The sequence below is a fragment of the Macaca mulatta genome, chromosome 15, assembly GCF_049350105.2.
Source record: "Macaca mulatta isolate MMU2019108-1 chromosome 15, T2T-MMU8v2.0, whole genome shotgun sequence".
Lineage (NCBI taxonomy): Eukaryota > Metazoa > Chordata > Mammalia > Primates > Cercopithecidae > Macaca > Macaca mulatta.
In genome coordinates, this window is record NC_133420.1 from 1,143,595 (window position 1) to 1,215,683 (window position 72,089).

Genomic DNA, 72,089 nt, shown 5'->3' on the forward strand with positions numbered 1-72,089 from the left:
GGACCTCAGCCAGCGGGAAGCCCTGTGCCTCCTCTCTGCTCCATCTCTAATGCCAAGAAACATTTTATGCATAAAATTACGTTATTTCCAATTTGTTAAATTGTATCTATTAAGTCCATAAAGAGACCAAGAAAATGTATAAAAACATTGATGACTTCACGGTGGTATTATAATTAAGTTTTAAACAAAACATGTTGTCTAAATTTTCCAGACTGAAAAAATACTCCTTTTAGCAAGAAAGGTGCTTTTAAAGTCACCATAAACAATTATATATCCATCCTACGAACGTGGCCTTAAAATAAAAAGTGAAGAGCAAAAACAGCAGAAGGAAGTGCATGAATATGTTGATAACGTTTATCTCTGAATGGGGGGGGGGGCTGTTTTGACTTCCATTTCCTTATGTTTGAAGTGTCACCTCTGTAATGTAATAATAGAGCAAACACCATAGTTGAGGAAACACTGCTGCCCACTAGGACATAAACCAAGTCTCCTCCAAAATGCTGCGACCCCAACCTCTGATTTTATCTTTTAAATCAGCTAGGTTTTCTCCCCTAAAAAGAAGCATATTGTATCATTACTCTTTAAAGTTAGGTGACTTAACAGGCATACAGACTAAAACACCTTCTGGAAAGGTGATGTGTCAAGTTTAACTAAGATTTGTTTTGTTCTGAAAAGAGCAGGGGCACGTTCCCAGGTGAGGGGACTCCAGGAAACACTGGCTGTGTCCGATGGGCCCTCACCTGGAGAAACAAGCGCTCGACGCCTCCACTCTCCACCCGGACTCAGCAGGAAAGGGGTGCAGAGCTGAAGACAGACTCGTCTATAGAAACCCCAAGGGCTGTTTCCGGGAGCTACTCACTGTCCCGTGCCGCTGCACCCTGCTCCCCTGTGCAGGTACCGGAGCTGCTGTCCAGGCTTCCCCAGGCTCTCCACGCCTCCTTCCACCCCACGTCAACCTGCACCACCCAACTCCCCACCGTCTCTTACTGACCACCGGCCTCAACTCCCGCATAGCCTGGAAACTGCAAAGCTGCCTGGCAGCAAGAGGGGACGGGCAGCGAACGCACCAGCCAGGTGGCACCTGCTCCCACCAGACTGCAGGGTCACAGCGCCTGCCTCATGGAGCCGTTGTTATGCACAACTACACTGGGAAATCAATGCAGCTTTAGCTTTCCTTTGGTGCTAAATTAACTTTATAACACTTGGTTATAACATACATTAATTTTTACAGCAATTACTAAAATAACAACTCATAATGCATTCATTTACCATATTCAGAAAAGCAACTGAAAAACCAAACACACAGTAGAATTTTATAGGACTGTAGTAGTTTTTGTTAGGTTGTCAAATTATTTTAAGCTCAAAATTAAAGTAATTAAATCTGTGACTCTCAACTGGGGGAGGTGGGCACACACAGAGAGGGGAACTTAAAATACTTTTTTTCTTCCAAACCTCACACAGACCCACTCGGCTGGTCATTTCCATTGCTGGAATTATGTCCTGTTCCTTAGGTTAAAAACAACTGCCTTTATGCCTATTAAAAATAATGTTTCTTCCTTTCCTGAGTGATTGTGAAATGAGCCATGGTGGCAAGGTAGGCACGAACAGAGGGAAACTGAGTCCATGTCCACATTTGATGGTGGGCAAGAACAGAAGGAAATTGGGCCCACACCCACATTTGATGGTGGGTGAGAACAGAAGGTAACTAGGTCCACATCTATATTTGATGGTGGGCAAGAACAGAGGGAAACTGAATCCGTGCCCACATTTGATGGTGGGCAAGAACAGAGGGAAAGTGTGTCCAAGTCCACATTTGATGGTTAGCAAGAACAGGGGGAAGCTGGGTCCACGTCCACATTTGATGGTGGGAGAGAACGGGGGAAACAGGGTCCACATCCACGTTTGATGATGGGCGAGAACACGGGGAAACTGGGTCAACGTCCACATTTGATGATGGGCGAGACCAGGGGGAAACTGAGTCCACGTCCACATTTGATGGTGGGAGAGAACAGGGGAAAACTCGGTCCACGTCCACATTTGATGGTGGCTTTTAATGCACTGCAGCCTGTGTCCCCTTGACCTTCACGAATTTTCAGGTAATAAGAAAGCAATTTTTCTTACTGGAAAGGAGAAAACTAAGTGGCTGCAAAGTAATATAATTTCCTTAAAGCAAAACAACAGAGAACCAACTTTGACTTTTTCCACATTACCCAGTAATTCTAAGACTAAGGGTTTTGTCATGTTACAGCAAATGCCGTTCATTAGGGGGAAAATGGAAGTCAGAACAGTGTGTGCTATTCAAATTCTCAATGAATAATTAACTCAAATGCGTTCAGAGTGCTACAAAATGAAATTAATTTGTTTTTAGTTTAACCCCAAATCCCCAATCCCTTGCCAAATGATCCGCTATGTATCCTACATAAAGACAGGGTCTTTCTGGCAGAAAACCATTAAAAGTTTTTATTTGCAGTAAGAGAAGCATGCCTTCTTATCAAACAGGTGCATGGCCCCCTTGCGGGGGGGTCACCCATCACCTGCATCCCCGTGTGTCACGGTGTTGCCGCACACCATTAACGCATCAAAATGGAAAAGGAAATGTAAGCAGTGTTTGCTGTCCAAAGTTCACGTCAACAACTCCTTATTATGAAGGCACTTCTGAGCCTTTCCTCCTGCATCTGGGAGCTGCCAGCAACCCAGTTCCAGGAGAGAAAATAGCTCGACACCTCCTGCAGCCCATGGAGTCCTCTTGTTGGGACAAGGTCCCCCCAGGAGAGAGGAGCCCCCAGCAGGGTCAACACTGGAGGTCCTGGGGGTGGGTGGTGCTGGGGAGGCCATGCGGGGAGGGCTGTTCCCTGTTCCCTTCCCCTCAGGAGACAGCTGGCCCAAGGTGACACAGGACCGGATGGGATTTCAGGGTCAGGGACCACGGAGCCCGGGGCTGTGGACCACACCAGCCCACGGCCACTGTATGCCCCAGACCAACACGAGAAGAGTGCAGACCAACAACATCTTCGTCTACGGTAGGTGTCACGGTTATCGTTCCTAAGAGAGTCCACGGCCACTTCTACCAGGTGCCCTCCATTCTTCCCCTGCCCCAGCTGGTCCCCCTGTGACAGCCGTGTCTCTGAGAACGGGGTGTGGAGCCAGGGGGAAAACACAAAATAAACCACCTGCTACTAGAAACAGCCTCGCTGTCCTCAGGGAGCCGGTCCCGGGGCCAGCCTCGCTGTCCTCAAGGAGTCGATCCCGGGGCCAGCCTCGCTGGACTCAGGGAGTCGGTTCCAGGACCCCATGGACACCAAATCCAGGCACATTCAAGCCCCACAGGTGGACCTGCCGAACCTGCGTGTACAAAGAGTCGGCCCTCCGACACGCGTTTCACATGGCAGGAACGCTGTATTTTCTGCGTGTACAAAGAATCAGCCCGCCAACATGCGTTTCACGTGGCAGAACACTGTATTTTCTCCCTGAGTTTGGTTGAAAAAATCCACCTATAAGTTGACCCGCAAAGCTCAAGCTTGTGTTGGACAAGAGTCAACTGTATGCAATTGACACTGATTCCTACCAACAATATCCAAATCTTATCATGACCAGCTCGATAAAGAGAATGAGCAAAATTTAAAAACTAAAGCAGAGTGTTTTCCTGCGAGTTGGCGCACTGCGTAAGACCTGTGGGAAAGACAACACTGGCTGCTGACCAAACTCCATCGGCCTCTTCCTCCGTCCTGAGGGCATCTTCCTCCATCCTGACAGCAGCCTGGGCTTACCTCAGTCCCAGGGCGGGGGAGGAGGACGCACTGTGCACCCTCCCAGCTCTCCTCCGCCCCTTCCCTCAGGCTGGCCCAAGAGCAGCCTGGACAGTCAGGTGCTCAGGACACCGAGCTGCCCCTCCTCGGCCCACAGCCTCAGGCCACCTGTCTCATCTGTGACTGAGAAACAGCTGCAGCTGGAGGCGGGAGGCGGGACATGCTGGGATCTACCCATGGCCAGGCCGAGCTGCTCTGATCACTCAAGCTTCACTTTCATCACTTGCTCTACCAAATAAACAAGAATAAAGTACGCCACGTCCTCCTTTGCACACACTCCCAAGCCTCCCATCCCACTTCCCAGCGCTGACCCCATAAGAACACTTTCTGCGCCTTTCCAGGTATTTTCTATCCTCCTCAAGCACAGAGCCACATTCAGAGTGAATTTTTTCTTTTTTTTAACAGAAATGGCACCAGGGCAGATAATGTTTTTTTGTACCATTTCTTTAGTTTCTTGGGCATTTTCCGCACCAGGACAGATGGGCTCTGCTCTCCTTCCTCCCCACCGAAAGCTGCCTCATAGCAGCCACACACAGAGCCGTAAGCCCTCGAAAGACTGTGGGTGTCTCGGGGTGCCCCACGTCCCCAAAGACCAAGGGGTCACAGATCCACACTGTCCAACAACACTTCAGACATGGCCTCGAGCCTGGGAACCCTGCTGGCCAGCCCAGGCCAGCAACAGAATAGAGGTGTGAGAGGTAACATTTGCACTTCTTAAAAAAAAAAAAAAAAAAAAAGGCAGATATTCAGTGCCACATTTAAAATGATCATGGTGGCCAGGCACAGTGGCTCATGTGTGTAATGTAAGCACTTTGGGAGGCCAAGGTTGGCAGATCACTTGAGGTCAGGAGTTCAAGACCAGCCTGGCCAACACGGTGAGACCCCTGTCTCTACTAAAAATACAAAAATTAGCTGGGCATGGTGGCAGGCACATGTAATCCCAGCTACTTGGGAGGCTGAGACACAAGATTCTCTTGAACCCTGGAAGCAGAGGTTACAGTGAACTGAAATTATGCCACTGCAATCCAGCCTGGGTGACAGAGCAAGACTCTGTCTCAAAAATAAAAATAATAAATAATAACAAAAGAAAAAATATATATGCATTCCTAGTCCCTTGGAGCTGCAGCAACAAAGCTGGTGATATATTTTGGGTGTTTCTAATCAATGTTTTCCATGAGCTACACTGCAAGTCTCAACCTTGACCCTGCTACAGTAATCATCTATTACAAATTAAAACAAGAGCCATAACTCTGTCTCCTACTAAAATATTCTAATTGAGACATGTTAACAGAATACATTTCTTTGGGTGAGAAAGTATCCACCAGGGTGGGGAACAGACGGCCCACCGATTGTGCTGTGGCCCTAACCACCAAGGACTCATGGATCATCCACAGCAAGGCTGGTGACTCAAAAAGAACACTAAATTGCTCTTTGACATTAATTCTTAAACCTTGAGAAACCAAAGTTCTCTTTGTAACAGACTTAAAAAAGGATGAAGTCAGAAGTAGCTCAGCAGAGATGCACCAACTCTTACCTGGGAGAGACACTCCTTGCTAATCACGTCTGGATTAACGGATGTGCTAAAAGCATCTCTTCCAACAGAGACACAGACTGCAAACAGGAATGCCATGAACACCTTCCCCAGATAACCCAGTCCTCACCCATCCACCCCTCAGGAGGTCCCCAGACAAGTCCAATAAGGAAATGACCCCACAGCAGATTCAGGTGCAGGCAGTGAGGGTAGTGGCGTCAGGGAATTCCGCCGTAAACCTTGGCAGCACGCAGGGAGGTGTACCTAGCTGGACAGGTGAAGTCAAAAGTGCAGGATGATCTGGCCATTCCAAATATGCAGGGCATTCCAATTTTGTTAAAACGAAACCCAGCCTTTGAAAAGGCCCGGACTTCCCACAATGGGTGGTATTTATAGTGTGGAGGGCACTGTAGAGAAGTTATCAGAGGGTTCATGACGGCAAGATCCACGGAGGCTCTGCCATGTGCCAGGCATGAGACAACTATTTACATAAAACACCTCATTTCACCCTACACAGAGTCCACAGACTGCTCCACAGTCTCCCAGGTAAGAGTTGGTGCATCTCTGCTGAGCTACTTCTGACTTCATCCTTTCTCAACTGCTTCATGTTTCACCCTACACAGAGTCCACAGACTGCCCCACATTTCACCCTACACAGAGTCCACAGACTGCCCCACATTTCACTCTACACAGAGTCCACAGACTGCCCCACATTTCACCCTACACAGAGTCCACAGACTGCTCCACATTTCACCCTACACAGAGTCCACAGACTGCCCCACATTTCACCCTACACAGAGTACAGAGACTGCTTCACAGAATACTACCAAAGGGGACCATCAAATGATCCCCAAGAAGTAATGAGCGCCTTAAAAGTAAGAAAGCCAACCTCCTCCCCCTCTCTTAACTCCCTCTCCTCATTTCTGCAGAACCAAAGAAATATGAAGGGCCAGTGACGCCCCACTGAAGAACGCTCTCCTGGTGGTTACACTCTGTACATAGGGAGCACAACACTGCTCCGTGCTGCATGAGGCTACTATTCTATACTACACTAGTATGATCTGTTTGTTCTATTCTATACTATTCCATTCTCTATAATAGAATACTACAGCTTCATTCCATACTATAAAATACTGTACTATCTGTTCTATTCTATTCTATTCTATTTTCTTCTATACAGAAAGGAGTTAGCCAGCTTGCTTTAGGCAGACAGTAAGGGAAGGGTCCCAGAGAGCCTCCAGTCCATGTTTTGTGCAGATAGGGGGACTTGCACGGGGGGCTCGCCTAAACATGCTCACAGCAGACTAAGGGTCCCCATGCACACGAGGGAATGGGGTGAATATTTGCTCCTTAGACAGCGAGCCCAGCCCCATCAGCTTCTATATAAAAGCCCTTGTAGTCAACTGGGAAGGGGGCGACCAACAATCTGCTCTCAGGACCCCTCTTTTCGCTGAGAGCTTAACTTTTAGCTTAACGAGTTCCACTGCACTCACTCTTCGATGTCCCCGTGCCTGTTTCTTCCTGGTCATGAGACAAGAACCTGGACCCAGCTGAGCTAAAGAGCAAAACTCCTGCATCAGTGCTACAGAACACTATCCTCTCTGTTCTGTGCCATGCGACTCTACTATTCCACACCACACTACGTAATATTAATACTATGCTGTGTGTTCTAATCTAGATTGTATTATGCTATGCAATACTACGTCATTAGTTCAACTGAATACTCTACAATACTATCCCACTTGTTCTATTCTAGACCATGTAATACGATTTTTCCTATTGTATACTATACTACATAATGTTACACTGTTTCTTCTATTCTATGCTACCCTATATAACATTATGCTATTTGTTCTATTCTGCGCTACTCTATATAATTCTATTCTGTTTGTTCCATTCTATACAATACCTTGCATCATTTTACCATGTTCTACGATACAAGAGTAGAGTCAGTTATACTTTCATAATCTCTTTTCCAAGCTCTTACCCAGTAAGAAATGTGATGTTTTACTATGCCTCACATAAATGCACATTTCATGATAATCAATGCCATTTCCTATGGTTGTAGGATTCTGTCTCTATGATTCTACTGATACGGCTTCTTTGGGCTTTTCTTTAAGTCCTTTGCAGTGTCTGGTTTCCTAGTGAAAAGATGACTAAGGTCCCGATAAGATCCTACAAAACCAGCATTCACACAGGCTCACTTGTGTGCACTCTGCTGGACTCCGTGTTGAAGGAGTGACAGGAAGACAGACGGCTGTCGGTGGATGGAAGGCAACAAGCACAGAGTAGATTCCAGAACTGAGACAGGTACCAAGGCTCTGGCACAGCTGAGGGTCAATCCCAATTCTAGCCTCTCACAGAAAGGCAGAGGAGACTTAGCACAAAGAGCACGGAACTTTGCTTTAATAAAGCAAATGCTTACCATCCACTGTGAGGAGCTCAAGGAGAAATGGCAGTAGGCTCTACTAATAACTACTGCTTTAAAAAATGGAAGGGAGAGGGTACATTTTCACATGGGCCATGTGGAAAGTTGGCTGAACCTGCTGCTGGACCTGACACTGGACCTGCCGCTGGACCTCTTCCTGGACCTGATGCTGGACCTACCGCTGGACCTGATGCTGGACCTGACGCTGGACCTGCCCTTGGACCTGCCACTCGGTCTGCTATTGGACTGCTAACAAATGCTGCAGATTTTTATGGAGAGAAAAGTACAATGCGTCTGAGAGCAGCTGTCTCAGCTCTGGGAAGCCGGCACAAAAAGGAAGCAGCAGAGACGCTGGTATCATTCAGTGGGCAGAGTCAATGACCCTCCTCTGAGTCCAGCAAAGCTCAACCTGCATGTCTGCAACTAGAAATACCAATCATAAGCCAGACCTCCTGGCAAATACCATTGACCCGCTAGCTCGAACTTTCATAATGTCTCTCTCCCTGAGAGGACAGCGGAGGATCCCATGCACTGTCTCCAGGAACATGCCCCTCCCAGAGAGGATTCACAAATCAAATGTGCACATGCATGCATGCACAGACACATATCACACACACACATACACATGGACACGCACACCTACATGCAATACATACATTCACACATGCACACACATTCACATAATCACATAATACCACCACATAACACATGCATACACATACACACAACACTCAAACACACACGCACAAACATACAACACTCAAACACACACGCACAAGCATACACACAACACTCAAACACACATGCATATACGTACACATTCTGACACACATACATATGTAAATGCGTAGACGTAACATGCACAAATATACATGTATAACTATATACACATGAGCATCCATTCATGCCTACTTGCACATATGTGCAGTCGTGCCTAAACATGTAACACATGCACACACATACATGCAACACAAATACACATGCACACATATACACATGCATGCACATGTACATTACACGCAAAGGCACACATACATGCACAACACATATACATGCAATATACACTTTCATACACATAAATGCAAACACACATACTTATATACATCCCTCAAAGACCCCATTATTCAATTCTAAACAAAGTGGTTTATCCCCCAAATGTACCTTCCCGTAATTAACAAGCTCTACTGCACATTTCTTGTTTCAAATAATGAGGTCTCACACACAGCACACACACATTTATACTCCAATACGTGTGAACATATAAATAGAAATAGGCACATGGGCACGAAGACCCTCTTCTGTAAAGGTATTCTCAAACTTGAACTGAACGAATTCTGCTAATTATAGTCAGAGTCAGCAAAGATATATATTTGACCTCGGAATGAATATACTCGTTCTTTTCGTTACCCCTGGCAACAGCAAGAATGTAAAACAGAGTTGTGCGATACCATGTCACTTATTCAATCCCACTTCCTGGGATCTGACCCACTTGGAATAGCGTTTCTGTCTGAGTGATTTCCTTCTGACTGAAATCATGAGATAATTCCTTCTCTTCCTGCTTTCTCTTTCCCAGGCCTTTTCACTGCCCTTTCATCATCTCGGAAACTAAATCATACTTGTCAAAATGGAACGCAAAGAAACAGCCTTAGGAGAGAATCCCACAATGGAATGGACCCAAGAGAGGAAAAAATATTCTTTTTGAAAATGTACAAAAGGAAAAGTCAAGAGGCCTGGGTTCCCTCTCATGACAGAAACAGACGTCAGCATAGCAGGTCGCTCAGCACAGTTCAGCTCTGTGTATGAAACAGAGATTCTAGTCCTTGTCCCTGTTTCAAGTTCTGTGTATGAAACAGATTCTAGCCCTTGTCCCTGTTTCATGATGTTGCAGTGAAGGTAACAAAACAGACAAAGGGCACAGGCTGCAGAAAAGGATTTTAAAAGGATGACTTTTAAAATGTGAGCCTGCTTTTCAAGGGCACAATGAGGAAATTTTCAAGTATATTAAAGCTGATTTATAAGAGATGGGTATAAAGACTCTACAAGGTCATTAGACTTTAGACTTACAAAGAAAACAAATCACATTCTCCTAGCATCACCAGTCAGGTGTTCCACAAATACTAAGAAGAGCCACTGCAACGGGGTCCACTATGAGGGGTCAAAACATAACCCATGAAGCATGGCCGAGAGCTCCTATAACCTGATTTCTAGGAATCTAATTTTAAACATCCTCACAGCTAGCACATCACAAAACTACAGAACTCCAAATGCTGTAACACAAGTGCTAACAACACCTAGCCAAAAATATACGAGGCATTTCAGGCAAAAATCCCAGAATCAGAAGAACACAAGTTTTCTAAGTTCTTCAAAAGCTGGTGCTGGTTGAGGCTCTTCTGCAGACTTCAACAAAAGACACGCTAGAATTAGCCATTGACGGTAACCCTGAGTCAACACGCACAGTGTTCGGAAAAGCACAAGGCCTGCTCCGGCTTGAGACCCTGGGAACTTTCTCTGGACCGCACCGAGTGGACGACTTTGAGAACTCAAAATAACCAACAACCAGTCCATGAACAGGGAAAGAAGACTGCAGCCTCCCTGGGGACCTGGCTCCATGCCTGCCACCTTTCTTCCGGATACCTTTGCCCTTCCTGGCTCCCTCCTCCACCTGGAGATGCTCTGGGTTCAGGCCCCTCTCCAGTTGTGTCTCGGTCCACAGCTGGCTACCTGTGTGAAGCACCAGGCCTTGAAGGACCATCTCCACCTGCTTCCTGCACTCACTTCCTACCCACTTCCACCATGACACCCAGGCTCTGGCTGCTCTCAGGGATCAGGGCCGCCAGGCTCCCCTCACAGGCTCCAACTGGAGTCCTGCCCCCTGGTTTTCAGCAACACTTGGGACTTTCTCCTGGAAACTCTCGGCTCTGGGCTTTCGTGAACTGCGCCATCCAGCTCTTCTCTGGACTCTAAGCAGGGCCTTCTCTGGGTCTTCCAACCCTTCCTCCATTTCCAAATGTGGGCTTTCCTTTGGCCTCCTCTCTCCAGACATGCACGCCTCACACTCTGGCTACTTGACGTGCACTTCTACCTAAGAGGCTCCCAAATGCTCCCTGCTCCAGATTTCCCCCAAGCCTCCTCCTGTATTTCCAAACTTGCAGCTTGCAGTGGTGTCTCTAAGTATCTCTGAGTCAGGTCCACACTTGCTTCTCCTGATTTCCGGCAAAGCGCAACGGCGACCTCGGGGTGCAGACTCGCAGCTTCATCCGCCTTCCTGTACTCCCTCTTCCCCTCCTGACCCAGGCACCGAATTGCTCAGCTCACTGGCTGCCTTCTCTCCTCCTCCGGCCACGGCGAGTGCCCTGCATGAGCCTGCCCTGTCACCCCCCGGCTCCACGGCATGCCGCACATCAGAGACACGATTCTCTCCGAAACCCTCAGTGGTTCCCTAGTATCCCACAGGTAAGGACTTCCACATTCTGGCCCCAATCTAACTTTCTGGCCTCAGATATGCACATGCATATTTTATCTATGCAAAGAGAGTACAGGTCTCACACCCGCTCTCATTCCTGGGCTCCTAGCTCCTCTTAAAGGTGCTGTATGAGGTACCTATGCACTTTCCAAACACTAACTGAATATGCGCTTGGAGAACACTTACTTGATAATTTTGTGGCATTGTCGGATAACGTGGACAAAGTGAGAACTACGCAGGTGTGTGGATGCTGCCTTGCCCAGACCTCACTTACCCAGACACTCCCAGATGCTCAAGGTGACCAGCCCTATTGGTGCACAGGCAGGCACAGGCTGCACCCCCACAGCTGGGCCCCACGAGCTGAACTATAATTACGAAGCTGCTGTTTGCTCCTAAATCTGTTTATGCTGGTGCATTTCTTACACATTACTGAAACCAATAAAGTATGACTCCAAAGAGTCAATAATTGTATGAAAACTAAGTTGGATGCCTTTCAAAGACTTAATATAGGGGAATTTTTTTTTCATTTTAATCTTTTTAAAATTGCTATCAAATTAGGTGTGAGCAAAAAATATATACAATGTTTGAGGAAATAATTTTAACGGTTTCATATCTAACATACCTTGCTTCTCTTGTGTTGCCTATTCTCTTCTAGAAGAATAAAAACTGTGGCAGGCCTGCGATGGCTGTGGTTGAGGAAAGAGGCCACAGCCACAGCCAGCAGAACCATGCTCAGCAGCAGCCTAGCCCCGCGTGGAAGAGGCGTGAACACCCTCGGGAGAGGTGGATGTGCACTAACGGTTCCCAGCTCTGACCTCTTTGATTAACTGAATGCAGTGACTGGTTTTATCTGATCGTCAGACAAAAGGGTGTCTACGTCCAGGAAAGACTCTAAACACTCTGGACGCTGCTGGGGCAGATGGTGACCTTGACCCAGTGATACCACTCTCCAGTGGGCAGCCAACCCAGTCTCCTAATCGTAAAGGACATTCATAGCAACACTACGAAAAAGAAACACTACTGTTCTGACCCAGAAAAGTGAAATGTAAAACATAAAATGCACAGGTTCTAACTAAGAGGCAGACAGACCGGGCACGGTGGCTCACGCCTGTAATCCCAACCCCTTGGAAGGCCAAGGCGGGTGGATCACTTGAGGTCATGAGTTCGAGACCAGCCTGGTCAACATGGTGAAACCCCATCTCTACTAAAAATGCAAAAATTACCCGGATGTGGTGGCGGGCACCTGTAATCCCAGCTACCTAGGAGGCTGAAGCAGGAGAATTGCTTGAACCTGGGAGGTGGAGGTTGCAGTGAGCCAAGATCACACCACCGCACTCTAGCCTGGGCAACTCCTTCTCAAAAAAACATAACGTAAAATAAAATAAAAGGCAGACAAACAAAGGAGATTTCCTCTGATCTTAAAAACAGAAGTATTTGTTTCACAGCGTGGATAATTGAAGATCTGCATAGAAATCACCTAGGGTCCCGCCCTCCCTCACAACAGACTGGGATAGAGGGAAGGAGGGCAGGAGGTGGGCCCCTTGTCCACGAGAGCCTCCTCCCACCCCATCCCCTTCCTCAGGAGGGCGGCCTGCCCAGTGCAGGCTCCCTTCTCCCCAGGTAAGACCCTGGCGTCTCTACAGGAACACCCACCTCCCTTCCCTGCAATCCACTCCAGCTGCTCACGGCCAGTCAAGGGGGGCGCTCTTCAGAGAGGAGCAAACGGTTTGGAGGACAGCCTGAACTCCAACGTCCCAAGCGTGGCTTGCCAGGAAGCACAGAGGAAGGATGCAGGTCCCGAGAAGGAGGAGGCACAGGAGGACGATGAGAGAGAAGAGAGAGAGACAAGAGAGGCAGACTGCCCAGCGGGGGGCTGAGCACAGGACCTGGCTGAGGTCTCCTGGGGAGGGGCAGAGGCAAACAGGCTGCTGCTTCTAGGCTGCTCGGGAAGATACAAGCTCGAAGGGGCTGCAAGGCAGGACTCACTGAGGAGCAGTCATGTGGATGCCCCACCTCTCACATGGCACACACTGACAACATGCAACTCACATGCAACACAACACAACACGCATGTACAATGTGCTTATACAACACTGACAACACACACTGCACACAAACACACACAACCTATACAACACATACCCAATACATGCAACTCACAACACAATGTGCATTTATAACACACTCATACGACACATAACCAATACATGCAACTCACAACACAACATGTGCGTACAACACACTCATACACACATACAGCACACGTAAGTTACATACAACACAACACGCATGAACAATGCACTCATACAGCACACACAACACACAACTCACATACAACATGCACATGCAACACACTCATACAACACACAACACTCATACAACACACAACACACGTAACTCACAACACAACATGCACACACAACACTCATACAACATACATACAATACATGCAACTCACAACATACACATACAACACACTCATATAGCTCACGTACAACACATGCAACTCACGTTCAACACAACATGCACGTACAACACACTCGTACAACACAACACTCATACAATGTACACACAATACATGCAACTCACAACACAACATACACATACAATACACTCATACAACACATACAACACATGCAACTCACGCACAACACAGCATGCACGTACAACACACTCATACAACATATAACACATACAACATACACACAACACACGCAACTCAACACAAATACATGTACAATTCACTCACAACACACAACACTCATACAACACACAACACATGCAACACATAAACACATGTACAACACACTGATACAACACACAACACTCATACATCACACACAATACATGCAACTCACATACGACATACACATACACACATACAACACACAACACTCATACAACATACAAAGCATGCAACTCACAAATACACGCACAACACACTCATACAACACACAACACTCAAACGTACAATAAGTGCAACTCAACACAATATGCACATACAACACACATACAACCCATGCAACTCACATACAACACAACACACTCATACAACACATTCATACAACACACACTATACAGATTCTAAGTATGAAATAGAAAACAGCACATGCACAGTTTCTAAATTTGATGAAAGCTTTTTTCAAGAAAGTCGTCCAACATCCAAACTGGTACCATGTCCTCATTTTCAGTTGCTGTTCAGATTCAAGCATTTTTATCATCTACTCTATGAATTATAATACAGCATAAACCCATTTTTCATTTTACACCCACTTTGCGGTGTGGTGCTCCAAAACAGGGGCCAGGAGCCTCAGAGTCGTCCCTCGGAACAAAACACAACCGACACTCAGAGGCCAGGAAGGGAACTCGGGGGGTGACACACACTCTCTCATCTGCAGAGTTCTGCTTCAAATACTTTACACGTAACCAGGGCTGGAACGGGTTGGTGAGGGTACAGACATGGCAAACTGAGAAGAAACTGGCAGGTGGAGAAAGATCAGTCAAAATCCAAGGAAAAATGCTGAACATTTTCCACAAATAGTTCACACAACAGATGATACTCAGGCTACTGAAAGTTTATTGAGAGGGGTCTTGCTCCAAAGAAAAAGTTCTCTCCCAAAGTTATCAAAGTTTCACAGCAGGCACCTGCCCCCAACACACCATCTTCCGAGGGCCTAGGAGTCAAAAAGAAGGTAAGACAGTAGTAAGGGTACAGGGGGAGGAGAGCGGGAGGGGACCGAGAACTCGGAACCAAGAGATGGGCGGACACTGAATGCCTGACTCCAAGGTTATCACCTCAGAAAACAAGTCTGTTTAAGTCCGTAGTAACAGTGTTAGTACTTTCACTGAACCTGCACTCAACACTGGAGAACCTCCCTGTGTTATGAAGACGATCTGAAAAATAACATTAATTCACAACGTAGAGTGATGATTCAGCCACAGAAAATAAAACTGACATAATCCACTACAAGTCACACTATGTCTTTCTTTAAGACTGGTTTATGATGCAGAAAAGAGGCAGTTTGAGATCTAAAATACTTAAACTGGCAAACACCTTGTTTCCCTGAATTCTCACAACCGTGGCATCGGCTAGAGTAAGACAGAGTGGTTTTCAGAGCTTCCAGAACAGCAGAACAGATCAATCATAAATATGCAAAAGTGATCTGAAAATAGAATTAATTAATATTCCACGTTTTGGCTTAAACTAGTCATGTGATTTCCAATAAGTGGGAAACATTCACACCAATTTTTATAAGAAAGTTCAATGTGAACACATAGTACAGAACATTGCCTTTGTTTTGGAATTTATTTATTTAATATGACAATTTCATTTGTATTTAGTTATTCCTGATGTTGAATGCTCATCTTTATTAATGATGAGCTACCCATTTTCTGACTGAGGAAACAGAAAATTGTCACTGCCTAACAGCAATACTCAAAACAGCCTGTATGAAAGGAAAAGGTATATCTGTGTGCACACAGATGCATACACATGCATACACGTACCTATACATGTACACACGTGTGTACATATGTGCATACACATACACACATACACGTGTATGCACGTGCACACGTGCATGCACATGTACACGTGTGTGCATGAGCGCACATGCATGCACACACACGCACATACATGCATACACACGCATATGCACATACACGTACACTCATATACACACATACATATACACACGTACACATGCACACACATACATGCATATACACGTGCACATGGACACGTGGACACGCACATACACACACATACACACATGCACACACATGCATGCGTACATGCATACGTAAGTATCATCTCAGGTACGTGGATTCAAAATTCTGATGCAAACGAATAATTACAAAACAGGGTAGGGTGTCAACAAGTGAGAATTGAGATGAAAGTTCTGATATGTTCCAGAGACAATACGGGAGGTCGTCACATCACATAAATATCTTACCCATTTTAAACGTGACAATTCCTGCCAACATCGGCCTGGATTAAGATGATTTCATTGACATAAGGAACAGAAAATATAATATTTATTCTAATGAGATTCTGTAATCATTACATTATTTTCACAATTATAAGTAATCACTAAATAACTTCCTCCCAAGGGTCTAAAAATAAAAATAAGATAACAAAAGAAGGTCACAGTGCTGACAGCTTTATCATGCAAATCACAACTGTGAAAATTAAGCACGTTTTTGAGACTATGCCCTCCTCAAATATCCTTCCTGGAATTTTGTACCAGTAATGGCTGGTAATTCATTGTTATACCAGCTGGAAAGTATATCATTTGGGGTATGTGAAGTAAACATGTAAAGAGAAATGACCACACACACCTGAAACCAGGCCTCATTTCACAACTGTTTCCTACTTTCGATTTGCTTAGTTTACTTCATGAGGTATCTCGAGGAGAGAAAGCAGAGCTGGGATCTGCCCTGAGGCTGCTTCGGGAAGAGCTGGGTGGGCACCAAGACCCTCAGACCGAGGGCTGAGCTGCGTGGCTATGACCCCATCACTGCAGCTCCCCAAGCGTGTGTCCCTGTGTGTCACGCAAACCCCTGCCACACAGGGGACACACGCCACACGCCTGACACAGGCTCAGCACACAGGGAGCTGCAGGGGCCTTTGAAAACAGTATGCTGAGAATAGATAGGGCTCAAGGACAGTATCTCCAATTGAACTTTTAATGAACTCCCGTAGGCGCCAAGAAGGCGGGCAGATAAGGAAGAGCATAGAAACAAAGAACTGAGTAGAAGGTTACATCTGGGAAAAGAAAGTTTGTTTTGCATTGCATTCTTTCTGCTGACGTGGGGTTTATGGAGTATAAATAAAGTGAGGCGGAGGCTCTGAGCGCGGCCGCCATGTTCTCTGTGTGTCTTTGTCTTTTGTGTGTTCTTTCATTCTCCACCACCCCCGGCACGGACCCCAACAAGTGGCGCAGCGAGCAGGGTCAGCACGGGTGAGTAGGGGAGAACAAGAAGGGGAACCCCCTAGGGGCGGGTAAGGCCCGGATATTGTTAAGGGGAACCTTCTTAAGCTTTCATTATGGGGAATTCCATCTCTCTGGCCTCAGAATATTTACGGCTGTTTCAAGGACTGTTGCTGTCTATAGGAGTAAAAGTGAAAGAAAAAGACTTTGAAGTGATTGTTTGCCCATGTTGAACAACATTGTTACTGGTTTCAGTATCAGACTAAAGTGCAGCTGAATCGCAGAGAATGGTTACAGGTAGTAAAAACTCTGCTTAGAGCTCTCCAGTTAGGGGATATTATGCCTCTAAAATTGTGGACCTTGTGTGACTCTATCACTCAGACATTAGAGTTACTTGAGACTGATTCAGAGTGTGGTAATGTAGCCACAGGAGGAAAGATATCTGAGGATTTGGAAAAAATAAAAATAAAATAAATCTGAAATGGAGCCCATTTGTGCCAGGATAACAGAGGATGGGGGGGATAGCAAAAGGGGGAGAAGAGAAAAAGCCAGCTCTTCCTTCTTCTAAGGGAAATTCTGACATGCAGTGTATTATGGAAATGCTTCAACAAATATTACAGATATATTCTTCTAATTCACCTTTGCGAGCTTTCCCTGTTTCTTTTCATTCTGCCCTGTTAAAAGAGGATTTTCCAGTGCCTCCAACCCCCCAGCTTCCTTATCTTTACCTTTGTTTGGCAAAGTTGAAGCCCTGTTCACATCAGACATACTTTAAATTTATACTAAACACCTGTTTAATATGTTAAAACCAGTGTATATGTATATCTTATTGTTTGTTAAAATATTATGAGTATTTCAATAGTCAATAAATAAACACATTAATATTAACTATTAACATTAATATAGTATTAATAACCCCAGCTAGGAAATTGTTATGTTATAGGGGTGCATAGGTTCCACCAATTTACACTCCAAACAGAAGTTGAATATTCGAGCTGCTTAATACATTAACTACCTCTTGATATTTTCTGTGTTTTTAAATTTTAACCATTGTATTGTGTATGTAATGATTCTCAATTTGGTATTAATATACATATTTCCTAGTGAGTAATGATGTTAGACATATAGGTTTATTGTCATTTCTTTGTTCTGCTACTTTTGGTTGGGTTATTTGCCTTTTCTTATTAATATGTTGAGATTCTTTATATTTGGGGATATGACTATTATTATATATTATATATACTTTTAATTTAAAAAGAAATTTTAAGGAGCTGGATCTGTTTCCAATTATTTGTGCTTCTTTTGCTCCTAATGCTCAGTTTTCAAATGGTGGCAATAATGTCCAATTTAATGCCTTACAAATTAAATTTTTAAAAAGAAATGAAAGCTGCCATTTCTAACTATGGACCTCAATCTCCTTTTATCCTTGGTCTTCTTGATATTTTTCATCAGAAAATTTGATAATTCCTATAGACTGGAAGACTTTGGGGAAGGCTTTTCTTGATCGTTCTCAGTGGTTACAATTGCACAGCTGGTAAATGAACAAGGCACATGTATAGGCTAGAAAAAATGTTATGTGTGATCCCCCTGGACCCACTGAGGAACAACTCACAGGCACGGACCAATATGCTACTCTTAATGCTCAGGCTGGTTTAGATGATGTTGCCTTTACTCAAATCAAGACTTTGTTTTTAAGGGCCTGAAATAAGGTAGAGATAACAGGAAAATGTTCCCTTTCCTCTGTGAAGATTTTACAGGGCACAAATGAACTATATTCAGATTTCGTAGCCCGTCTTCAGGATGCTGTCTTCAAAATTGTGGGTGCTGGCCTTGCTTCAAAAATTGTGTTATAAACATTGTCTTTTAAAAATGCTTATGCTGACTGTTAAAAATTGTTAAAATCGTTAAAGGCCAATGGGGCCAATTTAGATAAATATATTAAAACTTGTGTTAGTGTTGGAGGGGCTATTTATGATGCTCAATTATTTGCTGGAGCTTTGTCTAAAGCCTTAAAAGGAATTAACAGACAAGGTGTTTGTTTGCAGTGTGGTAAACCTAGACATTTCAAAAAAAAGAATGTCATAAAAATTGAACACTTTTATCCCTCAAGGCAGAAAGCTGCCTTCAGAGGTGTACAAATATTGTGGTAAAGGTCGACATTGGACAAATAAATGTCGTTCCAAAACTGATAAAAGTGGAAATTTACTGTCTCCTCTCCTGGGAAACGGGAGCTGGGGCCCACAGGCTTGGGGCCCCAACAATTACAATAGAAGTCTACTACAATATTCAGTGAGCAATGGCCTACAACATTAAGGAATAAATTCAAGTCCTCCTTAAGGATCCCACACCTTACCCCAGTTTCTCAGCTTTATGCGGCAACTAAGCAGAGCGCCGCTGCTGACTTAGCTATTACTCAGCCTTATACTTTGTCTCCTAATAGAGGAGTATATAAATTAGCTATTAGAGTGTGTGGCCCTTTGCCAAAAGGACATGATATTACTAATAAAATGTTTATTTTGGTACAAGTTTCACAATTTATACGCCTAGAGGCAGGGGAACGTATTCTCAATAGAGAGGGTTTCGTAGCACAGAAAAAACTGTTTTTTGGGAAACTTTAGTTTCTAATCAAAAGCCTTTATGTTCATTGCACATTAATGGGATAGTTTTAAAAGAGTTAATTGATACGGGGGTGAATATGTCTATTATTTGTTTAAATTAGTGGCCTATACAATGGGAAAAAAGACAAGTTTCAGTTATACTCACTGGCTTGGGTGCTGCTTCTGTGATTTATCAAGACATAGAACCTTTAACCTGTGTCGGTCCTAAAGGTCAACAAGGTCAAGTGTTTTTTTTAATTTTTATATTGTTCCTATCAATATTAATTTTTGGGAACAAGATCTTTCACAACAATTTGCTGCTTTTTTAAACATTCCTCATATTTCCTCAGCTGCCAAAAATAAGATGTTCAAAATGGGCTACAATCCTTTAAACTCATAGCCACCACTCCTATTTAGGTGAAACAGTGACTATTATTTAAAGAAATACTTAGGACTCTAAAAGAGTAAGTCAAAAAACAAATGGCCGAGAGGAATATAAAGCCACGTATTTCTGCATGGAATTCCTGTCTTTGTCTTGTCTTAAAATTATAAATGTTTACATTAAACCTAGGGAAAGTTTACAGCCTGGTCTTCCTAATCCTGCCCTTATCCCACAAAGTTAAAACCAGAGAAAAGCAGCAAGATGCTTTTGTATCATTACAAACTCAGCTTTCTTTCTACTCACTTAATATTGCCACAGAAAAAATTTAACTGGATTTTCTTATCAATATTTAGGTTATACCTTGGGGGCACAAAATATTCGACCCCAAAAAATTCAAATTCGACGTGATCATTTAAAAACATTAAATGATTTTCAAAAGCTTCTAGGAGACATTAATTGGATGCGTCCTGTTTTAGGAATACCAACATATCAGTTATAACATCTTTTTTCTATTCTAGAAGGAGACAGTCACTTGGACAACTCACGGCATTTAACTCCTTTGGCTTTACAGGAACTCCAGCCTGTTGAAGAGCAACTTCAAAAGGCCCTTCCTTTTGTTTATTTCATACTTTACCTTCTCCCACAGGAATGATTCATCAAACTAGTCGACCACTAAAATGGATCTTTTTGTCCAATAAAATATCTAAACGCTTGGCTACTTATATCGATCGTTTAGCTGAACTGATCATCAAAGGACGGCATCACTGTCGACAACTTTGGGGAGGAGATCCTTCCTTAATTATCTCTCAATTCACTCATAGTCAGATCACTTATCTTCTTGCAACTTCTGATTCTTGGCAAGAAGCTTCATCAATCTTGAATTACAGTTTATCCTTATCCCTCGGTGCAATAGGGAGAATTGTTTGCTATTCTCATGGTCTTACTTGATTTCCCTACTACTGGTTGTAACATTGTTAGTGATTCTCAATACGCCGTTTATGTTACTTCTTATATTTCTCAGGCCACTTTACCTCTTTGTACTACTTCTTCTCTTCAGAAATTCTTTTCTTTGTTATCCTTTACTTTGAGCCAACGTCGAGCTCCTTTATTCATCACTCATCTTCGTTCTCATTCTCAACTTTCTGGACCATTAGTTCATGGTAATACTCAGATTGATTTGCTTTTAATCGGCCACCTACATGCTGCAGAACAAAAATATACTCTACATCACACTAATAGTTCTGGCCTTCAACGATGGTTTCATTTAACTCATAAACAAGCTCGTTCTCTTATTCGAGCTTGTCCTTCCTGTGCTCCTTTGAGCATTCCATCCTTCCATCCTGGGGTTAATCCACGAGGTGTCCCTTCTTTTAGACGATTAAAGTATGTTCATCATACCATTGATACCTTTTCTCATTTCTGTTATTACTCATCTCTTAGCTTATTTCGCCATCATGGGCATTCCTCATACTTAAAACTAATAATGCCCCTGCCTATGTCTCTCGTAAATTACAAGTTTTCTTACAGCAATACAATATTCAACATATCACCGGTATCCTGGGCAACAGTCAAGGTCAAGCCATCATTGAGCGCACAAATTTAACTTTAAAAACTTAACTATTAAAACAAAACAAAAAGGGGGAAATGAGCCCCCCAGAAACCAGATTTTGAAACCAGATTTTGAAGGTTCTTTTTACCTTAATTTTTTTGAATCAATGGAGACAATTGCAAGACTCTGCTGTCGTAACCCATCTTTCCTCAACTCCCTCGGTGATAGTCCCTGCTGACAGTTTAAAGGTTTGGTATCCTAATGAAGAAGGTAAGCATGTTCAAGGGCAAGTTCTAAAACAGGGACGGGGCTATGCTCTTGTCCTTACAGGGAGTGGACCTGAGTGGTTTCCTACAAGATGATTGAAACCCTGTTGAAAAGAAAACTGGATTCAGCATGCATTTCTTCCTTTGTTAGATGTGCCTCGGCGGGAGACTTATTTCTCTTAGTGAGGCTTTGTATGAATATTGGACTTATATTCCCTTTCCACCCTTGTATCAGGGAGTCGCCTGAGAGGAGGCGGAAATTAAGGTTTTCACCAATAACATTACTTGGATGCCATCCCCCATATGGACAAGGACAACATAGAACGTTAAACAGCAATTATAATCAGCACATACCAATTTGGAGTGGAAGGACTTCCAATATGTATGGGAAATAGTCCTCATTGTCTCCGAAAATTGCATGAAGCTTGGGCTGTTCGTTATAGTCATGTGGCTGCTAATACTGTTATTATTGTAGCTAGAAGTTTTTAATATAATCATACTGTATATAGTAATGAAACTATTCCTAGTTCTTTACTTTTTGGTCCTATTCTAGAGGTTTCTCCTAATATTGAGGTGCTGGAGTGACAATAATGTCGGGGAACTAAACCCCGGATTTTATTAGAATACAACGGGATGCAAATAACTGATTGAAGTGTGCACGGTGATTTTCAAACAAAATTTAGTCACATACCTTTGAAATGACACTGGGTAAATAAAAGTATTGCTGCTAACAGTAATGAAACCTTGGTATGGCGTGAAGGAGGCCTGAAGTACAGAGTTATTTTTGGAAGTTGTTAGTTGCAGGCGATGCCATTAGCACTTTTGTGGGGAATATGCCCCTTTATCTTTCTAACCCGAATAACTCCTTTCATATTCAGTTATATCGGAATACCTCCTGATATATTATTGCTTGTGTCCGTAAGCCCCACCTATTATTAGCAGGAAATTTGACATGGGATAATCTTACGGGGACTGTTAATTGTACAGATATGTGTACATTTTTGTCTTGCCTCAATCATTCCTGGTGGCACAATTTTACTGAGGATATTTATATCCTCAGGGCTCGTAAGGAAATTTGGCTACCTGTTAACCTTACGCGACCATGGGGGGCATCACCTCTTGAGACTTATATTTGGACTTCTCTCCAGTGAACCCTCCGTGCCCTTGGACTTATAATTGCCTCGGTGATGAGCCTTGTCGCCATCGTCTCCACTGCAGCCATAGCAGGATTCGCTCTTCGTCAAAGCATACAAAATGCTGAATTTATGCAGCAATGGCACGAACAATCTCACCGGTTATGGCTTCAACAACGAAACATTGATTCTCAACTTGCTGAAAGATTGGACAACATGGAGCAAGCATTGACATGGCTTGGAGATCAGCTCACTGTACTCAGTACTCGGATGACATTACAATGTGATTGGAACTCCACTCAATTTTGTGTAACGCCTGTGCCTTTTAACATCTCTCAAAATTGGACTGTAATCCGAAAATTATTAGTAGGCCATAAAAATATTAGTTTGGACATCCAGGAGCTCACTCAGAACATTTCCGAAGCATTTCGACAACAATTACATGTGTTGTCCGGAACTGTAACCCTTCAGGAGCTGGGTCAGCGCCTTGCTTTAACCCATGGACCCAGATGAAGATATGGACTTCTACAATCTCTGGAAGTATATTGCTTTGGGCACTTGGATTGGGTCTACTTCTTTTGGTGATTCGATGCTCCCTCCATCGCCTCCAAAAACAAAAGAAAACACAAGAACAAATATGGGCTACCTTTTTAGGATTGAGGCAAAACAAAAAAAAAAGGGGGGGAAATGCAGGGGCCTTTGAAAACAGTATGCTGAGAATAGATAGGGCTCAAGGACAGTATCTCCAATTGAACTTTTAATGAACTCCCGTAGGCGCCAAGAAGGCGGGCAGATAAGAAAGAGCATAGAAACAAAGAACTGAGTAGAAGGTTACATCTGGGAAAAGAAAGTTTGTTTTGCATTGCATTCTTTCTGCTGACGTGGGGTTTATGGAGTATAAATAAAGTGAGGCGGAGGCTCTGAGCGCGGCCGCCATGTTCTCTGTGTGTCTTTGTCTTTTGTGTGTTCTTTCATTCTCCACCACCCCCGGCACGGACCCCAACAGGGAGCGATCAGTAAGTGGTGACTAGAGAGAAGTGACGGCCTTCAGCGTGGACGGAGAAAACAGGCCACAGACTCACAGAGGAAACGCCACAGATCCACAGACGGAGAAAACACCACAGATGCACGGACAGAGGAAACACCACAGACGCACGGAGGGAAGAAAAGCGCCACAGACGCATGAAGGGAGGAAAAGTGCCACAGACGCAGGGACGAAAGAAATGCCACTGACGCACGGATGGAAGAAACACCACAGACGCATGGATGGAGGAAACGTGCCACAGAGGCACACACGGAGAAAACAGGCCACAGATGCACGAACGGAGGAAACGCCACACATGCACGGACAGAGGAAACAGGGCAGAGACGCCCACACACCAGTGTGGAACCTCGGACAGGAACGTCCTGGCCATGCACTGTCCACTCCCCCTAGAGACTTCCCACCCCAGAGCACTCAGGATGGCTGTGGAGCGCCTGCCACGCACCCCAGAGGCGAAGCTGGGGAGCCAGAGATGAGCAGGTTCACGTCCATCAAATGCAGCTGCAATCCCTGTAATAACTGCAGGTCACTATTAAACAGAAGGGCACCTCACTTGGAATAAAAGCACTCTGCATAAAAGAACTAAAGATTGGCTGGAGACAGCTTAGAAACCGTCACCATTATTCTTGTTAGTGACAGCGAAGCTTCAAGAGTGGTCATTTTTCCTGTAGAAATCCCACAGAGGTGATTCCTGGAACTCATTTAGAATATTTCTTTCTCAGAAACCACACAACCAAGAACTTAATAGTGCCGTCTCTTGACCAGAAAGATTCAGATTTCTGATGAAACTAAACCCTGTCCAGCCTCCTGATTCTAGAAGATGCTATACAGAAAAGCTAACTCAAAGGGGTCTCATTTCTTTTGTCGTCCATGACACATATAAAAAAAAATTTTAAATATACAAAAAATGTAGGAATTGTACAGTGAATACCCATGTGTCTACCCCCTGGATCACAGATTAGATTTAAATGTAAAGTTCTAAAGGTTCCCAGCTAAGGAAACGTGCAGTGTAAGCCTCTACCTGGTTAGAACCAAGGGGAATGGAATGAGCTTTCCCCAGCCTTCCTGCTCAGCTGGGAGGAGCTGCCACAGCTCAGCCACCCCACCCCAGAGCACCCAGGATGGCTGTGGAGTTCCTGCCACCCACCCCAGACGTGAGGCTGGATAACCAATCGCGGTGTTAAGAATGAGCCAGCCTTTAGAGGCCATGTGGTCTATACTTGAATAGAAAATGTTCCAGGAAACTAAAGATTCCAATGCATGCACTGAATTCCTAACCATTTGAAACCCAGGCTCCTCATCTATATACAAAGAACAACACTCTCTCCTGGGAAAGCATTTCAGAAGCACGAAAAAGGATCCACATGAGAGCAGCTGAAAACTACAAGGCATCATGCAATTATAAACCTTTTTCTATATCTTTGTTTCAAGGAATGTCAGCATTCTAAATATTGCAGTTCATCCCACATCACCTTTCAGGAGCAAATCATAACGATCAAAACTATCAGCAGAATCACTACCAGCTCAGTCACCACGTGCTTCTTCTTCCCGCATGACAATTCCTGCAGAACGATGGGACCATCCCAGAATGGCTCCCTGCCATCATGTGCCCATTCTCCTTCCCCAGGGAGCTATTCCTGTACTCATGGGGCATGGGAAACCTGTATAACGTCACCAGAAAGTCCTTGTTTGACTTACACACTTCCCAGAAGGACTGATTTTATCCAGACTCCTAACTGTGTCAAACACTAAACCTGAAAAATCATCAAGAAACCAAAGAAATGTAAGGCCAGGTCCTGCCCCAGGTGCATGGCTACTAGGGGAGAAATAGAAAATGAGACATGAAAGGAAAGTTTTAAGATATTCAGACCATCACTGGATGATTCCAGGAACCCATTACAGATCATTGCTGTTCCTAATAACAGGAAAGAAATTCTAAAATCCCAACAGGCATGGTGAGTCCCTCACTTGCATGAAGTGAAAATAATAATCCATCACTCTCTTCAAAAGGACAAAAGAAAAACTCTACTTCCTCTTCATATTAATTTGTGTAAAGCAACTTAAGTGAGAAAATCTTAATGTCTGGACTGTGATATCAATAGCAAAATAATCCCAAGATTCCCAATTAAAAGATACAGATGGGCTGAATGAATTTAAAACAAGAAAAACTGACTCTATGCTGCCTACAAAAAACTCAGTTCAGCCGCAAAGACACACATAGACTAAATGTGAAGGGATGGAAAAACACATTCCACATTAATGGAAATCAAAAGTGAGCAAGAGTAGCCATATTTATTTCAGATCAATCACAATTTAAGTCAAAAACTGTAAAAAGGAGACAAAAAGGTAATTATATAATAAAGAGATCAAAATAGCAAAAGGATATAACAATTACGAGTATATGTGCACCCAACAACAAAGCACTCAGATATATAAAGCAAATATTAGTAGATCTAAATAGAAAGAGAGGTCTGGCGCAGTGCCTCATGCCTACAATCCCAGCATTTTGGGAGGGATGTGGAGGCAGGTGGATCACCTGAGGTCAGGAGTTTAATACCAGTCTGGCCAACATGGTGAAACCTTCTCTCTACTAATACAAAAAATTAGCCCAGCATGGTGGCACATGCCTGTAATCCCAGCTACTTGGGAGGCTGAGGCAGGAGAATCACTTGAACTCAGGAGGTGGAGGTTGCAATGAGTTGAGATTGCACCTCTGCACTCCAGCCTAGGCAACAACAGCAAAACTCTGTCTCAAATAAATTTATATATACATAAATATACACACACACACACACATATATATACGTGTGCGTATATATATATATCTATCTATATATATATATATATATATGGAGAGAGAGAGAGACAGAGAGAGACAGGGAGACACCAACACAACAATAGTAGGAGCTTCAAAATCCCACTGTCAGCACTGGAGGTCATCTAGACAAAAAATAACAACAAAACATCAAATTTAAAGTCCAGTGTAGACCAAATGGACCTATCAGACATTTACAGAACATTTCATCCAACAGATACATAATGCACATTCTTCTCCTCAGCACATGGAACATTCTCTAGAATCCACCACATGTTAGGCTACAAAAGAATTCTCAATACATTTTTTCTAAAATTGAAATAACATCTAGGATACTCTCAGACTCTAACAGAATAAAGCTATAAATCAACAACAAGGAACAGACACTTCTCAAAAGAAGACATTTATGCAGCCAATAGAGACATGAAAAAATGCTCATAATATAGAATGAGACCACCACTTCTCCTGTTGTCTTTCCCAACTTTTCCCGTCTCCCCTTTTCCCTAGTTTATAAGACAGGAGAAGGGGGAGAAAACAAAAAGTTGGAAGGAAACAGAAGTAAGATAAATAGCTAGACGACCTTGGCACCACCACCTGGCCCTGGTGGTTAAAATAATAATAATAATATTAACCCCTGACCCAAACTACTAGTGTTATCTGTAAATTCCAGACATTGTCTGAGAAAGCACTGTAAAACGTTTTGTTCTGTTAGCTGATGCATGTAGCCTCCCATCATGTTTTGTCTGCGGCTAGTCCTGCTACAATAATCACTCGCCATCAGAGAAATGCAAATCAAAACCACAATGAGATACCATCTCACACCAGTTAGAATGGCGATCATTAAAAAGTCAGGAAACAACAAGTGCTGGAGAGGATGTGGAGAAATAGGAACACTTTTACACTGTTGGTGGGACTGTACACTAGTTCAACCATCGTGGAAAACAGTGTGGTCATTCCTCAAGGATCTAGTACTAGAAATACCATTTGACTCAGCCATCCCAATACTGGGTACATACCCAAAGGATTATAAATCATGCTGCTATAAAGACACATGTACATGTATGTTTATTGCGGCACTATTCACAACAGCAAAGACTTGGAACTAATCCAAATGTCCATCAATGACAGACTGGATTAAGAAAATGTGGCACATATACACCATGGTATACTATGCAGCCATAAAAAAGGATGAGTTCATGTCCTTTGTAGGGACATGGATGGAGCTGGAAACCATCATTCTCAGCAAACTATTGCAAGGACAGAAAACTAAACACCGCATGTTCTCACTCATAGGTGGGAAATGAACAGTGAGATCACTTGGACACAGGAAAGGAAACATCACACACTGGAGCCTGTTGTGGGGAGGGGGGAGGCGGGAGGAGGGAGGGATAGCATTAGGAGATATACCTAATGTAAATGATGAGTTAATGGGTGCAGCATACCAACTTGGCACGTGAATACACATGTAATAAACCTGCACATTGTGCACATGTACTCTAGAACACAAAGTTAATTAAAAAAAAAAAAACAAAAACAAGGAGAACTTTCAAAACTGTATAAATACATAGAAATTACACAATATGCCCTTGAATAGCCAATGGGTCAATGAAGAAATGAAGAAGGAAATTTAAAAATTTCTTGAAATAAATGAAAACAGAAACACAACATATCAAAGTTTATGGTATACAGCAAAAGCAGTATTAAGAGGAAAGTTTATAACAATGAACTCCTACATTTAAAAAACAGATTTAAAATAAACAACCTAACAACGAACTGCAATGAGCTAGAAGAGCAAGAACAAATCAAATCCAAAAGTGGTAGAAGAAAAGAAATAACAAAGATCAAAGAGGAACTAAATAAACTTGAAACTAACAAATATAAAAATGAAGAAAAAAATATTGGTTTTTTGAAAAGATAAATAAAATAGACAAACCATTAGCTACACTAAGCAAACAAAAAGAAATCCCAAAGAAATAAAATTAGAAACAGAAAAGGAGAATGATAGTTGATACTACAGAAATACAAGGGATCATTACAGACTATTTTGAACAATTGTATGTCAACAGATTGGAAAATCTAGAAGAAATGGATAAATTCCCGGACACGTACAACCTACCAAGATGGAACCAAGAAGAAACGGAAATCCTGAAGAGACCAATAATGAGTAACATGTATGACTAAGTAATAATAAAAAGTCTCCCAACAAAGAAAACCCCAGAACTAGGTGACTTCGCAGCTGAACTCTACACATTTTTATTTCAATTCTTCTCAAACTATTCCAAAAGTATTGAAGAGGAGGGAATTCTGCCAAGTTCATTCTTCAAGACCAGCATTACCCTGATACCAAAATAAGGCAAGGACACAATAAAAAGAGAAAACTATAGGTCAATATTCCTGATGAACACAGATGCAAAAATCCTCAACAAAATACTAACAAACTGAATCCAACAGCAAATCAAAAAGATTATACACCATGATCAAGTGGGATTTATCCCACGATGCAAGGATTGCTCATCAAACACAAATCAATAATCATGCTACATCACATCAACAGAATTAAGGACAAAAACCATAATATCATTTCGATAGATACAGAAAAAGCATTTGATAAAATTCAACGCTGCTTCATGATAGAAAGTCTCAACAAACGAGGCACTGAAGGAAACATACCTCAACACAATAAAGGCCATATGTGACAAACCCACAGCTAACATAATGGGGAATGGGGAAACACTAAGAGCTTTTTCTCTGAGATCTGTAAAAGACAAGGACGCCCACTTGTGCCACTCCTATTCAACACAGCACTGAACGTCCTAGTCAAGAGCAGTCAGGCAAGAGAAAGAAATCAAGGGCACCCAAAGTGGAAAGGAGGCACTCTAATTATCTGTTTTCAGACAATGTGCTCTTATATATTAAAAAAAAAAAAAAGACTCCAGCAAAAATCTCTTTGAACTGATAAACAAATTCAGTAAAGTTACAGAATACAAAATCAACATATAAATATCAGTAGCATTTCTATAGACCAACAATGAGCCAGTGAAAAAAGAAATCAAGAAAGCAATCCCATTTAACTACAAAAATATAAAATAAAAATAAAAATACCTCAGAAGAAATCTAACCCAGAAGGTTAAAGATCTCTATGAGGAAAACGATATTCTACCCTCGGAAGGTAGAACAGTGGCTTCTAGAGACAGGAAAGGGCGGCGGGAAGGCAGAAAGGGAGAGGTTGTCTAATGGATACAAAATTACATCTAGATAGTAAAAATAAGGGTTAGTGTGCTATAGCCTTGTAGGGTGACTATAGTTTACAATTTATTGTATATTTTCAAGCAGCTAGAAGAGAGGATTTTAAATATTCCCAGCATTAAGAAATGACAAATGTTTGAGATGATGGACATGCTAATTACCCTGAGTTGCTAATTACACACGAAAAACATGTATTGAAATATCATACTGTATCCCATGGATATGTACTATAATGTGTCCATTAAAAATAATAATTGTTAAAAACCCAAGGGTCATTTCTCATGTGTCCTTTGTCAGTGTTGTGGTCCATTGGTGGAGACCTAGCCATTTGCAAGTAAGACTATAGTCACTTGAGCTGAAAGCAAATGAATCGTCACAAAAATTACCACTGGCACCGAGTCTTCTTTCCAGAATTTCCTGCCCACAGCACTGCCACAGTCACTGTGGGCAGGAAAGACACACTAGCACCCAAGTTTCAACCCCAGTAAAGTTGATGCTTTTATTTCTCTGGTTTGGAATAGGTGTGTGTTCATAATTTACGTTTACTCCAACTGTCCCCTTGCTTAAATAGCTTCTTAAGGATAACTTCCTCTTACTAAATCCCAACAGCTTCTGAGCATCCATTATATTCTCCAAAGTAAATAAAAAGAGAAAACGTGTTGAAACCCTGATAATGTTCACTTAAGAATCCAGCATGATGTACAGCTTGAAATGGCTACTCCACCTTGTTCCTTTACATGACTTTTAAAGTAGCCCCAGTTATTATACATAATTGAAGTCATAATTTCTGCAATACCATTAGGTCCACGAACGGTGGGGCCAGGGGACTTCAAAGTCTGTCTCCGATTTTTTTTTTTTTTAAAAAGGAAAGCTCATGAGAGTAGGTAATGAAAATAAATATTCACACAACTCGGAACAGGGGATGGTGAAACATAAAGCTCCAGCCTGGCACAGGTGTCCAGCCAGTGAGGGTGGGGACACAGACTCATACGGTCCCCACAATCCCTCAGAAATGCCACAGACAGGTGGGTGGCCTGAGACAGAGCCAGGCTCCGAATTCCGGGAGCTGTCTGGCTCATGTGCACCTCATGTGGTCCACACTGCACGAGGATGCCCAACGTCACCAGTCCCGGTGCAGAACACAAGAATGCCCCATGGCATGAGCCCCCGCTGCACAGCATAGCCCGAAGGTGCCAGCTCAGACTCCTACACACGCTGGTCACCAAGGCACTGCCCTCCAGGAAGGAGGACCCCAGAGGTCGTGGCAGGGTGAGGTTCTGCTCTTCATCATCCGCGAGCAGAGGGGAAAGTCCCAGCAGACATTTGGGGAGCCTCTACACGTGGTTCTGGGACTCTGAGTGGAGGTTCAAAGATGTCCCCAGGTACGCCAGACTCAAACCTAAAAAAGACCCATTCTTCCAGATATGCCCAGACTGGAACCTATATAGGCCATCCTTCCTAGCTTTTCTCTGGAAAAGCAGGCTTAAAAGAGTATCGACTAAAAGGGGCCACCAGGAAGACAGAAGTCCTATCTTTAAAAAAAGATTTTTTTTTTTTTTTTTTAAAAAAGAGGCACTGAGGCTCTGACCCATCTGAGCACAGAGTACATGCTCGGCAGCCTCTGTCAGAGCAGAGCAAGTACACACATGCTCTCCATGCCCTGTGCTCCCAGCACCCGTGCTCCCCGCACCCATGCTTCACACGCCCGTGCTCCCCACACCCGTTCTCCCCGCACCCGTCCTCTCCACGCCCATGCTCCCTACACCTATCTGTGCTCCCCATGCCTATGCTCCCTGCAGCCGTGCTCCCCGCACTGTGCTCCCTGCGCCCATGTCTGCTCCTCGAGCTCTCTTCCACTGGTTTCCTCTGTACATCCCTCTTGATAGTCACTGTCACCTCGAATCACCTGGCTAAATGGAGGTAAAGCAAAAGTCTAGAGTAGCACATTGGAGGACAGAGTGGAAGTGGCTATTTACCAAGCAGGGCTATGAGATGAGCGCATCTGATCCCCATTAATCCTGACGGTCAGTTGATTAGCCCTGTTCAACAGCTGGGGACACTGAGGTGTGGAAGGACGGGCTTGCTTACCCCAGACGATGCTGACAGTGTGGGCCCAGCCCAGTCCCACAGCCACCAGGAGGAGGCTCCTCACTGGGCAGGCGCGGAGGTGCAGCCCAGAGAACGCTTGGGACCCTGGCACAGACTCCTCAGGAAGGAAACAGAAAGGCCCACAGAGACTCAAGCAGCACAGAAGAAGGTCACCCACAAGTTAAAAATAGATGTTTGTGCTTTACCGTCCCAGAGTGCTAAAAATCCAACCCACTCACACGCACAGCCTGACGTGAGCCTGGCCTCCTGCAGCACTGGGCTAAGCGAGAGACGTACCTGCCTCTCTCCCGACAATAGCAGACTTGGCAGCTATTCTTCAATGTACTTGACACGCTTCCGTGAGGGATTAAGCGACACTCTGTCGACACTGGCTAAGTTTAATCCTGACACAGCCAACCATCTAGATCTGCAGTGAACAAACAACTTACTTTGGATGATTCTGCCACTAACAAAGACCCTGAATCTCCCACCAAAGCTTAGTGACACGACTTACCTTTCTGTTTTCATTTCAGGTACACTGGCCCACATGATCTAATTTACCTGCTGATAATGCCTTGGAAAGACCACCAGGGGGCCCCACACCATTTTCAGCTTTAGAGGGATGTGAATTTCCCTTTGATGAGAAAGGTGATGGGGAAATAAAACAAGGATCCAAAACAGATGCCTGTGTGTTTCCTGGGAGTGATAAAGTCAGGAACTGCCTCTGTGTGTCAGGCGAGGGAGTAACAGAGACAATGGCACCAACTCCTGAGACAGAGGACCTGATGCATGGTGCAGCTACCGCCTGTGGCCAAGGAAATTCCAGGGAATGTAGACCCCAGTTGTATGGTACAGCCACCATGTGCGACCACAGAAATTCCAGGAATGCAGACCCTCAGTCACATGGTACAGCCACTATCTGCAGCCACAGAAATTCCAGAGAACGCAGACCCTCAGACACATGGTACAGCCACTATCTATGGCCATGGAAATTCCAAGGAATGCAGACCCTCAGTCACATGGTACAGCCACCATATATGGCCACGGAAATTCCGAGGAATGCATACCCCAGTCGCATGGTGCAGCCACAGCCTGCAGCCACAGAAATTCTGGAGAACGCAGACCCCAGTCGCATGGTACAGCCACTACCTATGGCCATGGAAATTCCAGAGAACAGAGACCCTCATTCCCATGGTACAGCCACCACCTATGGCCACGGAAATTCAGGGGAACGCAGACCCTCAGTCACATGGTACAGCTACCACCTGTAGTCACAGAAATCCTGGGGAACACAGACTCCAGTCGCATGGTGCAGCTACCACCTATGGTCACAGAAATCCTGGGGAACACAGACTCCAGTCGCATGGTGCAGCCACCACCTGCAGTCACGGAAATTCCAGGGAATGCAGACCCCAGTCACATGGTACAGCCACCATCTATGGCCACGGAAATTCCAGGGAACATAGACACCAGTCGCATGGTGCAGCCACCACCTGTGGCCATGGAAATTCTGGGGAATGCAGGCCCCAGTCTCTAAAGTATGAACTTCACTGCAGTGAATGTGGAAGAGTTACTCTCTGTGCAGAGCTCAGTATCCAGAAGGGGAGATGGCCCCAGGAATGCCTTCCTCCTCTTCAGAGCTCAGGGCCTAGGGCTGACACCCTTGGGAGGGGTCCTTGTTCAGCAATTGTGCCTGGAGAGGGTCCCCCAACACTCACCGTGCACCTCCTAGGAGCGGAGGCTACAACAGGGAGCCAGAGACCAAGCTCTGCTCAGACAACAGTGAGCTGATGGCCTTCCACTCTAAGTTCAATAGGGACCCAGGGACCAAGCTCTGCTCAGACAACAGTGAGTTGATGGCCTTCCACTCTAAGTTCAACAGGGACCCAGGGACCAAGCTCTGCTCAGACAATAGTGAGCAGATGGCCTTCCACTCTAAGTTCAACAGGGACCCAGGGACAAAGTTCTGCTGAGACAACAGTGAACTGATGGCCTTCCACTCTAAGTTCCAACTGCATGGAATGTGTATTCCATGAATGCTTGTTAAATGAATGATTCATATAAGGTCATCTGCGCTGACCTTTGCTGGTCTGCTGACTGTGAGCTTCAGAGCATAGGCCTCATTCCTGGAGCAGCCAGCTCTTCCCAGAGCGACGGCCACTGCAGGGCAAAGCCCAGAGCTTGTCCTGCAGCAACACACTCAGGACCCTGCGCTGGGCACGCTGGGGGCCTCTCCAGCAGAAGATCCCCAGCCCTGACCTTGCAATACCAGTGAACCCCAGGGGAGTCCCAAGTGCTCAAAATCATGTAAATGTCCATTGTGATTTAACATATCAATTTTAGAAGAAAGGGCATATTGCCACCTCCCTCCTCAAATTAGGGACTATAAATCGATCCATCACCCTAACTGAGACTCTGCCTTAAATTCTGCTAAAACTACCATCCAAACACTCAAATTTACATTAGCGTTAAGGGAAAAAAAAAAACTAAAACAAACACCTGTAAGAAACGGTCAAGTAACCTGTGATACATCAACCCAAAGATTAAACATGAAAACAATGAAGTAGCAAGATATTAAAAGAATATAAACTCTATGTACATCATGGCCCAAGGTTCTAAAATTACACAGAGACAAAGACTGGAATGGAAGGGGGATATGTTTACAGATACATTTTTTATTTTTTAATTTTTAATATTACTTCTCTAATGTATGATTTGACTAACCAGATAATTCAGCAAAAAATAAAAAAATTAATTGTGCCTATAGATAAATATGTAAAGAATCCTTTTCTCTGATGCCGATGGAATTAGTTTGGGTCTGACCCACAGTCTTCAACCTTTTAATTAAGACACAAAAATCATCTTTCAAGCTGTTAGGAAAAAAAGAAGAAAAAGATTGAAAACCAGGAGCCCAGAAGAAAAGGACTCGCTATGTATCACAGCGTCTCTCCACGCCTCTCCACCCCGGACAGTGCTCCCTCTTTCCCCATTTTCATACCTACTGCACAAAACACTTAGTAAAGAACTATCTCAATTCATGAGTCACACAGCACAAAGGGCCAGTGTCGCTGCCAAACATACCCTGCAGCCCCAAAACGAAGAGGCAACTGGTTCCTTCCTTCCTCAGTGAAGGAAGAATGAGAGGCTGCTGGTTGTCATTTTAAATCTCACACCTCAATGTCTTAGCACTTTCCTGCTTTGTTGGTTTCCAGGGCTTATTAAAATTAACCACCCCACCCCCCCCCCCCCCCCCCGCGGATATTGAAGAAAGAAAGCAGGACGGTTGTGCAGGCTTCCAAGAGGCAGAGCCCTGCTTCCGCGGCCACCTCTGTCTTTCTACCCACAGCAGCCGGGTTTACCAATTAGTCTCCCTTAAAGAGCAGTTTATGCTCATCGCGAACAAATGGATGCAAATGCTTCTTTTGAGATGCAGCAAGTTTTGGGCCCTCAGCAGAAAGAAAGAAGAAAGAATGGAAAGAAAGAAAGAAAGAAAGAAAGAAAGAAAGAAAGAAAGAAAGAAAGAAAGAAAGAAAGAAAGAAAGAAAGAAAGAAAGAAAGAAAGAAAAAGAAAGAGAGAGAGAGAGAAAGAAAGAGAGAGAAAGAAAGAAAGAAAGAAAAAAGAAAAGAAAAGAAAGAAAGAAAGAAAGGAAGAAAGAAAGAAAGAAAGAAAGAAAGAAAGAAAGAAAGAAAGAAAGAAAGAAAGAAAAGAAAGAGAGAGAGAGGGAAAGAAAGAGAGAGAAAGAAAGAAAGAAAGAAAAAAGAAAAGAAAAGAAAAGAAAAGAAAGAAAGAAAGAAAGAAAGAAAGAAAGAAAGAAAGAAAGAAAGAAAGAAAGAAAGAAAGAAAGAGAAAAAACAGGGCACTGGCACAACAGTCATAACCTGTGTGGCACACACACAGAAGGAAAGTTAAAGCCCTGGAGGCGGAGGCGTTCGGAAAGGGAAGGTGGAAGTAGGAAGGACGCCCACGGGATAGAGTGGTCAGAAACAGACCACCTCACCAAAGGGCGCCTTAGACGTTCCAGAGGACAAAATGCCCCTCTTTCCAGGGTAAACACCCATTTGCCAAACTCAGCCAGTGACGGTAAGCAGGAGTTTGCTTTTTTTTTTAAGGCGTCTGAGTAACGATGACAAGAGCAAGAAATGAGCTTAATAATGGGACTGACAGGGCCCTGGGCTGGTGACTCTGCTGATGTGCACAGCATCAAAACCCAGGTTCCTCAATGCGCTCCCTCTGCAGTTCAGGACAGCACTACAACTCACCCCATCAATCACTGCTTAAAAAATCAGTTCTAAAAAAAGACGACCCATTTGAAAGCAGCCGGAGGAGGAAGACAGAGAGTGTCTCACAGAATCCAACCGCTTGTAGCCTCGGAACCATAACAAGAATATGAAACTAGCGGGTCCAGTGTGAGGCAGAACAGAGACGCCGTCACGGCTCTCAGGAGGCTGAGCAGGAAGCGCATGGCTCAGGCCCTGCAACGCCCTAAGGGCGCCTGGAGCAGCCCACAGGCCTGTGTCCTTCGTGTGGGTTCACCTTCCTAGTTTCCTGGGTAAATTCAATGTACAGCATTTATTCGCCAAGAAAAGAACATTCAAATCAAACTACTGTCATAACTCTGAAGGGCTCTTAACACTCCAGTCCACACGTTCAAAAGCCCACAAATATCAGTGCTGCCACTGTGCAGGTAACAATGTTTTGGATGCGTCATGCACGTAACCAGTAACGACGTTTTCATGTTTTCCGTAGCCATCTCATTCAGGATACTAAAATGATCTGTGACGACTTGATACTTAGTTATCTGTGATTTTCAGATAGATTTAACAAGGCTACCTGGCCAAGAAGGCCTCACCCTCCTGAACCTGGGCACCGGTGCCCCTACGTGCACCCGGGGCCTGGGGAGCGCAGTCTCCACCACCTCTCGCTCTTCAATGTTAAATGTCCTCCCGGAGCGCCTGCGTCGTGGGCCCAGGCTCGGCCCCTCCTGGAGAGCCCTTTCCACATTACAGGACAGGGGAAGCCCAGAGCCCGCGCTGCAGCGCCACTGACGTCCCGGAGTCCCCGATTCCTGCTCCTTCCCTTCCGCGGAGGCTGGCGGGGAGGGCCTGGGACCCATTTTAGTTTTCGGTTTTGTCACGAGCCGGAAGGCGACAGCACATGCGAGCGCAGGAAACCCTTTTTTAAAATCTTCCAACGGAAACGCGAGGGGCTGCCTGACTGCCTCGGAGACGCTAGGCGGGAACCCACAGCACCCCTGCCTTTTCCCCCATTGCAGCAGCCGGGACCCCGCCCACGCCGCGGGGGGCCCGAGGCGACAGGAGGCCCGCCGAGATCCGGCCGTTTCTTCCTCCACAAGCTGGGGGGTGGCGTGGGGCGGAGTTGGGGGGCGGGGGCAACTTAAGAAGTGATCGCGCTGTACCCAGGATTCGGAGGGGAAGCCCGGCCCCATCCTACAGCTCAGAGGCAGAACGACCCCGGAAGGTGCTCCAGGCGACCCCCTCTACCAGGCTCAATTTAAAACATAAACCGGAGAGGGTGGAAAGCTCACTATTTTCCGAATGGAGGTTCCTATCGCCATGTTCCTTCCTCCTCCGCCCCACCCGGCATGGACCCCGGGGCTGCCTTGCCGGCTCCCGCCGCCCCGCAGGTACCCCTGCCGCTCCCGGGCACGGGCTTCTCCCCAGTTCTTCCCATCGCTTCCCCGCTCTTCTCCCCAGTTCTTCCCATCGCTTCCCCACCTTTCCCCGGGTCCTCCCATCGCTTCCCCCTCTTCTGCCCGGTTCCCCCATCCCCTTCGCCCTGTTCTCCCCTTCTCCCTCTTCTCCCCTTCTCCGTCCGTCCCTCCCTCGCCGCCCGGAGGGGGGCGCGCACCTTGAGCATGTCCCCCGCTGGTCACCACGCCGATGGCCTTGCCGGCCCCGGAGAAGTGCTCCAGGAACTTCCGCAAGGAGCCCTTGGGGGCCCGGGAGTCTTCCGCGTCCAAGGCGAGGAGGCCGAGGGCAGCCGCTAGTCCGGGTGCGCAGCAGGCAATGGAGACCCTGCCCGCGTGCGCCCGACTCGGAAACGCTGCCCCGCCCGCGCCCCCGCCCGGCCCTAGCGTCAAAGGGCCTTGACGGGCGGGGCCCAAGCGCACAGGAGGGGCTGCGGGGGTGGGGCGCGGCTAGGGGCAGGGGCAGGGGCAGGGAAAGGGGCAGAGAAAGGGGCAGGGGCTGGCCGGGGCCGGGTGTGGGCAGGAGGACCTACGCGGGGGTCGTCGTAGGTGGCTGCCGCGCTAGCGGTGGGTGAGGTCGCGGAGGCGGGGGTAACACCACAAGTGGGCGGAGTCCCTGGGGGTGGGGCCGCGTTGCCGGTGCGCTACCCTTGCGGGTGGGTTGGAGGACTCTGGTTGGGGCCTTTAGAGATGCCCGGAGCGCCACAGGTGGGGGCAGGGGCAGCGACCGGGGGAGGGGAGACCGCAAGGGGGCGGGGTCACATCGTTCGCTGGGCGGGTCAAGGCAGGGCGGAATAGAACGCCGGGAGCATCTCCCGGGGCGGGAGGGGGGGGGCAAGGGAGACCGTGAGTGGGCGCGAACGCCGGGGCCGGTGGAAACCCCGCACTTGCGGGGAGCGCCGATGGCGGGGCGGGGTGGAATTGGGGCGCGGAGACCCCACCTGGACGCGGAGGCTCGCGGCAGGCCCGGTAGATCCGGCTGTTGTCAGCGCCGAGCCCGGCCGCGCGCACAGCTTCTTGGTGGCGGCAGGATTCCTCCTGGGGCTGCGCTAGGAGCCTCTGCGCGCGGCTTCCTCGATCCCCGCCCCCACGTTTTCTCTGCAGCCTGAGGTCGGGAAGGACGCACGGAGAGTGGATCCTCCAGGTGGTGGGAAAAGCTGAGCGCGGCGAGCTTAGCTATGACGAAGCTGCGATTTCCCGGGTCCACGGGGTCTGTGGCGCTCCCGGGCCCCCAGCTCGTCCCGTAGGGAGAAGAATCCTTGGGGTGGGGGAGAGTATCGGGGCGCTACACTCAGAGACGCATGGGCGCGCGAAAGTCAGAGTGGGATAGGAGGAGGCGCAACGGGACTGACCTGGCGGGGAGGCGGGACGACGCTTCCTCCCTATGGACAGGCGCGCTGCTGTACGCTGTGCCGACCTCGGCTGACTTCACCGGCCAACTCCACGTGCTGAAATACGCACATCCAAAGCGCTGTGCCAGTTGCCCATCCACAGCTTAACAGCCTGGTGCCAGTTACCTGCGATGGGACAGGGAGCAGCCCCTACAAAAGCACGGGCTTATGGGATCCCGGTTCCTTCAGTGCTCACCCCACGAAGAAGGGCTCCCAAACGGCCCCACTCGAGGGCTTTCCGGAGGATGGTCCTGCGCAGTGGGTGTTTGTTGAACAGATAGGAAACAACAAAAGAGACTAAGAAGAGGTTTGTTCTATGAACCCGGGAAAGTGAAGCAATCGCAAAGGAGAGTCTCACCAAAGGGCAATCCTGGGGAAAAGATGGAGAGGCATGGATTTTTCTTGGATGTGTGCCTCATCCTGGGGCTCATCCCGCTGAGCATCAAATATTCATTGCAAAAGAGGAAAAAAAATATATGCTGCAGACAATGCTGGATAGTCTAATCTCTCCCTTGGCCAGAATTAACGGCGAAATTCCTAACCCCTCGTGGTCCTCAGAATCACCTGTCCTATGCACACCCCCATTAAACCACTGAAGTCCAGTTTCTGGGAGCTCAGCCAGGAAATGTGTAGTTTTAAACAAACCACCTAGGTTATCCTGATGAATGCAAAGTCAGAGAGCGCTGCTCTCATGCAGTGAACCTGAGCATTATTCTATTAATTAAAAGGGAGAGGCGAATCCTGGCTGTCTTAAGGTGGCAGTTGAGTGGCCTTTGCCTTCTGGCGGGCAGAAGAGGAGACCGAGGCTCTAAGCACCTGCACCCACAGCTGGGCTCAGGATCTGTGCTGGAGAATAGAAGGGCTAATTTAATTATTCATGCCTTTTTAGAGCATGTTACATGTGGAGAAGGTGGGCCACACTGAATTTTATTTTAGCCAAATACCCGTTATCTCCTTATACAATTGATATTTTTATATTGAACATTAGGGGATTGGTCATTTGTCATCAAATTGTCTGTAATACAGAAAATGATAGATACAACCTAACAGTTCAAACATGGTGAGTTAAATAAATGATGGTAAAAATATGCGCTGCAATAATATTTAGTTGCTGTTACCGCTACAAAGATATGTGTCTACTGACATGGAAATATGTTCAGGACATACAAATAAGTGAAAAGGCAGGCCTAGACGCAGTGCGAGCCTGTGTGTGAGTGCGTGCGTGTGTGTGTGTGTGTGTGTGTGAGTCTGCATACATCTGTAAATGTTTCTGAGCATTTTATTTCCTTTCTTTTGCATAGTATAGGCAATGCCATTTTTCTCTGCGATGAACAGGTATTGTTTAGGGAATAGAAATAGCTAATGAAAAACAATAAAATTTAGAGTGTCAAGACCCCCAAGGTTACGGATTATGTTCAAAAGTTTGTCTGTGTATAAGGGCTGGGGTCAGGGTGGTCACTGACGGTCCTCACACATCTGTTCTTATGAGTTTGGCCCCTTGCTCAGTCAGTCAGGGAATTAACATATATTAATATATACCTGTAAGATGGAAAAGAATAGCTATGGCTTTTTTTTTTTTTTTGAAAGTCATGTATTTCAATGTTGCTACAACTAGAGGTTTTTAATTTTTTTTTTTAACTTTGGCCTTAGCAATGAATCTTCTAATTCAAGAGGAAGATATTACATGCCGTGCTGACCGTACAGCTTCCACCCAGTAGGACCTGAGGTGTGTGCTTGTTCTTTATTGTCCCTTGACAGATTACTCCAAAGGCCCACACCAGCACACACTTATACCCCAGGAATGATTACTCCTTGGGCCAGGAGTTCAGGCAGGCTTCACTGGGCCCTCTGCCCCAGGGGCTCTCCAGGGCTGCAGCAGGTGTCTGCCTAGGGCTGCTGTGTCTTCTGAAGGCTCAGGCTCATCAGGGGAGGAGCTGCTTCCGTGCTCACTTCTGTGTTGCTGGCAGGATTCTGTTGCTTGCAGGCTGTTGGACTGAAGGCCCCAGTCTCTCTGTGGCATCAGCTTCAGGTTGCCCTCTGCCCTGGGCGGGTGACTGGCTTTGCCAGAACTAGCACCTACCAAGAGCCAGGGGGAGAGTTCCAGTGGACAGAACCTCAGCTCCTCCCAATCCAATCTCAGGAGAGACCACCATCTCTTTTGCCTGGTTCTATTCATCAGAAGTGAGCCGCTGAGTCCAGCCCTCTTCTAGGGTCTGGCTGTGAACACTAGAGACAGCGGCCAAGGGGAGCCACTTGGGAGGGTGGTGCTGCCTGGGACCTGCCTAGGACAAGGTGAAGGAGAACATGCATAGGGACAGCTGCCCTTCCCACTTCCCCTCAGTGGTGAGCGCAGGAGTTGCCGATGTGCCCTAAAGGAGTTCTGGCATCCCAGGAGGGAAGCAGCTCCCAGCCATGAGGACACCATGACCCAGTGCCCCAGCATGTGGGGCTGCACATCCCAGGGCTACCTGAGCTGCAGTCTCTTCCCCTTCTCTGCTGTCTCGGCCTGTGCATGGAGTGGGCATCTCAAATCTGCAGGGGCCAAACTGAGCTCAGGCCTCTGCACCCCCCACACAACCCCCCATCGCTCAGTCTTCCTTACCTCAGCTCCTGGTGACTCCATCCTCCCAGGGGCTCAGGCTGAAGCCTTGCAGTGCTCTTCCACCCTGGCATCTAAGTCCCTCAGGAAAGTCCCCATTGGCTCTTCATTGCATCTGGAGCCACTAGGGCCAGGCCACCACCTTTGACCTGGACCGGAACAGGCTCCCTCCTCATCCCCTGCTCTGCCCCAACCTCCACCCCACCTCCATGTCTCGGGTGTCCTCAGCTTCAAAGTCAGGGTGCACCTATCAGGATGTAATTCAGGCATCTTCTCTGCTGACTCGGAGTCACAGACCCCACACAAGCCACACTGGCCTGTCCTCTGGTCCTTTCAGATCCTGGTGCTGCCCAGAGGCCCATGCAGGCACCCGACAACCTCAGGCCTAGCCTGCTCTTTCCTCAACCCAGGCCCTCCTCTCCCTACCGACTCTGCCCACTTTCCACAGGTCTGTCCTGCAAGGTCTCCTGCACGGTGAGGCCTCCCCAGATCACCCTCTTAGAAATTTTGGGCTCCACGCACACTCCTGTTCCCTCCCTGCTGCTCTTAAAACATCCTCGTCAGTGTCACACATGGGGCATTTCACCTATCTGCTGGGCTTCTCGAAAGGTCCCCTGGCTGAACTCTGAATGCCGTGGATTCAGAGATCTTTGACTATTCCCTGCTGCAGTCCCAGGGCAACAGCAGAGCCCAGGACAGAGTGAACCTGTCATGGGTGCTGCTGAATGAATGAATGAAGGAGGGAGGGAGTGAGTGAGTGAGTGAGTGAGTGAGTGAAGGAGTAAATGAGTGAGTAAATGAGTGAATGGGTGAGTGAGTGTCAGTCAGTGAATGAGTGAGTGAGTGGATGAGGGAAGGAGAAATGAGTGAGTGAGTGGGTAAATGACTGAATGAGTGACCGTGAGTGAGTGAATGAATTGCCAAGGGAGTCAATGAGTGAATGAGTGAGTGAGTGAATGGGTGAGTGAATAAGTGAGTAAGTGAATGAATGAGCGTCTTAGTGAATGAGTGAGTGAATAAGCAAGTGAATAAGTGAGTGAATGAGTGAGTGACCGAGGGAATAAATGAGTGATGAGTGAGTGAGTGAGTGAATGAATGAGTGAGTGAGTGAATGAATGAGTGACTTAGTGAATGGGTGAGTGGGTGAATGAGTGAGTGAACAGATGAGTGGGTGAGTGAGTGAATGGGTGAGGGAAAGAGTGAGTGAATGAGTCAGTGAGCGAACAAGTGAATGAGGGAGTGAAGAATTGAGTGAGTGAATGAACAAGTGAGTGAGTGAATGAGTCAATAAATGAGTGAGTGTGTGAGTAAAGGATGAGTGAATGAGTGAGTGAAGAGGTGAATGAGTGAGTGAATGAGTGAATGATTTGAGTGAGTGAATGATTGAGTGAATGAATGAGGAAATGAGTGAGTGAGTGAATAAGTGAGTGAATGAGTGAGTGAATGAGTGAATGGGTGAGTGAGTGAAAGGGTGAGTTAGGGAATGACTGAGTGAGTGAATGAGGGAATGAATGAGTGAATGAATGGGTGAGTGAATGAGTGAGTGAGTGAGTGAATGGGTCAGTGAATGAGTGAGTGAATGAGTAAATGAATGAGCAAGTGAGTAAAAGGGTGAGTGAATGAGTGAGTGAGCGAGTGAAGGAGTGAATGAGTGAATGAGTGAGTGAGTGAATGAGTTAACGAGTGAATGAATGAGTGAGTGAATGAGTGAGTGGGTCACTCAGAGGAGATGAGGACAGGAGTTGCCCTCTGACTGCTACAGTAGACAGGAGCTGAAGGAGTCTGAAGGGTGGGATGTGCTCACACGGTACACACACCCTGCTCCACACATCCCCAGAGAAACCCAGTCTCACCAGAGTGGTCGCTTGAGAATTATTAGTAACAACCTTTTTCCCAATATTTCATATATGCAGGATGATTTCTTACTTTCCTTGAAAATGCCAATCGTTTTTTGGACTTGGAATTCTCCACTGCTGGTCCACGCCACTGTATTCTCCCATAGGGGTATCCCCCGAGTTGGAGAAAGAGTCATTCCCAGGAATGGATAAAAGCCAGAAGGGCATCATCAGGTGGGGCACCTTCTCCTATCATCCTCCCCTTCCTGTCTGGGTTACCCTGAGTGACTTGGTTTGGAGGTCTACAAAATGCGGACATATCAAATTTAGATAAAAGCCTAAGCAGTTTAAGAGGTTGCAGTGCTAGCAGGAAGGTCTTTGGCTCCCGGCACCCTCCTCCTGTCCAGTCTCTGCTGGACCCAGGACTCTGACTCCACCTTCGGCCTTGGGGGTTTCCTCCCTTCCTTCCCAGCCACTGAGCCGGCTTGGGCTAATCTGCAACCGCAGAGGTGCAGCCCTCCTCCTTTCCTCCTGCCTCTTCCTCTCTTCTCACTTTCCTTCTGCTTCTTTCAGGACTTTGGAAAGTCCAAGAATAAGCAAAACTGTAGACCAGAAAACGCTGCCTTGAGCCCATTCCCCTCCCAGCAGCTTCCCTTCAGACTCCTTGATCTTGAAAACTTATTTTGCCTCGTATCTAGATGCTAAACTTTATATAGAAAACAGGTGGGGTTGGTTTTTTGGCCGGGTACAGTGACTCACACCTATAACCCCAGTGCTTTAGAGGCCAAGGGGGAACGATTGCTTGAGGTCACATGTTTGAGACTAGCCTGGGCAACACAGGGAGACCTCGTCTCTACAAAAATTCAAAAAAAAAAAAAAAATTACCTGGAGCGATGGCACATCTGTAGTCCCAGGTACTTGGGAGGTCGAGGCAGGAGGATCACTAGAACTCAGGAGTTTGAGATAACAGTGAGCTATGATTATATCACTGCACTCCAGCTTGAGTAAGAGAGTGAGACACTATCTCCTAAAAAAATAAAAATAAAAAGTGCTGGAGTCCAAGCCCACAGCCAATTGCGACATGTAGATCTTTCATTTTTATAATCCGCCTCTCTTGTCTAAGTGCCAAATGACACTTTCATTGTGTGCAACTACTTCCACTTTTGACTGGCTTCTCTTTCCTTATGTATTAAGAATCAGGTTGCATAGAGTTCTGAGAAAATAAACTAATAAATCAGCTGCGTGCCATGGCTCATGTCTATAATCTCAGCACTTTAGGAGGCTGACACAAGGATTGCTTGAGACCAGGAGTTTGAGACCCGCTTTGGCCACATAACGAGATCCTGTCTCTACAAAAAATAAAAAAATAAAAATAAAACGTTAGCAGGACATGGTGGCACACCTGCAGTCCCAGCTACTCAGGTGGTGGAGGCCTGAGGATTGGCTCGAGCCTGGGAGGTTGAGACTGCAGTGAGCCGTGATCATACCACTACACTTTGGCCTGAGTGACACAGTGAGACTCTATTTCTAAATAATATAATATAATATAATATAATATAATATAATATAATATAATATAAAAACAGATGGAAGCTTCCCAAGACTTTGATGCAGAAACAGGTCGCCCTGAACCAATTACAATTAATGTCCAAAAACCGGAAAGAAATGAAAGAAAGAAGTTGGATTATTTCTGTAAAGTATGAGGCCACTACAAGTTTTACTTTCTCTAGGACATTTTCTCAGTGGTGTCAACTGAAGTCCACTTCACAGAATGACTTCATCTCCTGAGCACGTTGGAGAACGATGATTAAAGAGACTTCCTGGCACTCCCGATATTTTTAGTGTCACATGGAAGCAGCAAGAGTCATATGTGTGAAATAGGTGGTATTAAAGCGGAAGACATTGGTTTGTTCTTTCATGAACATCATCGGAACATTTCTCTAACGACTAGCGTTATGTCAGAAAATGGGGAGAGAGAGATGGTTGTTTATTGGCAAATAAGTTACATAAATTTCCCAGTTAGAAAAATAATCATGATTTTAGCCTTGTCAGATGAAGTCAGATATGCCCTATGCTTCAGTTATGGAATGCTACCTCTGTATATTGATTGACCAGTATCTTCCACAGACCTGTGATCTGTCACTGTGTATAAGCTTGAATTCATAACTACCAGTCCTTGAAGCTCCCTTGCCTCCTGCGCTGAACTGAAGTGGCTCCCAACTGAGGCATTCAAGGGAAAACTCACTGAAATATTTGAAACCACCGCCATGAACAAGAATGCTCTTCCTGTATGCTAGGATGTACACCCAGAGCGTTATCTCATTAGTTGTATATGCCAGCATCCCGCAGGATCTTTTACCTTTTTTGGGTGTCAACTTCGAGATTCTGATGTAAGCTGCAGACCTCTTCCTCTTCCAGGCGGGCTGGAGGAGAAGGCTGGGCTGGAGAGGAAGGCTGGGCTGGAGGAAAAGAGCGGGCAGGAGGGAAGGGTGGGCTGGAGGGGAAGGGTGGGCTGGAGGAAAATGGTGGGCAGGAGGGGAGAGAGGGAACCTGTGGTCTTCCTCAGGTTGCAAGAGAAAGAGAGCAGATGGGGAAGGATCAGTTACGTCTTCATCTCACATGCGGTAAATCAGTCCTCTACATAAGCCTTTATATAAGATAAGGTGAACATAGACCAGCTTCCTGTGGAGATGTAGCTATCTGTAACTATCTGCTTAGGAACAAAAGGAAAGGCAGTTTCTTGCATGATTCAGCTTCCAACTTAATGATTTTTTTCCGTTTTGGCTGTGAGTTGGGGTCCCAAGGCTTTATTTTTCCCTGTACACTATATTGTATGTGAAAATTGTTGTTTGGGACCTAAAGTTGTTTACTTACTCCACCTGCATCCGTTAGCTCCATTTCCATTTGGAGTGGCTTCTGGAAGGCTGGAATTGAAATCCACCAGTGCCCATTTCAAGGTATTCCCAACATTGCCTGGGAAAAAGGAGCCCGGATACGCTTCCCTGTGGATGCAGGTCAGTCATCATAACGCACAGAAACAGCGTTGACCTCAGCCTGGAGCCATCGTCCTGAAAGGGGATTCTTCTCAGCTCGGGCCCGAGACTGATCCCTGAGAAGCGGCCGCTCCATCCCTGAACCCTTCCTGCTTGTGTCTCCTTACTTCCTAGTGATCACGGCATTCAGGCTCAGAATGCCACAGGCCTATCCCACTGGAAGCTGCCGAGGTGCCTCCTGCCACTCAGGACGCCCGGCACAGCAGCAGGATCAAGGGACCAGCAGGGAAGAGGCTGCAGTGATTTGGGGGAACAGCCCGAAAATCACCTGGAGCCTGGTGGCAGGTGGTCCCACCTCCTCCCCAATATTAGGTCTCAGAGAAAATGACAATATGAGCAGCTCACGTCACCATTATTAGCAGAGTCTTTTTATTCTTTCCTTAATTTTTTGCCATTAAATGGAGCTCTATAGGCCCATTTCCTTTTTTCTTTTTTTTTTTTTTTTTTTTTTAGACCGAGTCTTGTTCTGTTGCCCAGGCTGGAGTGCAGTGAAGCGATATCGGCTCACTACAAGCTCGGCCTCCCGGGTTCACGCCATTCTCCTGCCTCAGCCTCCCGAGTAGCTGGGACTACAGGGCCCCATCACCATGTATGGCTAATTTTTTGTATTTTTAGTAGAGACGGTGTTTCACTGTGTTAGCCAGGATGGTCTCGATCTCCTGACCTCGTGATCCACCTGCCTCAGACTCCCAAAGTGCTGGGATTACAGGCATGAGCCACCCCGCCAGGCCTATAGGCCCATTTTCTGCTTTTAATGCCACCAATACATGAAATTCCAGAGCTGCTTCTGTGAAACATACTTTCATTTTCATTATTTTATTATTCATTACATTAATTCTAGTATTTTATTCTCTTTGTTTTTTTAAGAAGAACTTCAGCGAGAGAGGGGCTATCCCTGCTGCCTTGTGGCTGCAGAAGGAGAGAGAAGGAGCCTCTCCTAAAAAGGGTTTCATGAAAGCCCTGAGGCGAGATACTCACTTCAGAGGGTTCAGGACAAGGACACTCACTTTGTTCTGTGCGGTGTGGAGACACGGGTGAGCGTTCCTCAGTGACACCAACTGGTTCCCTCTTGTCCTCAGCTGCCAGTGCCCTGGGACATGTCATTTGGACAAAACCATTTTCCATGTCCTGCCATCCATTCCACGGAGGCAGGAGAAAAGGGTCTGGAGGCAGGAACATAAGGCCGATTCACCTTGACTTCCGAGAACGAAATCAAATGGAAACTCTTGCGGTATGACAAGAAATATCCTCTCCATTTACACAGGGCTTACACCGAGTACATGACTTTGTAATTTTACTTCATCCTCTTCATTTACGTAGGGTACACACCAAGTAACCAATGGAAACCTCGAGAGGGGATTTAAGCCCTAGAAACTTCAGTAACGGGCCCCCTGTGCTCAGGCGCTCTCACCCTGTGGAGCGTGCTTTCATTTTCCGTAAATGTCTGCTTTGCTGCTTCATTCTTTCCTTGCTCCATTTTTGCATTGCGTCCAATTCTTGGTTCAAGGCACCAACAACCTGGACACTTTCAACCAGTAACATTATCTTAATATCTTGTTTTAAAACTGAATTCTGTTTTTCATCTGTTCACCTAGTTTTTAGAAAATAACAATGAAATACCAATTGGAGCTTACCACAGCTTAATAGGAGGGTCACTATGAGCTATACAACAGGTTTGATGTTTAAAAGTTTGCAACAATTTTTATTGCTCTTTCATTTACAAAGTACAGTAAACATTTAGTTTTTTATGTTTAATTATGAAATATATGACACCTAAGAGTCTATAAAATTTGGCTGGGCACGGTGGCTCATGTCTGTAAGCCCAGCACTTTCGGAGGCTGAGGCGGGTGGATCATTTGAGGTCAGGTGTTTAAGACCAGCCTGGCCAATGTGGTGAAACCCGTCTCTACTAAAAAAATACAAAAAGTTAGCTGAGCATCATGGCAGGCACCTGTGATCCCAGCTACTCGGGAGTCTGAGGTGGGAGAGTTGTTTGAACCCAGGAGATAGAAGTTGCAGCGAGCCGAGATCGTGCCATTACACTCTAGCCTGGGCTACATGAGCAAAACTCCGCCTCAAAAGCAAACAAACAAACAAAACTGAATGCATAATCTGATAGATTAATAATTGCGCTGTTGTCATCATGCATTAGCATCGAGTGTCTTGAAAGGCTACAATGCGCCCTTCTTTCATCACCTGGGTCTCCCTTCTTCACCCAGACATAGGACTAATGTGTTAACGTTTGTCTTGCTTTTCATAAGTTATATCATTTCTCTGTATATTATTCAGCCATGTCATATGTTATAGTTTGTGAACTGTATGTGGAATAGCAGTGTATTTTTCAGTAATTTCCTTTGTTCACTGTAATTTTTCATTGCTGATGCTTCTAACGGCAGTTCATTTTCACAGCTGTATCATATTCCACAATGTGACTATGCCAGCTTTTTTCCTTGATAGAGATGTATTTGGGTGGCTTTCAAGTGTTTTCTATGTCTACAATCACTGCCTAAATATTCTTGCCCCGTATGTGTCTCTTGGAGAAGGCAGTGCAAAGGCATTTCTGGGGCAGACATGCCTGAGAAGGCAAGTGTGAGGCCACAGAGGGGCGTGTCTAGCTTTTTATGAAATACAGTCTCTTAACGGGAGCAACAGCAGTGGATACTTTGCCAGCAGTTGATCTTTTCCACATTTTGGATTTTTGTGGCTCTGCTCAATTTGTTTCTTGAATTATTGGATGTATCCACAGTACTTTGTTTACTTATGTTTTGTAACTTTTTGCACGGGGACTTATCTTTCTTGGAATTTTAAGTGGGGAGATATTTTGAGGACAGGGTTGCATTGTTTCAGCAAAGATGTTCACTCACATGGGGTAGAGGTGAAGTTAGCAGCCGCCTGGTGCCACGTCGATTTGACCCATGCTCTCGAGGTCTTCCAGCATGAACTCCTGGAGGACTGTTTCTCATCGGTTCTCAGGGTCAGTGGTTTTCCCTCCACCCAGCACCAATGCAGGGACAGCTGCTCTCCTTGCTGCTCCTGCTCTGAGGTGGGCTTTTATTTTAAGTCTAAGATGTCAGATTTCTGACCTCATTTTGGAGAGACATCCGGTTTTGTTTCTGATGCCCCATCCTCTGTGCAACTGTCTAAACAGAAAAATAAATTCCACTTTGGTTCCCGCCAATTCCTTATCGACTGCTGTGGATTCCATCCTTCAATGCCAGCCCAGTAATGCACTTACAAAGATGCATTTTTGTAGGTTTTACCCAACATCTCAGTTGTTTTCGTTGGGAAAGCTATTTAGTGTCCCTTATGTTGAAAGTTGGAAGCGCCTGGCAGCACTATAGGTGAGAGAGCTGCTCTTCCCCCTTTTCATCATCTTCACGCTGGGTCCAGGCCTTCTTCACTCTGTGATTAAGATGCCACAATGGGCCGGGCATGGTGGCTCATGCCTGTAATCTTAGCACTTTAGGAGGCCAAGGTGGGTGAATCACCCGAGGCCAGGGGTTCAAGACCAACCTTGCCAACATGGTGAAACTCCGTCTCTACTAAGAGTACCAAAAATTAGCCCGGCATGGTGGTGGGTGCCTGTAATCCCAGCTACTCTGGAAGCTGAGGCGGGAGAATCACTTGAACCCAGGAAGTGGTGGTTGCAGTGAGCTGAGATCGCGCCATTGCACTCCAGCCTGGGCAACAGAGTGAGACTCCATCTCAAAATAAATAAATAAATAAACAAAAAAATAAATAGCTGCTATGGCCTCTGAGCTGCTTGCTCTGCCTCTGGCATCCATTCTCATGCCCCACATTAGCAGAGATGCACTCACACCCAGTGGGAAGGCAGGGCGACTGAAGGACTGTTATTATTAACAAGAAAGATAAAATAATTCTGAGGATAATGTATAATTCTGTTTCCTAGAAATATAAAAATGCTCTGATAAATTATTAGAATTAACAAAATTCAGTTTAGCACTCATGTTCCAAATGATCACCAACTTTAATATGTCAACAGTAGCAAGACTAAATAATAAGAGGGAGTGAGGGGGTTCACTCACAAGGGCCAGGCCTCTGCAGAGAGGGCAAGAAGGTCGACTCACTCTGCAGCTTCCTGGCCCATCATCATTTTCCGTGGGGAGAGGCTTATGGGGCCTGGCCCTCCCTCTCCTGCCTGGGGCCTCCAGCCTAGTCTCAGGGCTGAGCAAGGAATAAGCCCCATTTAGCTCATTTCCTCACTTGACCTTCTTCTGGACTGAAACGCATTTGCTTTCCGAGTGCTCATCAGGGAGCCGCACATAGAAGCCCTTGTTTTCTCCCCACTGCTGACTGATTCTGGGTTCGAAGATGCCCCCATTCCCCTGACTCCTTGGACACTGCATCTTTGGCTTTCACTCCAAGATTTTGACCTCAGTTAAGGGTTCAGAAACTCTCTTTTTAAACTTTATTCTCAGATTGGTTTTCTAAAAGTCAGGCCAAAAAAAAAAAAAAAAAAAAAAAAAAAGACACGTAAAGTGGGCGAGTCAAGTGTGAGTGTAAAGTTCCGAGGATGAAGCCGAGCATACACGAACCTCTGTGAGGGCGGCGTCTGTGCTCAGGAGTCATGTTCATCCCAGAGCTTCCCAGGACACAGACCTAAACAAAAGAAAAAAAAGGAGGATAACAGAAGTAAATGCTAAGATTCAACATAAAATCCCATTTTTTTGGTGAATGCGTTTTCCCCTTAATTTCTAGGCATTTGGCATCATGGAAATAGAACAGCAGCATCTTCTACCTGCATGGCCGAGCTTTTTCAGGTGGGCAGAATAAACCAGGACAGTATACAGATCAGAGGGCAGGTTGGCAGGTGTGGATGGCCACAGAGGATGTGGGATGATCCTAAGGGGCCTTTCTACCATGATGTGTATGGGATGCAGGGAGGAGACAGAGAAGCAGGCAGGGAGAAAGGGGGCAGGGGAGAGTGGGAGAGAGAGAGAGAGTGAGAAAGGGGGAGATAGAGAGGGAGAAAGGGAGGGAGGGAGAGACAGAGAGAGGGAGAGAGAGAGAAAGGGATGGATAGAGGGATGGAGGGAAGGACATAGAGAGGGAGAAAGAGAGAGAGGGAGAGAGAGAGGGAGAGAGGACCAATTCACCACTTTTGTCCAAAAAACCAGGCCAAATGTCTGGAGCCCAAGCATACCTTCTCTAAAGGGTTTTGGAGCATATTGTTTTTAATTCCCTTATTCCTGCAGCTCTTCTAGAATATGACCATCTTCTGACTGATCTATTCTTTTCTTTCTTTTTTTCTTTAATTAAATACACTCCTATAATTTGAGCTTGTTTTCCTATCTTGTAAGCTATATCCTGGCAACATTCCAAGAATGAGTCTAATTTTATTGTTTTATTTATTTATTTAAACATTTTTCTTCTTCTTTAAGAATGATTCTAGAAGTGGAATTTCTTGCCCATGGATGCAATTGTGAGGACATTTGTAAAGCTCTTGTCCACTGCCAGTCCGGAAGACTGGTCCCGAGAAGGCTCCTTGAGAAAGAGGGGGTCTGCTGCACAGCTCCCGGTAGGCACCTGTGCCACTGATCTGGGTTGGCAGGATGCCAAGCTCCACAGGTAGCCTCACAGCGTGGGACGTGGGTGTCCTAGAACAGCCCTGAGGTCCTATTTTGCCCCTCCTGCCATTGTTCCTTCTTCCCTGATGTCATTCTGCTTCTAGGAGGACTTCCTTTAGGTTCCTGTGACCTGGCCTTCTGTTTGATTCATACTGAGCTGTCTTAGTTCATTCAGGCTGCTATGACAAAGTGCCATAGACTGGGACGCTTATTTTAATTATTTATTATTTATTTATTTATTTATTTATTTATTTATTTTGAAATGGAGCCTTGCTCTGTTGCTCAGGCTGGAGAGCAGTGGTGCGATCTTGGTTCACTGCAAGCTCCACCTCCCGAGTTCAAGTGATTTTCCTGCCTCAGCCTCCTGAGTAGCTGGGACTACAGGTGCCCACCACCATACCTGGCATTTTCTTTTTTTTTTTTTGTATTTTCAGTAGAGATTTGGTTTCATCATGTTGGCCAGGATGGTCTCGATTTTTTGACCTCTTGATCCACTTGGCTTAGCCTTCCAAAGTGCTGTGATTACAGGCGTGAGCCACTGTGCCTGACCTAGACTGAGTGATTTATGAACAACGGATACTAATTTCTCACAGTCTGGAGGCTGAGAGTCCAAGGTCAATGGAGTGGCAGACTTAGTGTCTGGTGAGGGCTGCTTTCTGCTTCATCAAAGGAACCATCTCACACCACCCTCCCACGGTTCAGGAGCAAGTCAGCTTTCCATGGTCCCTTTTACTAATCTCATTCTGGCTCCCAGAAGCCAGGGGGGCGGGCCAGGGGTGGCTGCCAAGGGCTAGAACGCGGGGGGTGCCTCACCCGCCGGTGATAGCGCTCCCAGAAGTAAGGGGGGCGGGCCGGAAGTGGCGGCGGGGAGCCCGATCGGGGGGCATGAATGCAACCCCAGCGATGGGGCTCCCAGAAGCCACGGCGGCGAGCCGGGGGTGGCGGCTGGGAGCCCGATCGCGGGAGGTGCCTGCACCCCTGGCGATGGGACTCCCAGAAGCCAGGGGGGGCCGGACGGGGTGGGAGCGGGGAACCTCATCTGGATATTTGGAAGAGTATCACAAGGGGTTGTACAGTGTCTGTGATACTGAGAGTAATATCAGTCTCTCGGTGTTGGAATATTGAGAAGGATGAAACAGGGTGGATGTCCACCCTGTGCCACATTGCGAGTAATATCAGCCTGTCCCCTCCATGGACATTAGGAACCACATCCCAGACTGGGTGTATGCCTCCAGCTGTACAGAGTGCAATATCATCCTTTCCCTTCCAGGACAGTAATAACAATATCACCGGGCAGGAGCACACAACCTGTGAATCATTATCATCCTCTCCCCTTCTGTATACTAGGAACAATATCTCAGAAGAGCTGTACCCTCTGTGCCATATTGGGATTAATAGCAGGCACCCCCCGCTATCGGGCTCTCAGCCACCACCCCCGGCCCGCCCCCCTGGCTTCTGGGAGCCTTGTGGACCCCCAGCCTCTTTCTCATATTCTGAGTAATATCATCTCACCATCGGAAAATTTTCAACTCCTTCTCAGACGATTGTACACCCCCAGTGTGCACACCCTCAGAGGGAGTAACCCCCTCTGTATTAGGAGTCACATCAGCCTCTTCCTCCCTGAATATTCAGAACAGTATCCCACCGTTGTTTCTACTTCCAGTGAAACTGATTGTCATATCCTCCTCTCCCAAGCAGAAGTTGGAAACTCTGTCACGGGGGGTGTACACCGTTGTGATATAGAAATTAACATCGTCCTCTCCCGGGTTTACATGAGGAGCAAGTCTATTAATCATTAATATTAATAATTATATTAATATTAATAATAATTATTGATATTAATGATCACAATAAAGAGAGTAAAAATGAATACTGGTTTAAAAGGTTAACCATTTGTAATCATAATTATTAGTAATATCACTATTAATAATAATATTATGATATTAGCAATTAATGTGACTTAAATCAATACCCAGTGATGCTGGGAATACAATAATGATTAGTATTAGGAACTAATAATATTATTTGATGACATTAATATTAAAAATTAATTGAAAGCAGGCACAATCATGTATTGAAAATCATTATCCATAATTAATAATGGTATCTTATGAATTTTTAGTATCATTGATAATGATTAAAATCGATCATTGATGATTAATAATCATATTATTATTCCTCATTCCACAGGAAGTGTAAACCTCCTTGTGATGCTGTTCTTAATAACCAGGGTCGGAAAGCAGGACTTTAGTTTTAATATCGCAGTAGGTGTACACTCAGCACGTGACACTGATCCTAATATGAACGGGGGTAGAGGATCACATGACTCCAATTATAGCAATGGATGGATAGCTACGCGGTAATATTGCTCCTAATATTCCCGGAAGAAGCCTTTGCTATTAGTCCGAATATGGCACTGAGGGGACAGTTTCTCTGAGATATAGTTCCTAGTATACGGAGTTGGAGAGGATGATAATAATTCACAGGATGTGTGCTCCCGCCCAGTGATGTTGTAATTACTATCCTGGGAGGGAGAGGATGATATTGCACTCTGTACAGCAGGAGGCGTACACCCAGTCTGGGATATTGTTCTTAATATCCATGGAGGGGACAGGCTGATATTACTCGCAATGTGGCACAGGGTGGACATTCACCCTGTTTCATCCTGCTCAATATTCCAAGGCCGAGAGACAGATATTAATCTCAGTATCACAGACACTGGACAACCACTTGTGATACTCTTCCAAATATCCAGATCAGGTTGCCAGGAGCAACCCCCGGACGGCCCCCCTGACTTCTGGGAGCCCCATCGCGGGGGGGTCAGGCACCCCCCGCGATCGGGCTCCCAGCCGCCACCCCGGCCCGCCCCCCCGGCTTCCGGGAGCCCCATCGCCGGGGGTGCAGGCATCCCCCGCGAACGGGCTCCCAGCCGCCGCCCCCGACCCGCCCCCCCGGCTTCTGGGAGCCCCATCGCTGGGGGTGCAGGCAGACCCCGCGAACGGGCTCCCAGCCGCCGCACCCGGCCCGCCCCCCTGGCTTCTGGGAGCCCCCTCGCCGGGGGTGCAGGCACCCCCGCGATCGGACTCCCAGCTGCCGCCCCCGGCCCGCCCCCCTGGCTTCTGGGAGCCCCATCGCCGGGGGTGCAGGCACCCCCCGCGATTGGGCTCCCAGCCGCCGCCCCCGGCCCGCCCCCCTGGCTTCTGGGAGCCTTGTGGACCCCCAGCCTCTTTCTCATATTCTGAGTAATATCATCTCCCCATCGGAAAATTTTCAACCCCTTCTCAGACGATTGTACACCCCCAGTGTGCACACCCGCAGAGGGAGTAACCCCCTCTTTATTAGGAGTCACATCAGCCTCTTCCTCCCTGAATATTCAGAACAGTATCCCACCGTTGTTTCTACTTCCAGTGAAACTGATTGTCATATCCTCCTCTCCCAAGCAGAAGTTGGAAACTCTGTCACGGGGGGTGTACACCGTTGTGATATAGAAATTAACATCGTCCTCTCCCGGGTTTACATCAGGAGCAAGTCTATTAATCATTAATATTAATAATTATATTAATATTAATAATAATTATTGATATTAATGATCACAATAAAGAGAGTAAAATGAATACTGGTTTAAAAGGTTAACCATTTGTATTCATAATTATTAGTAATATCACTATTAATAATAATATTATGATATTAGCAATTAATGTGACTTAAATCAATACCCAGTGATGTTGGGAATACAATAATGATTAGTATTAGGAACTAATAATATTATTTGATGGCATTAATATTAATAATTAATTGAAAGCAGGCATAATCATGTATTGAAAATCATTATCCATAATTAATAATGGTATCTTATGAATTTTTAGTATCATTGATAATTATTAAAATCGATCATTGATGATTAGTAATCATATTATTATTCCTCATTCCACAGGAAGTGTAAACCTACTTGTGATGCTGTTCTTAATAACCAGGGTCGGAAAGCAGGACTTTAGTTTTAATATCGCAGTAGGTGTACACTCAGCACGTGACACTGATCCTAATATGAACGGGGGTAGAGTATCACATGACTCCAATTATAGCAATGGATGGATAGCTACGTGGAAATATTGCTCCTAATATTCCCGGAAGAAGCCTTTGCTATTTGTCCGAATATGGCACTGAGGGGACAGTTTCTCTGAGATATAGTTCCTAGTATACGGAGTTGGAGAGGATGATAATAATTCACAGGATGTGTGCTCCCGCCCAGTGATATTGTAATTACTATCCTGGGAGGGAGAGGATGATATTGCACTCTGTACAGCAGGAGGCGTACACCCAGTCTGGGATATTGTTCTTAATATCCATGGAGGGGACAGGCTGATATTACTCGCAATGTGGCACAGGGTGGACATTCACCCTGTTTCATCCTGCTCAATATTCCAAGGCCGAGAGACAGATATTAATCTCAGTATCACAGACACTGGACAACCACTTGTGATACTCTTCCAAATATCCAGATCAGGTTGCCAGGAGTCACCCCCGGACGGCCCCCCTGACTTCTGGGAGCCCCATCGCGGGGGGGTCAGGCACCCCCCGCGATCGGGCTCCCAGCCGCCACCCCCGGCCCGCCCCCCTGGCTTCTGGGAGCCCCCGGCCCGCCCCCCTGGCTTCTGGGAGCCCCCTCGCCGGGGGTGCAGGCACCCCCCGCGATCAGGCTCCCAGCCGCCACCCCCGGCCCGCCCCCCTGGCTTCTGGGAGCCCCCTCGCCGGGGGTGCAGGCACCCCCCGCGATCGGGCTCCCAGCCGCCACCCCCGGCCCGCCCCCCTGGCTTCTGGGAGCCCCCTCGCCGGGGGTGCAGGCACCCCCCGCGATCGGGCTCCCAGCCGCCACCCCCGGCCCGCCCCCCTGGCTTCTGGGAGCCCCCTCGCCGGGGGTGCAGGCACCCCCCGCGATCGGGCTCCAAGCCGCCATCCCCGGCCCGCCCCCCTGGCTTCTGGGAGCCCCCTCGCCGGGGGTGCAGGCACCCCCCGCGATCGGGCTCCCAGCCGCCACCCCCGGCCCGCCCCCCTGGCTTCTGGGAGCCCCCTCGCCGGGGGTGCAGGCACCCCCCGCGATCGGGCTCCCAGCCGCCACCCCCGGCCCGCCCCCCTGGCTTCTGGGAACCCCCTCGCCGGGGGTGCAGGCAGCCCCCGCGATCGGGCTCCCAGCCGCCACCCCCGGCCCGCCCCCCTGGCTTCTGGGAGCCCCCTCGCCGGGGGTGCAGGCACCCCCCGCGATCGGGCTCCCAGCCGCCACCCCCGGCCCGCCCCCCTGGCTTCTGGGAGCCCCCTCGCCGGGGGTGCAGGCACCCCCCGCGATCGGGCTCCCAGCCGCCACCCCCGGCCCGCCCCCCTGGCTTCTGGGAGCCTTCTGGACCCCCAGCCTCTTTCTCATATTCTGAGTAATATCGTCTCCCCATCGGAAAATTTTCAACCCCTTCTCAGATGATTGTACACCCCCAGTGTGCACACCCTCAGAGGGAGTAACCCCCTCTTTATTAGGAGTCACATCAGCCTCTTCCTCCCTGAATATTCAGAACAGTATCCCACCGTTGTTTCTACTTCCAGTGAAACTGATTGTCATATCCTCCTCTCCCAAGCAGAAGTTGGAAACTCTGTCACGGGGGGTGTACACCGTTGTGATATAGAAATTAACATCGTCCTCTCCCGGGTTTACATCAGGAGCAAGTCTATTAATCATTAATATTAATAATTATATTAATATTAATAATAATTATTGATATTAATGATCACAATAAAGAGAGTAAAAATGAATACTGGTTTAAAAGGTTAACCATTTGTATTCATAATTATTAGTAATATCACTATTAATAATAATATTATGATATTAGCAATTAATGTGACTTAAATCAATACCCAGTGATGCTGGGAATACAATAATGATTAGTATTAGGAACTAATAATATTATTTGATGGCATTAATATTAATAATTAATTGAAAGCAGGCATAATCATGTATTGAAAATCATTATCCATAATTAATAATGGTATCTTATGAATTTTTAGTATCATTGATAATTATTAAAATCGATCATTGATGATTAATAATCATATTATTATTCCTCATTCCACAGGAAGTGTAAACCTCCTTGTGATGCTGTTCTTAATAACCAGGGTCGGAAAGCAGGACTTTAGTTTTAATATCGCAGTAGGAGTACACTCAGCACGTGACACTGATCCTAATATGAATGGGGGTAGAGTATCACATGACTCCAATTATAGCAATGGATGGATAGCTACGTGGTAATATTGCTCCTAATATTCCCGGAAGAAGCCTTTGCTATTTGTCCGAATATGGCACTGAGGGGACAGTTTCTCTGAGATATAGTTCCTAGTATACGGAGTTGGAGAGGATGATAATAATTCACAGGATGTGTGCTCCCGCCCAGTGATATTGTAATTACTATCCTGGGAGGGAGAGGATGATATTGCACTCTGTACAGCAGGAGGCGTACACCCAGTCTGGGATATTGTTCTAAATATCCATGGAGGGGACAGGCTGATATTACTCGCAATGTGGCACAGGGTGGACATTCACCCTGTTTCATCCTGCTCAATATTCCAAGGCCGAGAGACAGATATTAATCTCAGTATCACAGACACTGGACAACCACTTGTGATACTCTTCCAAATATCCAGATCAGGTTGCCAGGAGTCACCCCCGGACGGCCCCCCTGACTTCTGGGAGCCCCATCGCGAGGGGATCAGGCACCCCCCGCGATCGGGCTCCCAGCCGCCAACCCAGGCCGGCCCCCCTGGCTTCTGGGAGCCCCCTCGCCGGGGGGTCAGGCACGCCCCCCGATCGGGCTCCCAGCCGCCACCCCCGGCCCGCCCCCCTGGCTTCTGGGAGCCCCCTCGCCGGGGGTGCAGGCACCCCCCGCGATCGGGCTCCCAGCCGCCACACCCGGCCCGCCCCCCTGGCTTCTGGGAGCCCCCTCGCCGGGGGGTCAGGCACGCCCCCCGATCGGGCTCCCAGCCGCCACACCCGACCCGCCCCCCTGGCTTCTGGGAGCCCCCTCGCCGGGGGTGCAGGCACCCCCCGCGATCGGGCTCCCAGCCGCCACCCCCGGCCCGCCCCCCTGGCTTCTGGGAGCCCCCTCGCCGGGGGTGCAGGCACCCCCCGCGATCGGGCTCCCAGCCGCCACCCCCGGCCCGCCCCCCTGGCTTCTGGGAGCCCCCTCGCCGGGGGTGCAGGCACCCCCCGCGATCGGGCTCCCAGCCGCCACCCCCGGCCCGCCCCCCTGGCTTCTGGGAGCCCCCTCGCCGGGGGTGCAGGCACCCCCCGCGATCGGGCTCCCAGCCGCCACCCCCGGCCCGCCCCCCTGGCTTCTGGGAGCCCCCTCGCCGGGGGTGCAGGCACCCCCCGCGATCGGGCTCCCAGCCGCCACCCCCGGCCCGCCCCCCTGGCTTCTGGGAGCCCCCTCGCCGGGGGTGCAGGCACCCCCCGCGATCGGGCTCCCAGCCGCCACCCCCGGCCCGCCCCCCTGGCTTCTGGGAGCCCCCTCGCCGGGGGTGCAGGCACCCCCCGCGATCGGGCTCCCAGCCGCCACCCCCGGCCCGCCCCCCTGGCTTCTGGGAGCCCCCTCGCCGGGGGTGCAGGCACCCCCCGCGATCGGGCTCCCAGCCGCCACCCCCGGCCCGCCCCCCTGGCTTCTGGGAGCCCCCTCGCCGGGGGTGCAGGCACCCCCCGCGATCGGGCTCCCAGCCGCCACCCCCGGCCCGCCCCCCTGGCTTCTGGGAGCCCCCTCGCCGGGGGTGCAGGCACCCCCCGCGATCGGGCTCCCAGCCGCCACCCCCGGCCCGCCCCCCTGGCTTCTGGGAGCCCCCTCGCCGGGGGTGCAGGCACCCCCCGCGATCGGGCTCCCAGCCGCCACCCCCGGCCCGCCCCCCTGGCTTCTGGGAGCCCCCTCGCCGGGGGTGCAGGCACCCCCCGCGTTCGGGCTCCCAGCCGCCACCCCCGGCCCGCCCCCCTGGCTTCTGGGAGCCCCCTCGCCGGGGGTGCAGGCACCCCCCGCGATCGGGCTCCCAGCCGCCACCCCCGGCCCGCCCCCCTGGCTTCTGGGAGCCCCCTCGCCGGGGGTGCAGGCACCCCCCGCGATCGGGCTCCCAGCCGCCACCCCCGGCCCGCCCCCCTGGCTTCTGGGAGCCTTCTGGACCCCCAGCCTCTTTCTCATATTCTGAGTAATATCGTCTCCCCATCGGAAAATTTTCAACCCCTTCTCAGACGATTGTACACCCCCAGTGTGCACACCCTCAGAGGGAGTAACCCCCTCTTTATTAGGAGTCACATCAGCCTCTTCCTCCCTGAATATTCAGAACAGTATCCCACCGTTGTTTCTACTTCCAGTGAAACTGATTGTCATATCCTCCTCTCCCAAGCAGAAGTTGCAAACTCTGTCACGGGGGGTGTACACCGTTGTGATATAGAAATTAACATCGTCCTCTCCCGGGTTTACATCAGGAGCAAGTCTATTAATCATTAATATTAATAATTATATTAATATTAATAATAATTATTGATATTAATGATCACAATAAAGAGAGTAAAAATGAATACTGGTTTAAAAGGTTAACCATTTGTATTCATAATTATTAGTAATATCACTATTAATAATAATATTATGATATTAGCAATTAATGTGACTTAAATCAATACCCAGTGATGCTGGGAATACAATAATGATTAGTATTAGGAACTAATAATATTATTTGATGGCATTAATATTAATAATTAATTGAAAGCAGGCATAATCATGTATTGAAAATCATTATCCATAATTAATAATGGTATCTTATGAATTTTTAGTATCATTGATAATTATTAAAATCGATCATTGATGATTAATAATCATATTATTATTCCTCATTCCACAGGAAGTGTAAACCTCCTTGTGATGCTGTTCTTAATAACCAGGGTCGGAAAGCAGGACTTTAGTTTTAATATCGCAGTAGGTGTACACTCAGCACGTGACACTGATCCTAATATGAACGGGGGTAGAGGATCACATGACTCCAATTATAGCAATGGATGGATAGCTACGTGGTAATATTGCTCCTAATATTCCCGGAAGAAGCCTTTGCTATTTGTCCGAATATGGCACTGAGGGGACAGTTTCTCTGAGATATAGTTCCTAGTATACGGAGTTGGAGAGGATGATAATAATTCACAGGATGTGTGCTCCCGCCCAGTGATATTGTAATTACTATCCTGGGAGGGAGAGGATGATATTGCACTCTGTACAGCAGGAGGCGTACACCCAGTCTGGGATATTGTTCTTAATATCCATGGAGGGGACAGGCTGATATTACTCGCAATGTGGCACAGGGTGGACATTCACCCTGTTTCATCCTGCTCAATATTCCAAGGCCGAGAGACAGATATTAATCTCAGTATCACAGACACTGGACAACCACTTGTGATACTCTTCCAAATATCCAGATCAGGTTGCCAGGAGTCACCCCCGGACGGCCCCCCTGACTTCTGGGAGCCCCATCGCGAGGGGGTCAGGCACCCACCCCCCGCGATCGGGCTCCCAGCCGCCACCCCCGGCCCGCCCCCCTGGCTTCTGGGAGCCCCCTCGCCGGGGGTGCAGGCACCCCCCGCGATCGGGCTCCCAGCCGCCACCCCCGGCCCGCCCCCCTGGCTTCTGGGAGCCCCCTCGCCGGGGGTGCAGGCACCCCCCGCGATCGGGCTCCCAGCCGCCACCCCCGGCCCGCCCCCCTGGCTTCTGGGAGCCCCCTCGCCGGGGGTGCAGGCACCCCCCGCGATCGGGCTCCCAGCCGCCACCCCCGGCCCGCCCCCCTGGCTTCTGGGAGCCCCCTCGCCGGGGGTGCAGGCACCCCCCGCGATCGGGCTCCCAGCCGCCACCCCCGGCCCGCCCCCCTGGCTTCTGGGAGCCCCCTCGCCGGGGGTGCAGGCACCCCCCGCGATCGGGCTCCCAGCCGCCACCCCCGGCCCGCCCCCCTGGCTTCTGGGAGCCCCCTCGCCGGGGGTGCAGGCACCCCCCGCGATCGGGCTCCCAGCCGCCACCCCCGGCCCGCCCCCCTGGCTTCTGGGAGCCCCCTCGCCGGGGGTGCAGGCACCCCCCGCGATCGGGCTCCCAGCCGCCACCCCCGGCCCGCCCCCCTGGCTTCTGGGAGCCCCCTCGCCGGGGGTGCAGGCACCCCCCGCGATCGGGCTCCCAGCCGCCACCCCCGGCCCGCCCCCCTGGCTTCTGGGAGCCCCCTCGCCGGGGGTGCAGGCACCCCCCGCGATCGGGCTCCCAGCCGCCACCCCCGGCCCGCCCCCCTGGCTTCTGGGAGCCCCCTCGCCGGGGGTGCAGGCACCCCCCGCGATCGGGCTCCCAGCCGCCACCCCCGGCCCGCCCCCCTGGCTTCTGGGAGCCTTCTGGACCCCCAGCCTCTTTCTCATATTCTGAGTAATATCATCTCCCCATCGGAAAATTTTCAACCCCTTCTCAGACGATTGTACACCCCCAGTGTGCACACCCTCAGAGGGAGTAACCCCCTCTTTATTAGGAGTCACATCAGCCTCTTCCTCCCTGAATATTCAGAACAGTATCCCACCGTTGTTTCTACTTCCAGTGAAACTGATTGTCATATCCTCCTCTCCCAAGCAGAAGTTGGAAACTCTGTCACGGGGGGTGTACACCGTTGTGATATAGAAATTAACATCGTCCTCTCCCGGGTTTACATCAGGAGCAAGTCTATTAATCATTAATATTAATAATTATATTAATATTAATAATAATTATTGATATTAATGATCACAATAAAGAGAGTAAAATGAATACTGGTTTAAAAGGTTAACCATTTGTATTCATAATTATTAGTAATATCACTATTAATAATAATATTATGATATTAGCAATTAATGTGACTTAAATCAATACCCGGTGATGCTGGGAATACAATAATGATTAGTATTAGGAACTAATAATATTATTTGATGGCATTAATATTAATAATTAATTGAAAGCAGGCATAATCATGTATTGAAAATCATTATCCATAATTAATAATGGTATCTTATGAATTTTTAGTATCATTGATAATTATTACAATCGATCATTGATGATTAATAATCATATTATTATTCCTCATTCCACAGGAAGTGTAAACCTACTTGTGATGCTGTTCTTAATAACCAGGGTCGGAAAGCAGGACTTTAGTTTTAATATCGCAGTAGGTGTACACTCAGCACGTGACACTGATCCTAATATGAACGGGGGTAGAGTATCACATGACTCCAATTATAGCAATGGATGGATAGCTACGTGGTAATATTGCTCCTAATATTCCCGGAAGAAGCCTTTGCTATTTGTCCGAATATGGCACTGAGGGGACAGTTTCTCTGAGATATAGTTCCTAGTATACGGAGTTGGAGAGGATGATAATAATTCACAGGATGTGTGCTCCCGCCCAGTGATATTGTAATTACTATCCTGGGAGGGAGAGGATGATATTGCACTCTGTACAGCAGGAGGCGTACACCCAGTCTGGGATATTGTTCTTAATATCCATGGAGGGGACAGGCTGATATTACTCGCAATGTGGCACAGGGTGGACATTCACCCTGTTTCATCCTGCTCAATATTCCAAGGCCGAGAGACAGATATTAATCTCAGTATCACAGACACTGGACAACCACTTGTGATACTCTTCCAAATATCCAGATCAGGTTGCCAGGAGTCACCCCCGGACGGCCCCCCTGACTTCTGGGAGCCCCATCGCGAGGGGGTCAGGCACCCACCCCCCGCGATCGGGCTCCCAGCCGCCACCCCCGGCCCGCCCCCCTGGCTTCTGGGAGCCCCCTCGCCGGGGGTGCAGGCACCCCCCGCGATCGGGCTCCCAGCCGCCACCCCCGGCCCGCCCCCCTGGCTTCTGGGAGCCCCCTCGCCGGGGGTGCAGGCACCCCCCGCGATCGGGCTCCCAGCCGCCACCCCCGGCCCGCCCCCCTGGCTTCTGGGAGCCCCCTCGCCGGGGGTGCAGGCACCCCCCGCGTTCGGGCTCCCAGCCGCCACCCCCGGCCCGCCCCCCTGGCTTCTGGGAGCCCCCTCGCCGGGGGTGCAGGCACCCCCCGCGATCGGGCTCCCAGCCGCCACCCCCGGCCCGCCCCCCTGGCTTCTGGGAGCCCCCTCGCCGGGGGTGCAGGCACCCCCCGCGATCGGGCTCCCAGCCGCCACCCCCGGCCCGCCCCCCTGGCTTCTGGGAGCCCCCTCGCCGGGGGTGCAGGCACCCCCCGCGATCGGGCTCCCAGCCGCCACCCCCGGCCCGCCCCCCTGGCTTCTGGGAGCCCCCTCGCCGGGGGTGCAGGCACCCCCCGCGATCGGGCTCCCAGCCGCCACCCCCGGCCCGCCCCCCTGGCTTCTGGGAGCCCCCTCGCCGGGGGTGCAGGCACCCCCCGCGTTCGGGCTCCCAGCCGCCACCCCCGGCCCGCCCCCCTGGCTTCTGGGAGCCCCCTCGCCGGGGGTGCAGGCACCCCCCGCGATCGGGCTCCCAGCCGCCACCCCCGGCCCGCCCCCCTGGCTTCTGGGAGCCCCCTCGCCGGGGGTGCAGGCACCCCCCGCGATCGGGCTCCCAGCCGCCACCCCCGGCCCGCCCCCCTGGCTTCTGGGAGCCTTCTGGACCCCCAGCCTCTTTCTCATATTCTGAGTAATATCGTCTCCCCATCGGAAAATTTTCAACCCCTTCTCAGACGATTGTACACCCCCAGTGTGCACACCCTCAGAGGGAGTAACCCCCTCTTTATTAGGAGTCACATCAGCCTCTTCCTCCCTGAATATTCAGAACAGTATCCCACCGTTGTTTCTACTTCCAGTGAAACTGATTGTCATATCCTCCTCTCCCAAGCAGAAGTTGCAAACTCTGTCACGGGGGGTGTACACCGTTGTGATATAGAAATTAACATCGTCCTCTCCCGGGTTTACATCAGGAGCAAGTCTATTAATCATTAATATTAATAATTATATTAATATTAATAATAATTATTGATATTAATGATCACAATAAAGAGAGTAAAAATGAATACTGGTTTAAAAGGTTAACCATTTGTATTCATAATTATTAGTAATATCACTATTAATAATAATATTATGATATTAGCAATTAATGTGACTTAAATCAATACCCAGTGATGCTGGGAATACAATAATGATTAGTATTAGGAACTAATAATATTATTTGATGGCATTAATATTAATAATTAATTGAAAGCAGGCATAATCATGTATTGAAAATCATTATCCATAATTAATAATGGTATCTTATGAATTTTTAGTATCATTGATAATTATTAAAATCGATCATTGATGATTAATAATCATATTATTATTCCTCATTCCACAGGAAGTGTAAACCTCCTTGTGATGCTGTTCTTAATAACCAGGGTCGGAAAGCAGGACTTTAGTTTTAATATCGCAGTAGGTGTACACTCAGCACGTGACACTGATCCTAATATGAACGGGGGTAGAGGATCACATGACTCCAATTATAGCAATGGATGGATAGCTACGTGGTAATATTGCTCCTAATATTCCCGGAAGAAGCCTTTGCTATTTGTCCGAATATGGCACTGAGGGGACAGTTTCTCTGAGATATAGTTCCTAGTATACGGAGTTGGAGAGGATGATAATAATTCACAGGATGTGTGCTCCCGCCCAGTGATATTGTAATTACTATCCTGGGAGGGAGAGGATGATATTGCACTCTGTACAGCAGGAGGCGTACACCCAGTCTGGGATATTGTTCTTAATATCCATGGAGGGGACAGGCTGATATTACTCGCAATGTGGCACAGGGTGGACATTCACCCTGTTTCATCCTGCTCAATATTCCAAGGCCGAGAGACAGATATTAATCTCAGTATCACAGACACTGGACAACCACTTGTGATACTCTTCCAAATATCCAGATCAGGTTGCCAGGAGTCACCCCCGGACGGCCCCCCTGACTTCTGGGAGCCCCATCGCGAGGGGGTCAGGCACCCACCCCCCGCGATCGGGCTCCCAGCCGCCACCCCCGGCCCGCCCCCCTGGCTTCTGGGAGCCCCCTCGCCGGGGGTGCAGGCACCCCCCGCGATCGGGCTCCCAGCCGCCACCCCCGGCCCGCCCCCCTGGCTTCTGGGAGCCCCCTCGCCGGGGGTGCAGGCACCCCCCGCGATCGGGCTCCCAGCCGCCACCCCCGGCCCGCCCCCCTGGCTTCTGGGAGCCCCCTCGCCGGGGGTGCAGGCACCCCCCGCGATCGGGCTCCCAGCCGCCACCCCCGGCCCGCCCCCCTGGCTTCTGGGAGCCCCCTCGCCGGGGGTGCAGGCACCCCCCGCGATCGGGCTCCCAGCCGCCACCCCCGGCCCGCCCCCCTGGCTTCTGGGAGCCCCCTCGCCGGGGGTGCAGGCACCCCCCGCGATCGGGCTCCCAGCCGCCACCCCCGGCCCGCCCCCCTGGCTTCTGGGAGCCCCCTCGCCGGGGGTGCAGGCACCCCCCGCGATCGGGCTCCCAGCCGCCACCCCCGGCCCGCCCCCCTGGCTTCTGGGAGCCCCCTCGCCGGGGGTGCAGGCACCCCCCGCGATCGGGCTCCCAGCCGCCACCCCCGGCCCGCCCCCCTGGCTTCTGGGAGCCCCCTCGCCGGGGGTGCAGGCACCCCCCGCGATCGGGCTCCCAGCCGCCACCCCCGGCCCGCCCCCCTGGCTTCTGGGAGCCCCCTCGCCGGGGGTGCAGGCACCCCCCGCGATCGGGCTCCCAGCCGCCACCCCCGGCCCGCCCCCCTGGCTTCTGGGAGCCCCCTCGCCGGGGGTGCAGGCACCCCCCGCGATCGGGCTCCCAGCCGCCACCCCCGGCCCGCCCCCCTGGCTTCTGGGAGCCTTCTGGACCCCCAGCCTCTTTCTCATATTCTGAGTAATATCATCTCCCCATCGGAAAATTTTCAACCCCTTCTCAGACGATTGTACACCCCCAGTGTGCACACCCTCAGAGGGAGTAACCCCCTCTTTATTAGGAGTCACATCAGCCTCTTCCTCCCTGAATATTCAGAACAGTATCCCACCGTTGTTTCTACTTCCAGTGAAACTGATTGTCATATCCTCCTCTCCCAAGCAGAAGTTGGAAACTCTGTCACGGGGGGTGTACACCGTTGTGATATAGAAATTAACATCGTCCTCTCCCGGGTTTACATCAGGAGCAAGTCTATTAATCATTAATATTAATAATTATATTAATATTAATAATAATTATTGATATTAATGATCACAATAAAGAGAGTAAAATGAATACTGGTTTAAAAGGTTAACCATTTGTATTCATAATTATTAGTAATATCACTATTAATAATAATATTATGATATTAGCAATTAATGTGACTTAAATCAATACCCGGTGATGCTGGGAATACAATAATGATTAGTATTAGGAACTAATAATATTATTTGATGGCATTAATATTAATAATTAATTGAAAGCAGGCATAATCATGTATTGAAAATCATTATCCATAATTAATAATGGTATCTTATGAATTTTTAGTATCATTGATAATTATTACAATCGATCATTGATGATTAATAATCATATTATTATTCCTCATTCCACAGGAAGTGTAAACCTACTTGTGATGCTGTTCTTAATAACCAGGGTCGGAAAGCAGGACTTTAGTTTTAATATCGCAGTAGGTGTACACTCAGCACGTGACACTGATCCTAATATGAACGGGGGTAGAGTATCACATGACTCCAATTATAGCAATGGATGGATAGCTACGTGGTAATATTGCTCCTAATATTCCCGGAAGAAGCCTTTGCTATTTGTCCGAATATGGCACTGAGGGGACAGTTTCTCTGAGATATAGTTCCTAGTATACGGAGTTGGAGAGGATGATAATAATTCACAGGATGTGTGCTCCCGCCCAGTGATATTGTAATTACTATCCTGGGAGGGAGAGGATGATATTGCACTCTGTACAGCAGGAGGCGTACACCCAGTCTGGGATATTGTTCTTAATATCCATGGAGGGGACAGGCTGATATTACTCGCAATGTGGCACAGGGTGGACATTCACCCTGTTTCATCCTGCTCAATATTCCAAGGCCGAGAGACAGATATTAATCTCAGTATCACAGACACTGGACAACCACTTGTGATACTCTTCCAAATATCCAGATCAGGTTGCCAGGAGTCACCCCCGGACGGCCCCCCTGACTTCTGGGAGCCCCATCGCGAGGGGGTCAGGCACCCACCCCCCGCGATCGGGCTCCCAGCCGCCACCCCCGGCCCGCCCCCCTGGCTTCTGGGAGCCCCCTCGCCGGGGGTGCAGGCACCCCCCGCGATCGGGCTCCCAGCCGCCACCCCCGGCCCGCCCCCCTGGCTTCTGGGAGCCCCCTCGCCGGGGGTGCAGGCACCCCCCGCGATCGGGCTCCCAGCCGCCACCCCCGGCCCGCCCCCCTGGCTTCTGGGAGCCCCCTCGCCGGGGGTGCAGGCACCCCCCGCGTTCGGGCTCCCAGCCGCCACCCCCGGCCCGCCCCCCTGGCTTCTGGGAGCCCCCTCGCCGGGGTTGCAGGCACGCCCCCCGATTGGGATCCCAGCCGCCACCCCCGGCCCGCCCCCCTGGCTTCTGGGAGCCCCCTCGCCGGGGGTGCAGGCACCCCCCGCGATCGGGCTCCCAGCCGCCACCCCCGGTCCGCCCCCCTGGCTTCTGGGAGCCCCCTCGCCGGGGGTGCAGGCACCCCCCGCGATCGGGCTCCCAGCCGCCACCCCCGGCCCGCCCCCCTGGCTTCTGGGAGCCCCCTCGCCGGGGGTGCAGGCACCCCCCGCGATCGGGCTCCCAGCCGCCACCCCCGGCCCGCCCCCCTGGCTTCTGGGAGCCCCCTCGCCGGGGGTGCAGGCACCCCCCGCGATCGGGCTCCCAGCCGCCACCCCCGGCCCGCCCCCCTGGCTTCTGGGAGCCCCCTCGCCGGGGGTGCAGGCACGCCCCCCGATCGGGATCCCAGCCGCCACCCCCGGCCCGCCCCCCTGGCTTCTGGGAGCCCCCTCGCCGGGGGTGCAGGCACCCCCCGCGATCGGGCTCCCAGCCGCCACCCCCGGCCCGCCCCCCTGGCTTCTGGGAGCCCCCTCGCCGGGGGTGCAGGCACCCCCCGCGATCGGGCTCCCAGCCGCCACCCCCGGCCCGCCCCCCTGGCTTCTGGGAGCCCCCTCGCCGGGGGTGCAGGCACCCCCCGCGATCGGGCTCCCAGCCGCCACCCCCGGCCCGCCCCCCTGGCTTCTGGGAGCCTTCTGGACCCCCAGCCTCTTTCTCATATTCTGAGTAATATCATCTCCCCATCGGAAAATTTTCAACCCCTTCTCAGACGATTGTACACCCCCAGTGTGCACACCCTCAGAGGGAGTAACCCCCTCTTTATTAGGAGTCACATCAGCCTCTTCCTCCCTGAATATTCAGAACAGTATCCCACCGTTGTTTCTACTTCCAGTGAAACTGATTGTCATATCCTCCTCTCCCAAGCAGAAGTTGGAAACTCTGTCACGGGGGGTGTACACCGTTGTGATATAGAAATTAACATCGTCCTCTCCCGGGTTTACATCAGGAGCAAGTCTATTAATCATTAATATTAATAATTATATTAATATTAATAATAATTATTGATATTAATGATCACAATAAAGAGAGTAAAATGAATACTGGTTTAAAAGGTTAACCATTTGTATTCATAATTATTAGTAATATCACTATTAATAATAATATTATGATATTAGCAATTAATGTGACTTAAATCAATACCCGGTGATGCTGGGAATACAATAATGATTAGTATTAGGAACTAATAATATTATTTGATGGCATTAATATTAATAATTAATTGAAAGCAGGCATAATCATGTATTGAAAATCATTATCCATAATTAATAATGGTATCTTATGAATTTTTAGTATCATTGATAATTATTACAATCGATCATTGATGATTAATAATCATATTATTATTCCTCATTCCACAGGAAGTGTAAACCTACTTGTGATGCTGTTCTTAATAACCAGGGTCGGAAAGCAGGACTTTAGTTTTAATATCGCAGTAGGTGTACACTCAGCACGTGACACTGATCCTAATATGAACGGGGGTAGAGTATCACATGACTCCAATTATAGCAATGGATGGATAGCTACGTGGTAATATTGCTCCTAATATTCCCGGAAGAAGCCTTTGCTATTTGTCCGAATATGGCACTGAGGGGACAGTTTCTCTGAGATATAGTTCCTAGTATACGGAGTTGGAGAGGATGATAATAATTCACAGGATGTGTGCTCCCGCCCAGTGATATTGTAATTACTATCCTGGGAGGGAGAGGATGATATTGCACTCTGTACAGCAGGAGGCGTACACCCAGTCTGGGATATTGTTCTTAATATCCATGGAGGGGACAGGCTGATATTACTCGCAATGTGGCACAGGGTGGACATTCACCCTGTTTCATCCTGCTCAATATTCCAAGGCCGAGAGACAGATATTAATCTCAGTATCACAGACACTGGACAACCACTTGTGATACTCTTCCAAATATCCAGATCAGGTTGCCAGGAGTCACCCCCGGACGGCCCCCCTGACTTCTGGGAGCCCCATCGCGGGGGGGTCAGGCACCCCCCGCGATCGGGCTCCCAGCCGCCACCCCCGGCCCGCCCCCCTGGCTTCTGGGAGCCCCCGGCCGGCCCCCCTGGCTTCTGGGAGCCCCATCGCCGGGGGGTCAGGCACGCCCCCCGATCGGGCTCCCAGCCGCCACCCCCGGCCCGCCCCCCTGGCATCTGGGAGCCCCATCGCCGGGGGGTCAGGCACCCCCCGCGATCGGGCTCCCAGCCGCCACCCCCGGCCCGCCCCCCTGGCTTCTGGGAGCCCCCTCGCCGGGGGTGCAGGCACGCCCCCCGATCGGGCTCCCAGCCGCCACCCCCGCCCCGCCCCCCTGGCTTCTGGGAGCCCCCTCGCCGGGGGTGCAGGCACCCCCCGCGATCGGGCTCCCAGCCGCCACCCCCGGCCCGCCCCCCTGGCTTCTGGGAGCCCCCTCGCCGGGGGTGCAGGCACCCCCCGCGATCGGGCTCCCAGCCGCCACCCCCGGCCCGCCCCCCTGGCTTCTGGGAGCCCCCTCGCCGGGGGTGCAGGCACCCCCCGCGATCGGGCTCCCAGCCGCCACCCCCGGCCAGCCCCCCTGGCTTCTGGGAGCCCCCTCGCCGGGGGTGCAGGCACCCCCCGCGATCGGGCTCCCAGCCGCCACCCCCGGCCCGCCCCCCTGGCTTCTGGGAGCCCCCTCGCCGGGGGTGCAGGCACCCCCCGCGATCGGGCTCCCAGCCGCCACCCCCGGCCCGCCCCCCTGGCTTCTGGGAGCCCCCTCGCCGGGGGTGCAGGCACGCCCCCCGATCGGGATCCCAGCCGCCACCCCCGGCCCGCCCCCCTGGCTTCTGGGAGCCCCCTCGCCGGGGGTGCAGGCACCCCCCGCGATCGGGCTCCCAGCCGCCACCCCCGGCCCGCCCCCCTGGCTTCTGGGAGCCCCCTCGCCGGGGGTGCAGGCACCCCCCGCGATCGGGCTCCCAGCCGCCACCCCCGGCCCGCCCCCCTGGCTTCTGG

General features: G+C 48.6%; 1 long non-coding RNA gene across 2 annotated transcripts; it reads left to right on the forward strand.

Annotated features, from left to right (window-relative positions):
• The first annotated feature begins 17,058 nt into the window (after nucleotides 1-17,058).
• Nucleotides 17,059-34,820, forward strand: LOC144334894 (uncharacterized). 2 transcript variants are annotated; one of them, XR_013405147.1, is made up of 2 exons: nucleotides 17,059-17,191; nucleotides 21,657-24,035. It is a non-coding gene; the product is annotated as an uncharacterized LOC144334894 (long non-coding RNA). The 2 variants fall into 2 exon arrangements; XR_013405148.1 differs by lacking the exon at nucleotides 21,657-24,035 and adding an exon at nucleotides 32,813-34,820 and having other exon boundaries at nucleotides 17,068-17,191.
• The last annotated feature ends 37,269 nt before the right edge of the window (nucleotides 34,821-72,089 follow it).